The 72,089-nt window shown below is 41.4% G+C and overlaps 2 protein-coding genes across 2 annotated transcripts; both read right to left on the bottom strand.

Moving 5' to 3' along the window:
• Positions 1-28,395: 28,395 nt before the first annotated feature.
• On the bottom strand, positions 28,396-58,738 carry COG3 (component of oligomeric golgi complex 3; the record flags this gene model as incomplete). Its single annotated transcript, XM_083884980.1, has 23 exons — positions 28,396-30,569; positions 31,788-31,886; positions 32,433-32,560; positions 33,995-34,070; positions 35,083-35,217; positions 35,317-35,405; positions 37,682-37,802; positions 39,640-39,729; positions 41,326-41,450; positions 43,359-43,464; positions 45,304-45,464; positions 46,709-46,848; positions 49,303-49,394; positions 49,889-50,015; positions 50,223-50,266; positions 50,479-50,559; positions 52,724-52,849; positions 53,136-53,228; positions 53,350-53,424; positions 54,184-54,349; positions 55,999-56,060; positions 56,596-56,742; positions 58,571-58,738. The coding sequence occupies 23 exons, from the start codon at positions 58,736-58,738 to the stop codon at positions 30,540-30,542; spliced, it is 2,481 nt and encodes an 826-aa protein (XP_083741106.1). The 3' UTR covers positions 28,396-30,539.
• A 1,231-nt stretch (positions 58,739-59,969) lies between these two features.
• On the bottom strand, positions 59,970-71,815 carry SLC25A30 (solute carrier family 25 member 30). Its single transcript, XM_083854607.1, has 11 exons — positions 71,724-71,815; positions 71,058-71,147; positions 68,984-69,062; positions 67,293-67,440; positions 66,571-66,665; positions 66,217-66,302; positions 64,933-65,032; positions 63,949-64,069; positions 63,301-63,439; positions 62,399-62,479; positions 59,970-61,639 (listed from the first exon to the last, which is right to left on the bottom strand). Exons 2-11 carry the CDS (start codon positions 71,076-71,078, stop codon positions 61,598-61,600), a joined length of 912 nt encoding a protein of 303 aa, XP_083710733.1. The 5' UTR covers positions 71,079-71,147; positions 71,724-71,815; the 3' UTR covers positions 59,970-61,597.
• Between the last annotated feature and the right edge of the window lie 274 nt (positions 71,816-72,089).

Genomic DNA, 72,089 nt, shown 5'->3' with positions numbered 1-72,089 from the left:
CCTTCTGCACTGCAGGGCATGAAGCAGGAGAGACTGCCCTGCTAAAAGTCCTTTGTGTGGATGATAGGATCAGGTCCTGTGAGCCAAAATGAGGAAAAATGTTTCTACCTGCAGTTTGCTGCAGTGCTAGAAATCAAAACCACAGCCAGCAGTAACGTCAGCTCTGTGTTACCCAGAGCCAAACTCAATAAATCCCTGGCATTGCTGTCAGATGAGTCCTTTACTCTTCCAGAGCATGAAAGAGACAGAACTACTGGCAGTTAATCGGGGATTTCTGTGCTGTCAGACAGTCTAACTTCACACCACTTCTTGTGTCTCATGCCACAAGTCCCCATACACACACTAACAACTGTGATTTATGGCTGGAGCTGCTCTGCTTTACTATGTAGTGTAATTGCTGTGCTCTTGAAGTGCCAGGCTTTCTTTCAAAGCATTCATGGACTCTGGATTCTCAGCTGTGTGTCCTGTCTGCTCTGTGGCCCAGACACTGGCATCTGCCAAAGTCAGGTTTTAAATCCCAACAGTAGAGGTTGATAGTCTGATTCTGCATATCCCTCTTAAGCTGTTTATACTTACATGTTACAAGTGTCATTTTTTCTGACTTACCTGAACAAATGGGTTCCATTCTTAATTGTGGGTGTTACTGGTTGCAAGCAGAGGCAGCTGCTTCTCATCCCTGCACCTGGAGAGCTAGCATGATCTTTAAAACCTTGAGGCTGAGTGAATTCTCTGGAGCCTGGATCATCACATGTTTGCCATATATTTCTATATTTCTATAAGCCTACTAATGGCCACTGCATGTTACAGAGAGGTAATCAGCCACTCAGCTGGAACCAATGTCACTTCTATGGTGAGATCCAGGCTTTTGGATGCAGCCCTTCAAATGGAAAGACACTGCTGAGATGAGTATTGCTGGCCCTGCCAGTGCTTACAGAACTGGTAGGATGCAACAGGCACAAGAGCAGGAGACCACTCAAGAGTCTTCTGTATGACTTACAGCCACCAATTGCTTTCCAAAGATCTTTCAAAGTGCAAAGTACAGAAATAGAGTTATTTTGGGAGATTGTTTTCTCTACAAGAATTGTGGTTTTAACCGAGAATTTAGAGACCTACTCTGGACAGAGCTGCAATGGCAGAAATAGATGAAACAACCTGCTTGCTTTTAATAACTAGATTAAATAACCCGCTGGCTTGTTTGGTAATTAAAGTCCATAAGTGTGTTGGGGTTTTTTTAGAGAGATACATACTCTTTTGCATTATGTTATATATATGAATGTGTATAATGTGTGTAATAATAACAAGAATACAGTGTGTATAATGTGCACACTACTCTGTTTGAGTCTGTAAACATATGTATACCTATATGTACACATACACAAACATATCTGCCTCTTTAGCATTTAAGGAAGTGTGGAGTCCACCACCCCAGACTACCCTTGGTGGGTGGTGTTAAACTGCAGCTCTGAGCATCACAGCACCTGTGGTGCCAGCACGTCCCTCTGCCCCAACAAAATGGGGAGACAAAAGTGATTCTTTACTGGAGACCCCAGTCCCTGCTGGACTGTGGGTCTGACAGCTCCTGACATCAGCTATTGCATTGGAAAGTCCTGCCAGAAAGTCACATCTAAACAAAGTCAAGGCACTGACAAATGCCTTTCATAGCAGTGGACTATAAACCAGGAGATTATAAATCTCATAGGATCAAGCAGGAATTGCTTAGAGGGAAAGATTCCCTCTACAAGCACAAATATCTTGAAGATTGTGATGGAAAGCAGAGGCTGACTAAACTCTTATTTACATAGTATTGTCTCCAGACCTGCTGTGGTGCAGAAATTCCACTGCAATGGCTGTGTACAGGTGTCTCTCTAGTCCTGTGTGTACACAGCACTCCTCTACCTTTTGAGATACGTGCAAGGGTCTTACAATTGGAGTTAATTTAGTTGACATTTTGCAGTATGACACAGAGTTTAATTCTCATTTGATGGCATTGTGCTCTCTGACTTCTGCCTCTGCCTGGGGAGTTACAGATGTGCAAATAAAACCATTTCCCCTGAGATGATCCTACAGGGAAGGTGTCTCTTTTGCAGCACCCTGCAGAGCTGTCTGGGATACTGAGTCCCTCCAGGTGCTGTCAGTGAAAGAGCTTGACAATGTTTTCCTGGCCATCCTTCCCCCAGTGGGGGACCCCAACCCAAGGAATGTGGTCATAGAAAGTGTCGGGTCAGCTTAGCTCTCAATGGGGGATGATGGGAGAGCTCAGAGTAAGGAAGACAAGACTTTGATGGTGAAGATGGGAGATAGGATGGGAATACCCACGTAGGGCTGGGCAGCTCAATTTGCCAGCCTCACTTTGCTCAGGAAAGTGTCACAGGATGAGAATGGCAGGAGGTGCTGCTGTGGCCTCTCTGGATGTATCCAGCCTGGTTGAGCTGAGAATACAGGAGTGGGGGGCTGTGAGATGAGGCATGACTAAAGAGCTAAAGAAATATCGGGGCAATGGCACCAGGGAGGCAATTCCACTGTTATTAACACAAACACAGCCATCGCTCTTCCTTTGTCTCCTGATGAATCAGAGGAAATTGCCTCCCGAGCCCTTCGCCTTCCAGCTACTTCAGCTGTGTTTTGTTTCTCCAAGATTCAAATATTCTGACTAGATTTCAGCATATTATTATGAGAACAGAAAAGCTATAGAGAAAGTGAAGCTTCACAGAGGAAATAGCCACTAAATATTGCTTTGAATTCTCTTGCTTTTTATGGCAAACTCTGATGTCAGGGACAGATATGGCTTTGGAGATGTGTTGCAGTGCTGCAGATGTGTTTGTGAATACTTAGTGACAATTTCCTGTGACATTGCAGTGGGCAGCTTACCATCATCTATGAGATTTTTAAGCCTGCCATTTTGATGTAACTGATTCTTCTATTTAGTGCTAGTCCCCATGAACTATGAGTTTACAAAAGCAAGAGCACTCTTCTTTGTGTGCCTATCCTACCTGGCCAGATTAGCAAAATGTTCTATTTGTGTTTTGCAAAAATACTGGATTTTGGAACAAAAAATATACATCAAGTCATGTGAATAATGTGACAGTTTGATATCAAAAATCCCAAAATGGCTCATGATGGAGAGGGTGAGGCAAACTTCCAAAGCAGGAATATTTAATTTTGGCACTTTCAAAATGTGGCATTCCATCTCTCTAATTTGCCATGGGCTTTTTGTTTCAAACAGTTCTTCTGATGAAAAGAAGCATGCAAACAAACAAAAAAACCCGCTCCGTATTTAGAATTCAATAAAATACTTCATTTGATCCTCTTCAGTTTCTTTGAAAAGTTCAACATGAACACTCAAGTGCTGCATTCCTTTAAACTGTGCAGAAACTGCTGATCCAGGAGTTGTGCAGCTTTCATGTGCCAAGTGCCAAGAGAGGGTACTCTAAAAGCTTGCTGTAATTCAGATTATTCTGTGAGACTGTCCTGACAGGCATGAAACCTCAGTCTGGCAGCTACAGTACAAGAACAGAGACAGAAATTGTTTGTCCTGAGGGCTTTACCCTCCTGATCTATGATTCCTATAGGGTCAGCTACATGTTTTTGAGTGGAGTGACACTGAGAGAATGGGATAATCCATTCAAAACATTTTTCCACCACTGGAATAGTAGTTCTCCACACTGCTTGTATGAGGTGTTTTTTCTCTTTTGTTTTGGAGAAGGTCAGGATAGGAGGGGTGAGAAGACAATTTAGACAAGCTGTATATGAAGGAAGAGATCCTGTCCTTGGGCACTGCTGCTGCTGCTACTTCTATTTATTCCAATTCCCCATTTTCAAGGTTGCAAGAGGAAAATATTTTAAAAACCTTTCTAATAATACATTATAAAACATCCTTTAAAACATTCATGAGGAGGAAGAGTTCAAGGAAAGCAGTCAGTGTTAAGCAATGGTGGCATGCAGGGACACATTTGGGTGAAACACAGTGCACAGACACAAGGCCAGGACAGCCCTTGACACACAGACATTGTGAAAGTGGCATCAGCTTGCCCCAGAGCAGACTCTGAGCTTGCCCAGATCCATGCACTGCAATCCAGACAAATGGCAATTACAGGGGATTGCAGCAGGGACACAGGTGGTCCTGAGTTGAAGGAAGACCGGCCGAAGCAGCCGGGTTAGCTCTGACTTCCAAACACATGGTGGAGAAACATGATTATTACCCTCTGCTTGGCACTGGTGAGACACATCTGCAATGCTGTATCTTGTCTGGGGCTCCCCAGTGTGAGACACAATGTACTGGAGCAAAATTTCACCAAGATATGTAGAGGTTGGAGCTTATGTGTACAAGAGGAGATTGAGAGAAATGGGTCTGTTCAGCTTGGAGGAGAAAATACTCGAGTACGTCTCATTGCTGCCTGAAGCTGCCAGATGAGAGGGTGAGGACAAAACTGCCTTCTCAGAGCTGCTTTGTGGTGGGATAAAGTGCAACAGACATGCACTGGAATGTGGGAAATTCCAGTTAAACATTAGCAAAAATATCTTCAGCATAAGGGTGGTTAAATATTGGAGTTGAAAATGTTGTAGAATCTTAGCTTCTGGAAATATCTAAAATTTGCCAAGGCAAAACCCTAAGGATTCTAATCTAGAAAACTTGCTTTGAGGAGAGTCCTGGACCCTGGTGACCTCCAGAAGCACCTTCCAGCCCTGCTTGTTCTACAACTCTGTGACCACAAAAACTTGACAGGGAAAGTAGAATGACAGCAGTACAAAGGACAGCAGAGTCAATGATATAGATATGTCTTAAAGTATGATTAAGAAGAAAAGGTATCTTAAAAGTCTGTTACAAGAGAAATGGCAGAATTGTTCATGAAAGCAGAAATGACAGACTTCCAAAACTAGCTCCTTAAGGAGATTAAAATTAAGCAACATAATTAGATTACATGATAATAAGGTGTTTTATGTCTCAGCAATAAAGGATGCAGTGTAAAGCTAGGTTCTTTACAATCAGGTGTTAGCAGCTAATCTAGACCAAAGAGTAGTAAGAGAAAGGTCTTTGAAGGTCTTTCTGGATCATTTGTAATCGGTTTTCACCGTTACCTGGATCAGAAGGAAAGTTCCAGAAAGCTGAAAATTACCCCAAGAGAAGGATAAGAGGAGAATTAAAGTTCATCCTTAATGTGAATTCAACACAGAGTTAGGGAATGTGGCTTTTTCCAGACCAACTAACTCAGAGATTTCTTTTAGTGAGATATTGTGTACGTTTGATTAACAAAGGTGAAAATATTGATATCCCATACATGTGCTTCTCTGTAGCACTTGAGTTTATTGTGTCAGGCACTTGTATTGCACAGACAAACCAGTTTATCTTGTGGATTCAAACACACTAAACACCATGTCTCAGACTTACGGCCTTCAGTACACAAGAAATGGTAACAGAGGACCATTGCCAGAGCAGCTCAGAAACAGCCCTGGCTGAGACCTTGCCTGGGCAGCATCTTCACCTTGGACACTGCTGTGCTGGTCCTGCTTGGCCCTTGCCTACTCCATTCTCAGATATTATTCCACTGAGGAAGCCCAGCCAAGGGGTGAGGAGCACGTCCCACTGAGCCATCCCAAGGGCACTTGCAGTGCCCGAGTGTGGGTGTGTCTGTGGTCTCCCACAGTGCTGGTAGAGACCCCTCTGCCCAGGGCAATGGAAGGGTTTGGGTCTTCTGCACTGATAAAACACCTGGAAACAGCCGTCTCAGTTTGCAGTCAGACAGAGCAGAGGAGCATCATACCCAATGGGAATTAATGGTGAGGGGCAGGCCAGGAAAGAGGAGGTTGCAAAGCCCTAGTTCTGCCAAACTAATCTTATTATTTTTCCCTTCTTTATCTTTTGACATTAAACAGACTGAGTGGGTGAACGGAAGATGCAGACACAATTAAGCAGATATTGCAAACAGGAGGGTGAGTTGCTTTTTATGGCTAGTTTATGTTTCAGGCACACAACTATACAGAATAATGCAATAAGAAAAACCATGCAGTATTTATCCTGGGTTTATTCACTGCAGGTCCTCTGAGAGCTGCTTTTGTTTGTCTTTATTTAATTGGCATGGTCGGATGGCCACCAGCAGGTCCAATTAAACAGATTCAATAGATTCCACTGTACATTTTTATTTTTTTCTCCATCAGTGTGCAGCAAAAACTGTCCAAAATAATTTGTCTGAGTACTAGTAATGAATATAAAGTGCACTCTATTCTATCCTGCACACAGTAAGTTTCAGCTGTGCAGCATTTTATAGCCAAAGCAAACTGGGTTAATAATGAAATCACTGATGCAATCTTTAGTACAGTCTTAGTGGGGAAGAGGGTAACATAGTATGTTATGATATGAGATATTTGATTGCTCAACTTTGGGTGCATCTGAAACATAGATAGGCATTATGTCATCTTTTGTAGCTATCTTAAGCTTTGGCCTGAAGTGTTAGGTGGGAACAATTTAAGCAAATCCCACCAATAGGACCTGAGCATGCCCTTAGTATCAGGTATTTGTTTAAGTGCTTTGTTGAATTGGAGCCTAGTAGATCCTCTTGAAAAGAAAGTGATTTTCAATCTAATAAGGCTATCTTAGTGTGAACATTTTAACTACATCAATCAATATGCCTATCAGGAGTAAATGACTAATGGGATTTCTCTTTTCTTTCTTTCTTTGTTACAAGAATGATGAATTGACTTTGCCTGTTGCTAAAGATTCTCATCTCCTTAATGCATTGCAGATATGTTTAATGGACACAAGCTGTCAGGGTCTTGCAGTAACCAGTCCCAACCAAAAATATTTCTCCTTCGGATTCTGCCATCACATCCCAGTTCTGCTCTCACTGTGGAAAATCTGAAAAGGCTGGAAGAGGAATATGAGGCTTCTAAAGAAGCCTTCAAAATGCAGAGAATGCAAGATTATATTGAGCAGACTAACCTTGCCCTCCTCAACAAAGAGACAACTAGGGGAACCAGCCAAGATTTTGTCTGTGATGAAGAGCCTGAAGGAACCTCCTCACCCCTTCCTCCAAAACAAGGGAAAATTGCAATTGAGTTTCCAGAAAGACCTCTGAAGAAAGAAGAGATATTGACAGGTATTTTTTAGCAATCTGTTACAGGGAAGGAGAGACAATAAATCAGCTGTTCTGGAGCTTTCCTACATTACTCTCTGCATATCATAAAATCATAGAATGAACCATCATAGAATAGTTTGTGTTGGAAGGGACCTTAAAGATCATCTCATTCCAGACCCCCCTGCCATGGGCAGGGACACCTTCCACTAGACCAGGTTGCACAAAGCTCCATCCAACCTGACCTTGAACAGTTCCAGGGATGGGGCACCAACAACTTCTCTGGACAACCTGTGCCGGTGTCTCACTACTCTCACAGTAAAGAATTTCTTCCTAGCACCTAATATAAATCTCCTCTCTTTCAATTTAAAACCATTTCCCCTTGTCCTGTCGCTATCTGACAATTTAAAAAGTCATTCTCCTGCTTCTTTAGAAGCCTCCTTTAAGTACTGAAAGGCCTCTAGACAAGTCTCCCTGGAGCCTTCTCTTTTTCATACTGAGCAACCCCAACTCTCTCAGCATGTATTCACAGGAGAGGTGCTCCACCATTCTGATCACATCTTCATGTCCCTCCTCTGGCCTCAATCCAGCATGTCCATATCTTTCTTGCATTAAGGTCCCCAGAGCTGGACACAGAACTCCAGGTGGGGTGTCACAAGGTCAGAGGGCCAAAATTACCTCCCTCAGCCTGCTGGTCCCATGCCTTTCGGTGCAGGCCAGGATGGGTTTGGCTTTCTGGACAGCAGGAATACATCACCAGGTCGTGTCTACCTTGCATCCACCAGAACCTCCAAGCACGTGGGCTGTTCTCAGTGTGTTCCTCCCCCAGTCTGTGCTCCTGACTGGGATTGCCCCAACCCAGTTGGATCACTTTGCACTTGGACTTGAATTTCAGGAAGCTCTCATGGGTCCACTTCTCAAGCTTGTCTGGATTCTTCTGGATGGTATCCCGCCTTCCTGTTGTGTCATCTGCACTGCTCAGCTTTGTTTCCATTTGCAAACTTGCTGAGACTGCATCCCATCTCACTGTGTCATTGATGAAGATGTGAAAGAGCACCTGTTCCAAGACAGAGCCCTGAGGGACACCACTTGTCACCAGCCTCCATCTGGACTTAGAGGCATTTACCACAACTCTGGCTGCGCCCACCCAGCCAATTCCTTATCCCCTGAATAGTTCACCCTTCAAATCCATGTTTCTCCAAACTGGAGAGAAGAATGTTATCTGTGTCAAAAGTCTCAGTCACTCTTCCCTTGTTGCGTGTTGCAGTTGTTCCGTCTTAGGGTGAAATGTGAGTGCCTGGACACATAATATGGTGATGGATTGTGAGGAGCAACACATGCCTGCCCTTCCCTGCCTGCAAGTGAGGGCTGCTGGGCTGGTTTGTACCAGGTTTTGGGCAAAAAACACTGAGCTGTGAGAGCATGGTAAGGTACAGCAGAGACAAATGAGACAGGAAGCAAATGCATGTAGAAACCTCTCTCAGTGCTATCCTATGCAGTAATTTCTTGGATTTGCACATCACTGTTAAAATTCAGGTAATATATGAAGTCTGTCTCAGTAGAGAGATAGTATGTAGACACAGGAATATTTGCCAAGGAAAATCAAATATGGGAATGCCTCATTAGAGACCCAATGTCAACATTTAATATGTCTTCAAGAATTTGTACACTACAGTGGTTCACAGGGCTTTCTTGCCTTCTTTTGATCTCTTTCTATTGTTGTTTTTTTTTTGTCTTTCACAAGAGTGGCTTATATAATCTGAGGAGTAACCTGCATTTTGATGCTTTTTCTGGCTCCCTATCATAGTATCTATACCTCTCTTTTTTACCACGTGTCTTACTGTTCTACATTTTCTTTTCTACCATCCCCTCTGCCACCCTACTGCCCTTCCCAGATGCCTCCTTGTCCACCCTCTTTCCCCAGACCCCTGCATGTCCATAGGTACCTCTCCTCTCTCCCACCTCCTTCTGCATATCCCTCTGATTATTTGGAAATAAGACCCCTTGGTGTGGAGACACTGAGGTAGGTTGCATAAGAGCTCTACGACCCGACAGAGCATGTGAGACAAGCCAAGAAATACAACTGACCCAGGAGGTGAGGGCTGTGGCAGAACCCAGGCCTGCTGTGCTCAGCACAAAGAGGGAAATGTGCAGCCTATGGCCACTGAATTAAGGCAAACCTGCAGGAGAAAGGTGCTGTTCTGGCAGCAAATCCCTCATGGCACTCACCTGGTTGTATGACCTGTTTGGGCCAAAATCACCATTTTGAGCTCATTTCCCATTCTTGTAGCATCATGACCTTCCCACAGATAGGCACCCCCAGTGCTCTTCTCCTCATTGCCCATGTGTAGCCACAGGGAAGGTAAAACACCCATGGGAATATGCCCTTCCAAAGAATCTCTAAAATCAGGAGACCCAAGATGTTTACATATGAAACCTGAACAGAAAGGCAAAGTAAATTGGTCTGTTACTCTTGCCTCTTCCTCTGTAAAGCCTGCCCTCAGTCTCCAGCAACTTTTTTATGGTTCATTTTCAGTGGCTTTTTCTTTTCTCTCCCTCAATTTATTATACCATTAAAACCAGTGGGGAAAAATGTTCCTCGTTAAGGTGAGAAGGTTTTATCTGAAATACAAAATAATGAAATGGCAAGAAATCTCAAGGCAGGAAAAAAAAAACCCAACCAACCTGCTGTTCTACACAAAAAGAGGGTCTTTTTTTTTATTTTTAAAGAAAGCTCTTTCTCTCCCTTCCAGCACCAGAGACATATTCTCCATCAGCTCAGCCCACAGGACCTGTGCCAAAGAAATCCAAGTAAGCAGAGTAATTGGTAACATTTTTCTATATAATTCAGTCACGTTAGGCTGTATTTATGCCATACACAGGAGGAACACTGAGCAACCAGAAATTTACAGTGTGCCTGAGACACTCACAGCCTGGCAGCCTCAGCTGTGCCCTTGCTATTAATAAACTGGAAGTTATGTCTGTCTGAGGGGTTGTCTTTGGGCCCCTCAACATCGGCTGTATTAAAAGGGATGCTGCCAGCCTCTGCAGAGGGGTTTTTTAAATTTTTATTTTATTTTGTTAGACAGAGAAATTCTACACAGCATCTCTCAAATCAACTGAGATGTGTGATTTTTATTTTACAGGCTACTCTTCCAGCTGAGGAAAAAAAAAAGGTCTGATTCCCCAGGTGCAGTAAATCAGCATAATGCCACCTTTCCCACCACTGATGTTGCTGCAGCAACACGGATTTACACCAGCTGGAGACATGGATCCCTCCTCCCATCTGCCTGATGTAAACATATAGACATATCTAATCTTCCTTGCAGAGAGAAGGCAGAGAAAGGAAATTGAACAGACACTCTTGTTAAGAGGCAAACAAAGACCAAGTTCTTTTTCAGTGACTTTAAACAGTACTCAGTTCATTGATAACAATCTTTATAGGAATATCCAAATTACTTTTTTAAAGTTTTTTCTTCTATTGGCACTAAGGGAAATGGATATAAGCAGCTGTTTTAGGGAAAGCTGTTACATTGCTACATGAACACGCTGCAAAGTGGTTTTTGGATTATATTTTATAAATTACATTCATATAAGTTGTAAATATGCTATAGATTTTTAATAAATTTAATTGTCCAACATTTATATCAATAACTGTTCCAAATTCATAACTTTCACCCTGAAAGAGTGCAAACTCTATTTCTTCACCAAATTTCAAAAATGTTATGGGCTGAAGTAAAATCTCTGATGGCAAATCAAGGGAAATCAGTCTTAGAAGTTTCCTGGCTAAAGTCACTACACGAATGTATAAAAAAAGAGATTTCCTCCTCCTGAAAGTTTGTGAGAGGGCACCCCACAGTCCAGCTGCCTGCAAGGGCTGACCTGAGCTGTCCCCAAGGGTCTGGCCATGATTTGGGGTGCATGCAGAGAGCTGCCCGTGCATTGCTGAGGCTGCAGGCAGGTCGCTCACTCTGAGCACGTCTCAGTCTCAAGCAAACACCAGCTTGACCCAGGGAGCACCCCAAGTCGCCCACCTACACCCTGGTCCCAGGAACAGGGGTGTCCAAGAGATTTGGGGTTGATACTGGTCCCAGTTAACCTGCAGATAGTCCTTTACTGAGCTTTACTCATGTGCAAGGCAGAGATGATGGCATTTTACTGCCTCAGGAGAGCTGGTAGAGCAAACACACAATGGAGGCACCAGAGCACTACTACTCCTCCTATTCCTTGTAAGGTTTCATCCACAGATGCATTAATTTGTGTGTGCTTTGCCCAGAATCCTTTACAATCCATAGATAACTAATAAGAAAGCAGTGATGTGTAAAGGCCTTGTTGAATTACTAATGGATATAAATAAATAAATTTTGAAAAATTTAAAATACCCTTCACTCCTTACCTTGAATCAGATCACAGTCAAGCCCCAAACACAGTTTGTTCAGTATCTTATATTCATGATTTTGTGGTTTGCTTTTTTCATTTGCCAAGGCCACAGGTATCTTTAAATTAGCATATCACAGGGACTGTAATATAATTATCCCTCTATTACACAGATAGTAGTGGATAGACACCTTCATAGGTCTGTGTTGTAGGCTCAGAATGATCTCTACACTGACTGACAACTTCAGATGAAAGGAGAAAGTGGAAGGTATATGCAAAGCCTCAGTTGCTGCTGGACATGCCATGGTAAAAGAGGGGTGTCCCAGCAGGGTCCCAGTTCAAGTGTGTGCAGAGGGATTCCATTTTGTCAGCAGAATGGGGGTCACCTACTGCCATTTGCAGAACTGTGTAAGCTGAGATCAGCAGGGGGGTGATTTTAGGATTGATAAAACCTTGTTTGTCCAGTGGCAAGGAAATATTAAGACCATAGAAGAGTCTGCACCAATACTCCTTGCTCATTCTGGTGTGCTGTCCTCAGCTTTGTGAGGGCAATTCTCTCCTCTGCTTGCTGCAGAGCTAATTTCACAAGGATAAGTGCCTTTCATGAGTTCTGTTCCTCTCCTCTTAAGCAGGGTACCCTCCTGGTAAGGCAGGGCCATGCTAAGCCCCTCACCTGATAGCCCAGAAGCTGAAGAGCATCATCAAGAGTGCTTGGAGGAAATGTGACCCCAGTCCACTGTCAAAGAGCAGGGATTAGCTGATTTTGCTGTGAGATGCCCCTGAAAGGCTGGCCTCTATCACCACCCTAAGCCATGAGCCACAGCTGAAGGATGACACCTGCTGAGGTGGGAGGATGCCCAGAGGTGCTCAGCATCTCCAGCCTAAGTGTGTCAGCGTGGGCTGTCTCAGCCAGCAGGGATGGTCGTGACTCAGAATGAAGGAATATTCCAGTCTTCAGCTTCTTGATTTTCACAGGCCTTCTCAGGCTGATGGTTCCCTCACTTTTTGCCTGAAAAGTGGAAGTTAATTCATCTGAAATTCCCCAGCAGTTTGATGGTGCTGTCAGTCTACTATCAATATGCAAAAACACTTCCTGCCCTCCCTGCCTTAGGCAGCCCTCAGGTTGTGCCTCCTCCTTGTCACCAGTAAGGTGGGCTTCAAGGCCAGCATATCCATTCAGGCTAGCACAACTCCTGCATCTCCAGACATCCAGGTTTCAAAGGACATTTGAGGGCCTCCTGAACCATTCACAAATGTGATTCAAATCAATCACATTGATTTCCAGGGGCTCATCATACACCTCAGTGTTTAAGGGGTTCCTGGCCTAAGGGTTTCTCCATGAGTGAAGCACAATATTGTCACCAGGCTGCCTCAAGCCCATGAGGGTTTATGAAATGCTTAGCTGGCAAAACAAAAAGCATTAACTTCTTGGCTACAGCTTTCTGCCAAAAGATAGGCAGGTTGTGTTTCAATGCAGATGTCTCAGGGAAAAAATGTGCAGTGCATTAGAGAGCTGTGACTCATAGAATAATTATCCTTGTTTCTCATAGTTTATTAATAATTTAAACCCAATCTTGATGTTATTGATCTATCATTGAATTGGAGATTTATTTCAGATCTGTAGTCACTGAAGCAGTAAATTTAATCCCCCTTTCCTCCCTCCCTTCCATCCACTAAACTCACTTTATAACTAAAACATGATGTTTAGGCTGTTTCAGTAATAGCACAGGAGAATAAGAGCTCAGAGGCAGTGGGTGGCAGGAGCAGCCTTAAGCCCACATAACACCAAGGGAGGACAAATAAGGTTCTTGCTTTAATGCATCGTTTTGACCAAACCATCCACTTCACACAGTCTTAGGGATGTCAAAAGGACCAGAAGCTACTTGCTGGCATGTGCATCACAACCAGATCCTGGACCAGTTTTTTCTGTATCCATCTAGATTTGATTATCCATGCCCATGGTTAACCATCAGTATTGCACACATCATCCCAGTTGTGTATCCCAGTCCTACTCTTTGTCACAGATATGAGTTCACCGAGGTAGAAGTGCCTGCAACACATGGGCTGTTGCAGGGCACATAAGCTCTTGGGCCCGATAATAATCTCACTTAAACTGGCAAAAACCTGAGGCAGCTGCCTGGGTGTCCCAGGAGCACCATGAGTGTAAAATCCATTTATGTGCATGAAGGATCAAGCCTAGAGAACTATAATGTGAAGACTCCTGCAGCAGTGCTCACTGGGCTGTACCATGTGTCTGGTGAATTCAATAATACAGCAGCAAGACTTGGCCTTTTAAAAGAAGCCAGGAATAGAAGACAGCATCCTTTATGGCTGTAATGTGCCCAGAAGAGTGATTTTTGTAGGCAAATGAAATACATTTTTATTAGACCAATTGTAGTGTGCTGTTGGGTAGGAAAATATGTTCTTGGCTGTACCAACTCTTTCTCAGGTCTGGAAGAAAACAAATGTGCCTATACATGTGTCTGTTCTTTTCCACTTATATTAATGGATACAATTAAACATATTTCCATCCTCTGCCAGCCTATCCTTGCTGCTGACCCTGCAGCTGGAACCACAACAAGTCAGGTCTCTTTGCCACCATCGGGGTCCTGAAGCTATAGAAATGTGTGACAGGGCCAAGCTGTCACAGCCTTGCTCTAAAAAGCAAACAAGATGGGTGTCACAAAACAGAGGGGATGTGTTGGTGTGGTTAGTGCTGCCTGCACCCACAAGTGTGCTCTTTGTGTGTCTGGTGTTTCTTGCCCAAGTAGGAGACATTCCTAGAGAAGAACAGCAGGAAAAGAAGGCACAGCAAACTCAATGTAGTTTATGTTTTCCAGAGGTATCATTTTCATGAAATAGTCATAAAACTCATCTTTTCTTTGTTTGTATTTGGGGAGGGTTTGGGTTTCAGTTATGTTAGCTAAACCTGGAATAAGACATGGGAAATGCTGCTATTTCTTTAATCCTGCAGGACAAGGGATGGTGCCAGCAGTAAAACATCAGGGTGCAGGTGCTGGGTGTTGCAGGGCTGTTGGGAAGGGAACAAGCCCAGGGAAATCCATGTCTGGAAATCCTGCTGGATGGCTGTGTCCCTGTGTCACTGGATCCCACCTCCACTGGTGGGACCCTTGCCATTGGCAGGTAACAGCTCCTGCAAGGCCCAGCCTCAGTGGCATTACACCTTTCTCTTCTTTGAGGCCTGAGAGCCTTCTTTGGTGAGTTTTCACCTGAAGGCATGAATTCCTGGGAATCAGAGCTTTCCTGCAGTTGGAAAAAGGTGACCTCCCTTCCTCCCTGTCCTTGGTGAAATAAGTGGAGTGAGTGATCACAGGAACAGGCACTCATCACCAGAGCAAGTCTGTTCTGAGCACCCACCTGTGATGGGAGCAGATTTGGTCCCTCATAAATACATAACCTCAGCTCCCAGTTTAGTCCCACACCAGGCAGTTAGGAGGGTGTTTTCAGTACTGAGCAGCCAAGTATAGAAGCTCTGCACCACTCCAGGGCTTGGTCCCCACAGAATATGCCATTTAACATGTCTAGATCTCACTGCACATCCTGGTGAGGTGAGGAAATGTCTTTTGCTGCCCTTTTAGGGTGGGTAACTAGAGAGCTGTGTCCACATCTCCTTCCTCCCAGACTGCATGCCTTCTACTCCAACTTGCTTGCTGGAGGTGTCTGTTCCTTGCTGTTGACAATATTAGGCTCCCAGTTCAGGTTAAGCTTCACCTTGGGCCCTGGATCAGCTGACACAGGATGTGTTTGTCTTTGTGGGCTCTGAGTGCACATTGCTGGGTTGTGTGGAGCTTCTCTTCTCAACCAACACCCCAAGTCCTTCTCCTCAGGGCTGCTCTCAGTCCACACTGTGCCCAGCCTGTTTTTGTCCTTAGGGCTGCCCTGACCCATGTGTGGCACCTTGCACTGGCCTTGTTCAACTTCATGAGCTCCACACGGACCCACCTCTCAAGCCTGTCAAGGTCCCTCTGGATGGCATTTGTCAGGTAGAGTTGTCCACAGCAGAGGATGTGGTGAAGTCTGCTCCAGCATATTCCAGAATAAATACCAGGCAGCAGCAGTGACATAGCTGTACAGTCACTACCTGTGCCACTTCTCTTTGCCCACCCCAAACCTCTCAGTCTCCCATCACTGGAGTGCAGCAGCTTGAAATCTGCAGAGGGAGAATTCCTGGAAATCTGGCTCTATGCCTTGCCCTGCCCTGCAGCTTGTCCCAGCAACCCTACTTCGCTTGCCAGGCATTTGTATAAATAGGATTAACATCCACAGTTACAGTTAGCTAGGTTGCAAATTACACAGGCTATCAAGGCTTGTGCTTCAGGGCATACACTGATTACCATCAGAGGGGCAAAAATGAGTTTTTCCAATAACAGAATATTGTGTGATTGACTGGGAACATTACAGGGCAGAGTGGATTAGCCTTTGCCATCAGTATCAGTTATATGTCATTACCACATCAAAGCACCAGCCCGCTCCCATCCAGCGTGGAAGGCAGTTGGGTCTCCAGGAGCAGGGTTGGCTGTTAAACCCGACACAGATTTTGAAGCTGTTTATAAAATGTGCCTCCAGCAAACTGTGCTCCCTGCTCCTGCCTGCCTGCCTCCTGGGCTGCACAGCTTCAGCTGCTCAGAGGAGCCTGCCCACTTCTCCTTTTGCCTCCTGGGCATTCCTGGCTCTGGTGGGATCATGGGGTATCAGCGGATCTGGGACTCACCTCAACAGGAGGCTGGGAGGCACCTTTATTTATAGGTCTACTGACGCCATCCTCCTGGTGTTTCCAGGGGCTTGCAAGAGGAGCAGAAGTCCCTGTTAGCTTTCTATTATGGATTAACATCTTCACCCATTTTCAGGTCATCCCATTTCCTTCATCTTGGCAGCAAATGATTGTCTCATTTGAATGGAAGAGCTGGAACTGACAGAAAATCTAAAATAAGAAGCAGCATAATTAGCAGCAAAACTTTTAATTCTCCTTTCTAAGCCATTTCTAAATGTGTTCGTGCTTATTTATTGAACCTGGCACTTAGACAGTTCCTTTTAGTGCTAATAGGGTTGATTACTGGCTTGAATACTACAGCTTTGAGGAAATGGCTGCTCAGTATTCAGAGATGCCAAGTTCTCTCTACACAGAAATACCCACCTTTCTTCACAGGAAATGTGTTTTATTCAGCACAAATGTATTAAGATAAGGCTGTTGCAGGAGCCACAAGACTCAGATGCCACACCAGCAGCCCATGCACGAGTTGTGTGGCTGTGAGATGCCAGGGCTTGGCCTTTCTGGGGCTAAAAACTCCCTCCAGCACAGGCAGGACAGTGCCAGCCTTTGTGATGGGAACTGGTCTGGCACTTGCTCTGGATCATTGGCTTGGATCTGGTGCCAGGGGGGCACCCCGGGGGTGGCAGGACCCCCAACAGTGATCCATGGGGAGATCTGAAGAGGAGGATTAAGGGTGGGTAGAGAGGGTAAACAACCAGAGAAGAGGAGAAAGAAGAGGAAGGGGAGGAGGAGGAAGTTACCTGGTTTCTCCAGTCAAGATCTGGAGTTTCCTACCCTTGCCCACTTGCAGTTCACACTGAAATCCAAGACTCCTGTCTTCCACCCAGGGCCAAATAGAGCAGGATCTCCTTCCTAATAGAAATCTGGAGGCAAGAAATGTGGGTGGGGATTTTTTTCCTATAACAGTCATTATCAGAGTAGTTGCTTCAGTGTGTGTAATGGACCTTTTTGTGTTCCCTCTCCTGCAAATCAATCAACAGGACAGATGTCTGATTGTCCTCCTGTTCCAATGTGTATCATCATTACCCCTTTGGAGCTGCTGCAAAATAGCACAGGTGTCAATAAAAATAGTATTTGGACTTTCATTTACTTTCACTTAGGCTTTATAGGTGAAAATGGTAGATTTTCAGAAAATAAGCCTCACCTTCACATTACTGAGCATGTGATGTCAACACAAGGCTGCTTGGGTGATGCAGCAGCCTCCAGAAATAGGGCAGGCTTCTAAAATCTGAGAGTGTCAAGCCAGCCTGGTTTGGTAAACTTTGCCAGTGGCTAGCCAGCTGCAATGAGATTACTCTAATCTGAGGAACAGAGATACTTGAGCTCAGGAATTTCTCCCTGGGTGTGATTATCTTGTAACAGCCACTATCCCTCATTTTCATTTCTATCTGGGAAGGAGGTGCAGAGTTTATTGGTTTGTGTCCACCAGCTTGTAAGCTGCCAAGGCATGGATTTTAAGGCAACCTTGGAAAAGTGCACAGGAACACAAATGTCTCTGTCATTAAGGCACTGAAATTTCAACCAGAAGGGTCACTTGCATATTGTGTCAGTGCAGCATCCAAGCCTTTGTTTTTAATTTACTGGGGGAAAATAAGGCAAATCACTCTGATTTGGATTGACCATTAGAGATACTGCTGCACTTTTTTCCCTCCATCTCTTGTTGCTCATACCCAGGCATTCTCTTTCAATGGTGCCTTGAAACAATAAACCCAGGGTGACCCAGGCCAGACAAAGTGAGATGCACATGAGAGGCATGCATGCAGAACAAGGCTGCATCCCTTGGTGACCTGTTGCATTCCAGAACAACTTGGCCTCCAGCTGAGAAGCCTTGTCCATGCAGGTGAAGACTTCTTTGGGAGCTAAAGGAAAATAGGATGCACCTGCCTGTGGGTCTTGGTGGAAGACTTTTTAAGGTGAAAATGTCCCTGATGTGGGAACAGTGACAGGCAAGAACACCAGACACCTCAGGCTCCATTTCAGCCATTACCCTTAGTAAGATACATAGCCTGGTGTGAAATGCAGGACAGAGGGATGACTGAAAATGGTCAGCCCCCAAAATACCCAGCATTCTGTCCTGGATGAGACCCAGCAGATGCTCAGGAAGTAATACAAAAATAGAGAAAACATTTGTTTTTTTCTTCCCAGAATACTTTCCATTTCCCCAGGGGTCTGTGACTCAGGAACCTCCTGAACTGTAGAAGCCATCTCTGCATTTAATAGCCCTTGATGGATTCCTCTTCTATCGATCAGCTTACACCCTATTGAACCAACACAAACTTTAAACACCCACTGTACTCTATGGCAAGGAGTGCCACAGCTAAAAATCTGCTTTGTTTATTTTGAACTTGTCACTTGATAGTTTTCTTTGATGTTCACTCTTCCTTTGAAGAGCACTGAATAATATGAACAGCTGTTCCCAAGTCACATCGCTCTTCCTTTCACAAAACTCGGTCATATTTCTTCTTCAGTCATTTTTTCCTCCAAGATAAAAAGTCTTAATCTATTCAGTCATTCCCTGAATGGAGACCCTTTTGTGCTTTTGATCATCTTCAATTGCCTTCCCCTGTAACTTTTCTATTTCTTCTGTATCATATTTGAGATCAGTGAATCAGGACTGCACAATGGCATTCAAGAGAAGGGAGTCCATGGATTTATACAGCAGCATAATGGTTTCCCCTGTTTTGCTCTCTCCTCCTTTCCTAATAATTCCTAGTTTTGCTGTTTGCTTTTTTGATTGCTACTGAGTCTTGAGCCAGCATTTGCATAGAGTTATCTATTATAACCTGAGGATTTTGCTCCCAAGTGGAAATAGCCAGCTTGGAGCCCATTGTTTTGTATGTAAAGCTAGGATTGTCTTTTCCCATGCACATCACTTTACATTTATCTACATCAGACTTTATCTGTGATTTTATTACCCTTTCATTCAGTGCCATGAGGGTCTTTTTGAAACTATTCACTGTCAGCCCTTTGCCTCAACCACCCTTAATATCACCAGCAAATTTCTCCTCTCCCTGCTCGCTGCTATTTCGAGATTATTTCTGAAAATTTTGAAAGCATGGGACAATGATTTGCCTAACAGCTTCCTCTCTCAAATTTGAAGTGCCAGCTCCGAGTGAGAGGAGAGAAATGCCACTTAGCTCTTGGGGTATCACTGGAGACAGTGGGGATAAGTGGCATTGTGCCTAAGCAGCACTTCTACCTCTCCCCTTGCACAGACAGGCTGGGGGCTGATGGCACTTGCTGGGATGTGTGTCTGCCCTGAACCAAGCCAGCCTAAGAGGGGCCCAAGCCCAAGGAAGTGAACAGAAGCCCTGGGGCCACAGGAAAGGGCAGAGAATGGAAGCAATGGATGGCAAAGCCTTTCTCTGAGAAAACCTCTGCACACAAAGGCGGGTTGAACAAACAGGAGCTAACTGGAAACTCTTCCTCACAAAAAGCAATCTGAGAGCCTGTCATGCTTGCCCAAGGGAATCAAGGCCAGAGTCAGACAAGGAGTCTCTCTCCATGGGAGGAGAACACAAGGATGATGGAACAGTCACTGCCCTCTGCCCAGGCAAGGCGAGACCCAGCTCTGTTTTTTTGAGAAAAAAAACCAGAAATGACCAGTGAGGAGCACTTTCTCAGTGGTGTGTTTTCCCTGGAAAGCAACACCTTACAGCAGTGCCTGGCAGGGGTTCAGTGTTGGGCAGCAACAACAGGGGCTCTTCTTTCTGCTGGGAGCATCCTCATTTGGGGGAAGAGGCTGGACAGTTGCCTACTACAGTAGCCAAAAGGAGCCAGACTGAGCATCTCTCCAGCACCACAGGGGAGCACAAAATTAATTCACCTAGAGGAAAAAAGCAGGAGAAGGTTCCTCATCCCTGTCCAGTGGCATTACTCAGAGCCACAGGGTCACACAGAATATGTTTCCTTCTGCTCTCTGGTCCTAGTAAATTCATATTGTAGAGCCAGGCAGTGCAGGATTTGCCAGCTCTTTGATGAGATGCCTTTCAGAAAAGGCATGTGGCATTCAGAAAAATGCTCTGTGGAAGTGATTTGATGGTCCTGCACCTGCAAGGGGAAAAAAGTAAGTCTCGCTTCTTTAATGATAGAGGAAAAATTGCTTCAAAGGGCAGAGGCTCTCCCCTTTTAAGAGACTTAAGCTTGACCATCAGAAAACCCCTAAATCAGCCCCTTTGGTTCCTGTTACCAACTTTGCTCTTCTTTCAGGTCAGAACAGGGGGGTCTTTGCCTGTCTCTCTTGATGGGAGGTTTTGGGGAGGAATGAATAATAAATAACAACTTTTCTCACCACCAGAAAGGCAGATGTGGATCACGCACCCAGCACAGCTTTTGTATAAGCAGCAGTGGCAGCAGCCTGTGTAACTCAGCCTGCACAAACCCACAATGCCTACAAATAAAGCTGAAGTAAGATGCAAAATGTACAGGTGCCATTCACTGGTTCTGGTGGCACCAGGGTTTGTGCTGTCAGCCAGCCCACAGCTGGTTGACAGGTAAGGAAAACCCATCTAGAAAGAATCCTGGAGAAAGATGGGCTGGGTTCAAGTGACAGGACTGATCACAGTAGAAGGCACCAGAATGGCTACTATAAATACAACAGAAAGGAAAAAAGCCCTCACTGTTTTTGAGCATTATCATACAATGACAGAATGGCAACATGGTTTGGGTTGGAAGGGACATTAATGATCATGTAATTCCAATCATCTAGTTCCAATCCCTTCACCATAGGCAGGGACACCTTCCACTGGACCAGGCTGCTCAGGGGCCCATCCAACCTGGCCTTCAGCACTTCCAGTGATGGGGCATCCACAGCTTCCCTGGGCAACCTGTTCCGAGTGCTTCATCACCCTCACAAGAAAGAATTGCTTCCTAATACCCACTCTAAACTCACCCTCTGACAGTTTAAAGCCATTCCCCCTTGTCGTATCACTACATGCCTTTGTCAAAAGTTCCTTTCCAGCTCTCCTGAGCCCCCTTCAGGTACTGGGAGGTTCTATAAAGTGTCCTTAGAGCCTTCTCTTCCCCAGGCTGAACCACAGGCTGGAGACAGGCTCTCTCAGCTTGTCTTCATAGGATAGGTGCTCCAGCCCTCTGACCATCTTTGTGGCTCTTCCCTGGAACAGGTCCATGTCTTTCCTGCTCTGAGGAGCCCAGAGCTGGATGCAGCACTCCAGCTGGGGTTTCACCTGGTCAGAGCAGAGAGGCAGAATCTCCTCCTTCATCCTACTGCCCCCACTGCTTCTGATGCAGCCCAGGACACGTTTTGGTTTCTGGGCAGCAAGTGCTCATTGCTGGGCCATGCTGAGCTTCTTGTCAACCAATACCCCCAGGTCCTTCTCCTTAGGACTGCTCACAATCCATCCTCTGCTTGGGAAATCTCCAGTCAGAAAAGAGGAGAGATGACCATGAATGTTTACATTGCAAATGCTTTGCAAGTGGAGGCTATTTAACTTTCCAAAATGCAAATTTTCTAATTTCCCTTGAAGATTCTTCATATTAATGTTGTCTTAAAAACTGAGTGTGTCTTGACTTCTAATGCAGTTTCTCAGGGTTTTCTTTTTAAAGAAGAGACAGGAGCTGCTTTTTTAAAAATTGTTTTTAAAGTTTTAAGCCTTTTAAAAAGGCATAAAGCCTTTTTTCTCTTTTTTTTCTGCTTTCTCAGTGCTTCACAGAATGTTAAAAGAAGGCCAAATTCCCAAGTTGTCCACATTTTCATACGAAAAACAACTACAACTTTCCATTGAGCTCTTTAAGAAGGAAGTATAAACAAGCCAGCTGTGTTTATGTGGGAGCACAGATAATTAAATCTAACCTACATTTCTTGACATTATATATATATATATATATATATATATATATATATGCACCCTTATGAGAACAGTCTAGATCTAGAGTGGTTGATCAGAAAGAACACCCCCAGAAAAATATGGGTCTACCCATATGAGTGTACTGTATGAGCATGGCTGTAGCATAGGCTTCTTCCTGTGAAAAAGGGAGAGTGACCATCCCATGGCAGTGGCAGGGAAACAGACTCTACCCACTTCCATACCATTCATTTTCTTGCCCTCCAAACACGGCTGCTCCATTCAAACTACCCAGCGGGGTCAGATCCAGGCTCCTCAGCTAGGAATCACAAGGAGAAGTGCTCCTGGTCCCAGGCCAACAAAGGCTTTACAGGGTGCAGGCAGCCTTGAATTCATGAGTAAGGACATCACCACTGACTCCAGCAAGGGATGGAGTGTCCTGGGACGTCTCCTCCTACCCAGCTGCCAGGAGAAGCAGTGCCCCAGGCCCTGTTGTCCCAGCTTCTGTGACCCTGGAAGGGCAAGAAAGGACTGGAGTTTTGCCCTGTGAGCCAGGGGCTGGAAGGGATCTCCCTGACAGCTCAGGCCCCTGCAGCACGGCTCCTCTCTTCCCTGCCTGCTTCTCCTCTCCCTTCCGTAGCCAGACAGCATTGCAGTTTCTGCCAGCATGGAGGAAAATTACCTGTGATTTATAACACAATCAATGATTTTGTTGGCTTTTTTATTTTGGACATAGAAGCACATTATACTGCTCTTCCACACTGAAATATAGGGGTAGCAAATCTGCCAGCCTGGGACTGTCTGTCTTTTTAGCCTCATAAAAAGCCTGAAAAATGAAAGCAGGAACAAAATTGTCAGTTTGTTGCTTTTTTGTTCTCCTCTATCCCTTACAAGCAGGAAGGAATTCTTAGCTATTCTGCAGAGCCAAAGCCTGCACCTTCAGGTTATTAAATTGGTGCCAGAGCTATGGCTGGAGTCACCCACTTCAAGCATATTAAATGCTTCCACCTGAGAGCTGCTGTGGATGAGTCCCTCAAGTCCCTGCCAAAGACACAGCCTGAGCACGGCCCCTTTCTTCAAGAGAGAATTGGCTGCTGCATTAACAATGATCTCTCTGCTTCCCCCTCTCCTAGATGCTCCCCATTCTTCCCAGAGAAGCAGGTGGTAATGCTACTTATTTCTATTAGAAAGTATTAAACCCTGCTCCCTTGTAATGCTGGGAGCTAAGCCCTTAGCAAAGAAATGTTTCTGTGTTCCTTGTCAGTAACTTGCAGGATAAATTACTTTTGTGTCTGATGAAGAGGGCCCTTAGCAAATTATATCATCAGAGAGCAGCTAATAACATAGAATAAAAAGAGTTATCTTTGTATATGGAATGTGAAAACACAGAAGTGAAGGATGAGTTTTCCTCAGTTATTTGAAAGGGTTTAATTAAACAGTAAGTAAACAAACAAAAATACCCAAGGCAAGGTAGGAAGCACAGAGTGTGATGGTCTGGCAGAGCTCTGGGGTTGGTACCAGTGGAGGGGGAAAGAAGGCCTGGGGCATCACATCCCCATCCCCTCTGTCCAGGCAAGTATCCCCACCACACTTCCACATAGAGCCCTAGGTGGCCACAATGGAAAAATGTAGGTTTGTTGCCTGCACTTGTGTGGGGAAAGTGCAATAGGGTTGTTTAGCTTTAAGCCAACATTGGTGCTGGATTGTTTCTCATCTCCAGTGAGTGTTCCTCACTAAAGAATGACTTAGGTGACTAATTTCTTGCAGTCTAAGTTGTTATATGAGGTGAGTGATGACTTTAGTAAAAGCTGCAAGCATCTGAGCCATCAAATAATAATTTTTGACATCCCATTCCCAGTCTCCAAAGTTTCCCTTCAGAAAGCTTGTATCTGGGGGAATCACTAAATCTCATCTCAATTTTACAAGTCCTCCCTGTGCTGAGGCTAATTAATGGACATCTTAAATGTCTAACCAGCTATTACAAATCATTTTAAATAGCTTTTGCAATAACGCTTCCATCAGCCTCCTGCAGTCCTGCCGTTGGCCTGCAGACATGTTGGTGTTCCATCCATCATACAGCAGCCAGGTTTTACAGCCTGACACCAGGAGATCCTGAGCAGCACTAAACCATCGCTGACGTGCCACCAGTCTCTCCTGACCTCACAGGACTGCACACTTCCCATCAGTGTCAGCCACATGCCGGCTGCTGGCTCACCTCTGAGCTGCTGCAACACACCCAGCCTCACCCAGCTCCTGAAAATTAAGGGCAGTGCTAAGTGACCACTCTGATACCTGTGAGTAGAATGTGATTGTTTTGCTGGGAGGAAAAGAGAAAACTGACAGCTTGTCTTGCTTACCGACAGGCTCAGGCTCGCCCGTGGCCGGTGGTGTAACACATCACAGATGCAAAGTTAGATTTTTTTTTCTCCAGTTATTTTTTCTGAGCTGCAGCACAAGGTAACAGGGAGGGAGCCACTCTTGTGGCTTGGTGAGAATCAACTTCTTCATGCTTGGGCAGGAAAAACTCAATGCAACACATGCTGTGAATGATAAAAGCTCCCTGTGTGCCACAGCTAGGGGATGCTCCAGCACCCACAGCCATCTACCCAGGCTGTCATGAGATGGGGAGCATCAATTTTTATTTGTATGTGTAAATATGGGCTGTTTTCCCACACTTGCTGCCTTTCCCTCTCCTCTGTAGTTTGGCAGGGCCATTTCCCATACCCAGCCACACACACAATCACACACACATGCATGGAAGACCTCTTCTCAGGGACTTTCATCTGTAGACATGCGATGGGAGAGAGGGACTATGGAAAGATGACCGGGCTAAAAAAGATCACAGTGTGGAAGTTGCTGTGGAAAATACAGCTCCTACTCCCTGGATGGAACACCATCAGCATACCCACCTTCCACACACAACACAGCACAACCCAAGGGGGACTAAAGGGAGGGTGGAGTGAAGACACCACGGCCAAGCTCTGTTGAAATCTTTGCAAAGGTGGGAACTCAGTGGTACTTTACAGCTGGTAAGCCCCACAGCAACTGAAAACCAAGGGAGATAAAGGAAGATGCCCTGCTGTTGAATCAGCAACTGTGATGAAATCACTCTCCATGGACTGGCACATGTCCCCATCACACAGGTCCTAGCTTTCTTGCGGTGTTGGCAGACCAATCAAGCATAAAGGGTTTGAGTTAATCTCCCCTTTTCACATGACAGGGACTTACACACACACATAGAGCCCATACTGCACCCAAGGGGTTTTTTTGCCCTTCAGGGACTCATGGTTCTTCAAGGGGCCATCCAATTTCTGTAGCATGCATTTACCAAAGGACAAAAGCTTACCAAAAAGCAGCCCCTCACCTGATGCATCAGGCCCAAGAAGCAACTCTTGAATGGATAAAATGGAAGTTTGGTCCAATTGCAGACAAAATGTGGTACCTGGGACCAGGAAGCTGTTGGGTCTAAATTCAGCTGTGTATTTCTCCCCAAGGCCACCCTGGACCCATGTACTGGGATCTATTTGGGGTAGGAAGAGGCCACCAGAAGCGCTGATCTGTCCTGACTTCAGCCAGCACTCTCACAGCCCCCTTTCCAGTCCATCACCATGGAACAAAAAGACCACACCACCATTAAATCCCAGATTTAGGATCAAATTGACTTCCTGTTCCTCAGGCACAACAATCCTGTGTGTTTCAATGTGGGGTCCCAGCTCCTGGTGAGCACTTGCTGTGATATCCCTGCCTGGCCAGCTCCTGCCTACCAGCTCCTTCAAGAGAAGCAAGGAAAACCCCCAGTGGAGATAAACCTGGGACTGCTGCTTGGGACTGGTGACAGAATTTCATGCAGAAAAATCACTGTTTCATTCAAAACCAAATTTCCTGCCTGTGTGACTCCTAATGAAATTCCCTCCCGGGAAAGCATTAAGAGGAGTTGAAATGCTGTCGCTGAAGGGTGAGAACAAGACTCACAAATCCATTTTGAAACACTGTTTCTTTTCTAAGCATTAATATTAAATGTCAATATAAGTGTAAAGTTTCTGATTTTATCTAAACAGCATTTCATTTAACATGAAACAAGCACATAGGGAGAAGAACACCAAAATCCTTTGGTATTCGTTGTCACCCACTCAGGTTTCCCACTGACCCTTAGAGGTGGAAATGCTGCTCTGGCCAGGATTGAGCCCTGTTCTGTCCCAGTGTGACTGTCCCAGCCCACTGGTGTGTAACCCTGTCCCTTACCAGAGGCAAACACAACCAGTCAGCACTGAAATCACGTATTGCCCACGCCTGGTTGGGGGCTGAGGCCTCAGGTGGAAGAATTCAAGTTGTCTTCTGTCTTCTGCAGGCACAGACCCAATGCTGCCAGCCCTCACACCAATGCTCTGGTCACAGGCACATTGCTAATGGAAACAACCTCTGTGGTGGCTGCTCAGGTGGCAGTGAGCCCAGGCCCCCAGTGTGCAGAACCATAAAGTTCTGGCTACTGCTCTTTGACCCACAAAATTCAGACTTCTTCTCAGGACCATCTGCTCTGTTAGATAAACATTGTATCACTTGTATCACTACTTCTGGGCAGCCCACTCCCACCCAAGCTGGCTCAAGTTGTGAGTTTAGTTCTTTGCTCCTCAATTCCCTTGTACGTGTGCTGGAAGAGGACCAGCTCCCAGGGGAAGCTGTAGGGTTAGTGTGCTCCACGGGCATGAAGGGACAGGGCACCCACGGCATGTTGCATGGTAGAAGGCTGGGTTACATGAGATGCAGGTTACTCCCACTTGTTTAGCATTATCATCCTTCACTCTGCACAGGCTGAAAGATCCAGAGAAAAGTTACCCACTTAGGTGGCCAGAAAGCAAAGAGGAGCTCCTCCTTCAGTCTAAAAACATTCAGCTCATGAGCCTGCTCTCCAATAATCGGTGTTGCAATACTTTGGCAACCTCTTTCTCGTTGATATCACTCCTTGCATTTTGTTATCTTCTACCTTGCATGAAATACTGAAATACAAGAAATCAGTGCTCACAGCAAGCAGTCACATCAGCATTTCAGACAAACTTTTCCCTTATCACGGCGGTAAACGGTTACAATAAAAATTTTTGCAATAAAAACAAAGCAATAAAAACAAAGCTCCTTTCTTCAAGCTCACAATGTCCATCTGTACACCAGGTCCTTGCAAGCAGGTTTGCCTCAGCTGACAGCATGTGATGGCTCCCAGTCTGAGCAAGCAGGGTTACACACCAAACACGCAGTGCCTTGAAGCACTTCCATACTGCAGCTTCCATACTGCATATGAAGCTTACATACTGCAGCTCAGAAACTAGAAATTTGGGAAATGCTTTGTGCCAAGTGTGACCAACCAGCTTGCTTTGGCTCTCAGCCAGAGACACCTGGGCTGGTGCAGATGGGATGGCAAAGAGGAGCCTGGGTACAGGGACAATCCAAGAGAGGGAACATGAGGGGTCTCTTGGGTTTCCAGGCTCCAGCTGATGGCAATACCCATGGCTTAGTGGCATGGTTGGCCACAACTGAAAGGCATCAATTGATTCTTTTTTCCTTTTGCTCTATTTAGAGGTCTTCATATCAAAGACCTGACTTGCTCCACATACTGGCTTGGTTTTAGGGCTCAGTGAGGACGAAAATGCACAACAGTAGGAGAAAACAGCATTTGTGGACAGAGATGGATCTACCTGCAGTCACCAGGATTTGCTTCAGCAGCACACACTTTTCTCCCTTTTCACACCCACATCACTGTCCCAATACCAAATATGCAGTTTGAGAAAAGGACTATCAAGTTTTTCTCAGAAAACACATGGCACAGTGTAATATTTCGATGCAGGCATTACTGCTGTCCAAAAGCTGGCCAGGCATTTACCTCATTTACAAGACACAAACCAAAAGGGCCAGACCCCTAGAGGAGGCTCCAAGTGACCAGGAAGCTCTAGTCACACATCACTGCCCCATACCTCTCAGACAGAAGTCAAATTCCACAGGGAAGGAGAGCTTTTACTCTGACAGTTCATTCAAATGACATTGTGAAAGCCAGAGGGTGAAGGGAAGCTTCATTCTGACATTACAGGGGACAAGCCACAAGCTTCTGCATAATGTATTCTATACCACCAAAGGCCAGAAGAGCACTACAAAGTAATGAGAAACTCTGGGTAGACGAGTCTGTGAGTAACCAGACAAGAACAGTCATCAAACACAGTAAAACTTGTGTTTTCTGCCACCAGCTCCCAAGCTCTTAGTAAAAGCCAACTTAGTTAAATATGTTCTTGTATTACAGTTGTGGTTCACAGTTGTGGTTTCTGCCTCCTAACAAAACTGCAAGGAAAGAGACCATTTAGTCACAGAAGACTGCTTGTCAGTAAAGAAAATACAAATTTACTTTTATTATAACCATAAAGAGGCATTAATTTAACAATTAGCTGTACATTCAGCGCTCAGATATATATCTGTGCCAAATAAACTCTCTTCTCTTACTGCTAAAAAAAGAACACTTCTCAGCAATGCACAACCTGTGCTTACAGGATGTTTATTGTCTCTGTATTACAGTTATCTTGACAGACAAGCCTCAGGATACAGAATAAAGCTTTACTCTTGGACCAAAATAGGAGGCAACATTTTTATTTAAAAAAATTAAAAACAGCAAGTTTCTAGTCAGATAATATAAAGCATCTTAAATTAATCTTTTGAAAGTATTTGCACTATTTGTAAACATAACTATCTGAAACTGTACATGTTTAAACAAATGTTCATTTAGCAAACAGGCTGTATAAACTGATTGCTCTTCTAATCCTTCCACCAGCTGTCCTAGAGCTGTCTGGGTACTCTAAAAGAGAAAAAGATCCCAAGCACAGGAGTGACTGCTGCCATGGTTTACCCTTCACATCTCTTCTGTACAATGCCTGTATTTAGTCAGTCATAACTCTGTACAGTGACCATGCAGTCCTTCTGAAAAACTTTATAAAAAACAAATATACATATATTACAATGCACTGGACATTATTTTACAGCCCGTATTTCTACATAAGTAAAGGGAGAGAGCAAGTTTTTCTCCTTGTTAGTTCCTTTACTTAATTTTTAAGGAGTCATGTAAGGTCCTGTGAGTACCATTTATGTATCTCAGCACCACTGCTGTAACACTTCTTGTGGTAGCTTTCAATCCTACCATCTTATACTCCAGCCTTGTTATTTATAACAGGACAATTATTAAATCAAAATACCACCGATGTGCAAGGAAATTTCTTCATATTCAAAAGTACAGAACAGACTTTATAAATAAGTTAAAAATCTGTCACATCACCCACTACATTTCCATTTTGCAGTGTTGCACAATGAAGATTTACACACTGAGACACCCTGAAGTGTTCGTTCCATTAAGGATCACGCATTTAGCATCCAGCTTTCCACACTAATATCCAATTAATGCTCACTCAACAATGTTGAACTGGCTATGTTTACCAGTTATCGAGTACTAACCCTGACTTTACAATGCAGATTTGACAGCCTTGCACATCGAGTTTCAGGCATCCCCACACCCCCTAATTTGCACTTTCTCCACGGCACAAAGGCTGTGCAAGTTCTAGACCCCATTCCCACTTTAAACAATGTGACATCACCATCTGATCTTGGGAAAGGAAAAAAAAAAACAACTCTGCCCTAAAATTAGGGAGCAGAAAACCCCAATGCTAAGCACTGCTGTAAAACACCCGAAAACATGCAGATCCCTCAGAAACAACAGAAATTATGTCACACAGCTTTCCATTGCAAACCCCAAGGATCTGAGACTCTTCACATGGAGAAAGGTAGAGTATGACACTTAGGTCAGACCTCACAGCTCCCAATCACAAGAGTCTAAGAAAGACAGCCCAACCAGTGCTTCAAGAAACACTTCACATGTGGGAAATTAAGTTTTCCCAAGCAAGAACCTCTGAATTACTTTCAAGCATGTGGTAGATTACCAAGATCTTCAGGGAAGTTAACGAAAAACTCAGAGATGCCTGCTTAAGTCAAATTGTCATACCAATGTGGTCACCTCCCAAGTCTCACAAATATCTATTCCTGCTCTCATTTAATTCCCTGCACTGTATTTCCAGCATCTCCTTGAAAGTGTGACTTTTCATTGCATATATCAGCTCATTAAGGGAAAGCAAGAATGGTTTTTATATTAAAAAAAAACAAACAAAAAAGGTTTTCAATTTTGAAAATATCTGGAAAAGGCAGTAATTGAGCTTCCATACGAGTGATCAGCAAAGGGGTTTCTGTTTCCATTTTCTTCTGCCCACTGCTCAAGCCAATGAACAGGAAGACCTACACCATAGCAACAAACCTGCTCATTTTTGGTTTTTTTTTTCCCTAAAACAGTGTTAAGCAGCCTGGATAGTTTTGATGCAAACTGGACTGCACAGTGGGATCCTTTGTTTACTTCAAGCAAAGGTCTCTGCATTCTCTTCACTGTCTGGCATTTGGCTGAAGCTTATTCCAAGCAGCCTCACTGTTGGGCTACTTGGACATCGACAACAGTAAGTTCACCTGAAAGACAAAATGAAAGCCTACATTAGACAGAGTAGCCAAGTTTCAGAACTGATGTGTCATATTTTAACCTTTAAACAGGATTCCTAGGAAGCACATTAATCAGAAGACAACTACTAAACAACAGCCAAAATTTCCAGTCCAATGCCTACTCCTGGGCTTTTTAAAATACAATTCTTGACCATGCTGACCACTCATTTCAGCAGTCACAAAGTACTGTAATAAACTTCCTGAGATAACTTCATGTGTTGTCAAGAGATTCCAAAAAACAGGCACAGTGACAAAAAATGTTACCATTCACCTCAAATATCTGTAACACATTTGGGAGCCTTCACAGTACTTGTTTCCCATAGATAACAATATGATTTCTCACACACTTCAGTTTGTAGGATCAGTGATCCTAAGGTTCACCAGATAAACAATTAGAGCAAGCCATCTCCTCCAGGATAACCCCACCTTCTTATGGTGCATCACTCCCACTCAGTGCTCCAGTACAGTTATCACACATTCCTGTGGCCACATGCGCTACAGGCAACATCCTCTAATCCATAAACTAGATTACCTGTTTAAATACTGGCATCCTGCCAATAATCAAGATTCTACCCACATTCCCTAGACTACTAAGGTCAAAGTGACATTTTTAAAAGCCTACTTGGTTTCTGACACAGAATCCTAATATAGGGAACTCTTAATCCAAATTATCTCTGAGACTAAACCATGTAGGGTTAGAGTTCCATAAACATCTGCACATTTTTCCAATACAATTCACTTTAAATGCACTTTAGTAATTCATTCTCGTGCTTCCTAAATGTAAAAGTTGCTGCTTTCTGTATTTGTCAAAAGAAAGACTGCCTTCAATTGCACAGGTTTTTAAAAAGCATATTCACTGGCTTGAATACCTTTCCAAGAAGACAATGCCAGGAAATGGCAAGACTCTTCTACAATGCTGTACAACTCAATCTCCAGCAACATCAATCACCACCTTGGTTTAAGAAAATCTATCAAACATTCATTAAAAAAACCCAACCAAACCAAGTCCCCTCCTAGCTGAGTCTTAAGATCAGATAAAGCCCTAAGTTTAATCATCCAGGATTAAGGGGGATAAGAAATAAATAATGATTCTGTACACTGGAAGTATGAAAAATGAAAAAAATCAATGTTTATAAAAGCCAGTCACATGAAAAAGCAACTGATAAAATAGGGAGCTTCAATATATACCTGTTCCATTGAAGGACAAGCTATGATCTGGAGGTCTTCATCACTAAATTCTTCCTTTAACAGAGCATGGAGTTTCTGGAACATTTGTTGAATATTATTCTTTTAAAGGAAAGAAGAAAAAAAATCAATATTAAAAAACACAACACCCATCTTAAACATGAACCCGAACAAACACAATGTACATGGAGTAGCTACTGAAGTGACCAGATAGGGAGAAGCAGTCAAGCTTCCAGAACTTTTCTAAAACAAGCCCCAAAACAGCTACAAGGAATCCACATTAATCGTGAGATAAAAACTTCAGCTAAGATGTGCTAAAGTGAAACACTGAGTCCTAAAGACTTAACCTGGAAGCTTAAAACTCAAGCTTGCCTCTTCTGGTGGTTCACAGCAGGTTTTCCTGAATCTGTTTCCTCCTCTCTGCCTCTGGTGCTCCTGCCCATGCACAACTGACCAAAATCGATTGGTCTGGTGTGAGACAGAGTTAATTTTCCTTATGGTAGCTCATTTGGTGCCAAGTGGAAGATGTCCACAATAAAGAGCAGCAGTTACTTCCCTGTAATATGTGTGTGTTGTGTAGTACAAGTGAGAGCAGTACAGATGTTTGAAATTGGATTTTTTTAAGGAAAACACGGCAGCAATACTCACCCTGACTGGCTTAAACAGAATTAATTCTGTATCTTTATTGGACAAGTATAAGGACATGCTTCGTAAAGTTGATGGCAACTTTGTTTTTATTGTCTTGTAAGTGGAAGAGACCAGATCGTTGATCTTTGCTGAAAGTAAAAGAAAATATGTTTAATAGGCTAAAATGGAGTTCTGCTCACTGAAACCTACACTCCAGAAAATCACCTCTGCTCTCCTGGGGCGGATCATTACCACAGTGGAACAGAGAGAGGAGAGGCTGAGCTGTGCAGTGTCAAACCCATCACAGGACCACAGCCTGCCAGACACTGCTTCCTTTCCCTGCAAAAAATGTACCCACCCCATTTCTGAAAGCTCCACATCCTCCTGAAGTTTCTGAAACTACAGACCTCTCATAGCAATGAAGTTCTACACAGGCTTCCTCCCAAGAAACTTGCCTGGAAAAGAAACTGCTGGGCAACAGTGCTAGTAAAGAGAACAGAGTATCACTAATTCTCCTTACTGATCATAGGTCATGTCTATGAGAGGAAAGGCTGCAGAGAAATCTGGATTTTGAATTAACCAGACAGGAATTTTCTGTCATACAAGCTCTTCTTTCTTTAGTGCTAGGAATTTTAATGATTTTACAAGAACATTGTTTAAAGGCCAGGGGAAAATATATTTTGTAGTTTTAAAGTACTGAAGTTAATATCCTATGTGGGTTTTCCCCCCCACAACTTCAACTTCTGCCACATCTAAATTTTCTGCTTAGTCCCACTTCCCAGACAAATGACTCCAGGAAAGACCAGAAGCTCTGCTTCGATCTCCTTCTACACACATCATTATCTCCAAACAAACATTAAAAATACTCCTGAAGAAGCGGGAGATGTTAAGTGGAAGCTCAAGTTAGCCCTTGAGAGTGTCTGACCCATGGAGCAGCACTGAATTATGTATGAACATGGCTGGCTTTGCATCTTAAAAATATGATGCAACAGAAGGTTCCAATATATTGGAATAATCAGAAGTTTTCACTCAGAAGCACAACTTTGTAATGTGAAGAGCAGAACAACTAAGGAGCATCTAAAACTGCTCCAAATGTTCTTATGAAGTGTTTACATTTGAATTTTTAAAAATGAGGGAAACAAACCCAGATTCCATTTTTGCATAGTGACAGGAAAACTGAAAGCAAAGTAAATACCAAATGTACAGACCGTAAGGGCATCAATGAGAACTCATTCTTTCCTGCAAAAGCTGTATCATAACATAATCAATTTATTCCTTAAGCACATTCTGTATGCAGTTGCAGAAATGCTGCTTACATGCAAGAACAATCACAGCTTGAGAAATACTCAAGGCATTCATCTACTGCACCAACTAAACATGTATTCTGAAGTTTGTCAGGTTTTTAGAGCTGGCTTAAGACACTTCAAACAGCACACAGGCTAAAATGGAAGCTAGGATTTGCAAGAAAAAGACAGTTATTATATGTAGAATTTTTCAAAATCAATCACAGTCTCTCAGTCTAAATTATTTTGACACCTCTTCAGATTCCTAATAGTAACATGAATATAAACCAAAGTAAATACCTGGTTGTGCCCAAGGTTGCTGTGAAAGACTGTAATTGGGACCTCCTTGAGTGGCCATTGTTTTCAAAGCAGCAACCTAGAACCAGTAAAATCAACAAAATGATGCTTCTTTCAGTTGAGTTCACAACAAAATGACCAAGTAAAAATTGCACAACTCTCTCAGATACCACGGTGTACAGAATCTCCACTGCTCTGTCTCTTCTATGACCTGACTTAACAACACACAGGGGAAGCAGCTTGACAGAAATGCAATTCAAAATTACAGCCGTGATCAATTCTTGAAAGTAAAATTCAAAATGGGATTAAATTTACAAAGATGCTTAGGCACCTAAGGATATAAAACCTCAAAAGAGATTTATCCTTAAGCAGCTTAGTCAAACTCCCCAGATTCCTAATGAATCACTGAGATCACTCAGACAAGCTATCAATCTCACCAGTTACCCATCTATATTTTAGGCATGCCACTGACCCCTATCACAGCATGACAGGCATGAGTAAATATAATATTGTAATCTTCTAAATTCTCAAAAAATCAGCAGCTGGGATATCTGCAGTCCATGCAGTGCTGTAGCCCCAGTTTCTGAGAGGTCATGTCACTTACTCTCAAGACCTAAATAGATCTTGTTGTGAGGTTTTCTCAAGATACCTAGAAATCCTGACCTCTAGAGTAGGTTCTAGAAAGGAATGTATTGTAACAAGACATCTAATACTTTAAGACCTCCCTCAAAAACACACACGACCTAAGACTGTTTTTGAAGGCTTACAAATACAGTCAAAGTAGTTCCTGCAAAAAGAAAAGCTCCTGCCAACCTTCACCCACCTGTTACAATTCAAGGGAAAATTAAAGCTTCTTGAGCAAAGACCACAAGGGTTGCTTTTAAAAACAAATGACAACATGTTCCTTTAACCCAATAATCTCAAAAATGCCTGGAAAATTGCTGTTGGAACTTAAAGGAAAGCACATTATCTTCAGCTAATCACACAGCACTAGCAGCTTGTCATATACCCAATTTAAAGACCAATTCAGACCAATTCCCTTATCCTACCAGTACTTCAGTTAGGTTAACAGACATACAACACATTTGTACCTTTGTCATAAACTCCTCCAGCTGCTCTATAAACTGTTTGGTTTGCTGCTGAATGAACTGCTCACAAGCTGATTTCAGATGACGATCTACATCTTTCTTGGAGTCGATATAATGTTCTCTGATTTCTGGAGTACCCTTGAACAGACAATGACAATTCTCTTCTTTTTACTTGCCAGAGATCACCACACACTTAAATGATCCAATTTTCCTTAATGCAATAAGACTCCACATTACCTCCAGTAAGAACTGTATCAAGGCGTTGTTGCTGTTCAGTCTAAAAAATCTTGAAACTGCCTTAGGATTCAGGATTTTAAATGCTGCATCTGTGAATCAGAAAGTCACTCACACTGTAAGTCAATGCCACTCAGCTCCAGGAACTAAAAACTCTAATCACTCATTTATACATAAAAAATGGCCCAGCATGAATGATTATGACTGTAACATTAATGATTCTAGCATTGCTTGGAGTGGATGCACAAGTGCACATGCACAGAAGCACACAAGGCTTAATTCACTACTTTTCAGTGGCACCTATGGTACACCTGTACCTAACAGTTACACAGTCTAAACACATAAACACATTACAAGAAATTAAGAAGTTGCTGATATTAACTGCAGTGCTATGAGCACGAAAACTGTGTGAGCTCTCCTCTTCTTGTGACTGTATCTCCAAGTGGAAGACTTTTCACATAAGCTATTTAAGCATTTACAAACAATATACAAAATTTTGCACACATTGACTGAGAAAACCAATTACAGTTGGACGAAGTAACTTTGAATTGGCACTTTTTCCCTCTGTGCTTAGCTGTTTTAGTTAGGACTAAACAACAAAACATTAAGGTTGATAAACATTCATGTTTATGTTCTCTACAGAAGTCTCAAGAAGGAAAAGCAACAACGTTTGTAATTAACACAAGATATTGAAATTACACCTATAGTCTTAACAGGATGCTGTCAAGCTGAAATCTAGTCAATTTGGGGAAAAAGAAAATTATTAGTTGCAGTATAGCTTTTTACCCTACTGTCAGCCATTTATCATCCTACACATTCATCTGGGTTTGTTTTTTTTTTCATTTCAAAAGGAATTCTGCACTCTGTATAAAACAGGGGGAGGGAAAAAAGACATATGAGTAAAAAGGCATCAAATAAAGAGAGAGAATACCAAATACAGGTTTGTAGGTTTTGCAACAAACTAAGAATTTGCAGTCCTATGATAGGTGAACACAGAGCAAGATTGGTTTTGTTCTCTGAATTTTTTACCAGTAATTTGAGAAACTCCAAAGATTTCCCAAATTCTTGATTAGGAGACTATGAGCTAGTCCTTTTTCCCACCAAATATCTCAGTTACATGAACCTTAACATTACACTACTTCAAAGAAATTGAGCAAAAGCATGACTTTTACAGTAAGCAGTACCACTTCATCTGTAAATACCAAATTAAATCTTAAACATGTGTGCAAGAAGTTTGACTAGAACACAGTAAAACTTTAAGCCATGTTATTTTTCTTCCATGTCTCATCCCAAATATAAAAGCCCTACTGGCCTATGCTACCTCACAGTAAGAATTAAGCACAACATACACCTTTTCAACACCACTGCCACCACCACCCAATATAAAGAAAGTGTTTTCCATACTTACCACTACAACCTGCAAAGCACTGGCTGGCACAAAAATTTATTCCATTAAATGAAGATGGAGAACAAACTTGTATGTCAGCCAGGGCAAGACACCAAAAGGATGTATTTGCCCTTTAACCTCCAGTCAACTAGAAACCACTCAACAGGTGGGAGGTTTCATTGATGTTCAAATGCAACAAGTTAAATGGTTAGTGTAAGAAATGCTTGCTTCAGAGTTAAGACTGCAGCATATTAGCAGGAAAGAGAAGTTATTTCTTCAGCTTTCTCTTCTGAAATGGAAGGAAAGAAACTTGACATGCTTCCAGAAATTTTTCCCATTATCCTTACAACTTGGAAAGTGCATGACAGTTTGATTTTGTATTGAGAGCTTTTTCCCTGAATTTTACAAGGCAACAATAGTACAATTCCAAAAACCATGACCATGGCCACTACTTCTGTTTTCCTACAAGAGACAACATGCTTGCTAAAGAATACCATAATACCAACACTGTTTATTGAACTTGCAAAATGAGAAATCCTTCTCAAAACAAAAACCTCACAGAAAGGTACAGGTAATCTTAATTTGCTCTTTATAAGTTGACTACATATTGTTAAATTCTCCTGCTAAGCAACAGTAAGGAAAGATACTCCTTTAACAGGTCAGAAAAGAGGAAAGACATCTCCGTGCAACAGAAATGTAGATTACTTAGCTGTTCTTAAAAGAGACTGGATAAATGAGTTAGGTCAGCAGTGAAAGCAGGCAAATGCATTTCATACAAAAATAAAGAATTTATTAGATACATCTGGAATTGCCCTGACTAGGAGAACGGTTTTGGTTTTTTTCAGAGCAGCTAGGAACAAAGCAGGAGATTAGAAAAAGCATACAGGTCATTGCAAGTGAACATAAAATAAACCCAAAATTTTGGCTGGCACAAAGGGAGGACAATCCCATCCCATTCTGTAGCCAGCAGCTGTTCAGTACCTCTAGTTTTCTTAAGGTCCAGGGAAATTTCCTTAATGGTGAAATCAGTGTGGAAAGGAGCAATTTGTTCACGAAGAATCAGAAGGTGTTTTATTAAGAAAAGCTGTCCATCAACTTGGGTCTATAGCACAAGAGAAAGAACATGCATTACATGTTAAAAAAAAAAAAAAAAACAAACAATTAAATGAAGAGCAAAGTTTCAACATTTCCACTTTTATTAGTTCACAAGCTTTTTCCATTAATCTGTAGTATCATTAACTACACTCTGAGATCAACAAATCCCACTTCTGTACTATTCCTAATACACTGCACTACAGAAGCAGACTTTATTCCCATTTCTCAGAAGAATTAGATTACACAGCCATATTACTAAATGTCCTCATTAAGTAAAGGTATCCACTATTTGAAAGATACAAATTTATTCCTCTTCTGAGAGAGGAATTATTTCATGTAATTCATATAATTTATAGTTGAAAAACATGAGGTTGTAAATTTGTTTTCATCATTACAATGACTAAAAAAAGTTAATGTTCCTGTAATAACCTTGATTAACTGTGCTGTTCTGCAAAGGTTTTACAATGCATTTTTCCCATGTCATTAAACACAAAGCTTAGTTAATTTCTAAACAATATGGCAAAGATACAAAGAGTAAAAGAAGGCAAAGTTCACACCATGAAAATGATCAGTTTTGCACTGCTTGTTATTTTAGCTACATGCTTCATACTGCATGCTGGCTTTAATCTTTAAAGTTCATGGCTCACTGAGGTAAAAGGAAGAGGGCTCTAGAATTCAAATTTCCTTTTGCAACCTGGAGGAGAACTTTCCTTGATATAATGTTAAATAAAACAGAAAAGAAGAAATCAGACTTAAATCTGCAGTTTCAACAAATAGAAATTTCACTAAAAGTGCGTGGTGGAAAGGGCTTCTTGAGTTGTTTGGGTTTGGCTCTTTTTTAAATTCTTATATGCATCATTTCACCAGATGACATTAAATTAACATGCATCAATAACAAAGTGGTAGAGATCCTAGGTCTGGGCCAACCTATTTAGGGTTTATTGCAGGATAAGTTTCATTCACTGCAATACTTTTAAGTCAATGTTGGCCAGGTACACAGTGCTAGAATTGGTATTTAACTGCAGAATTCTGAATCAGTTATCTGCTCAAGCTAAAGGGAAGTGTAGTTTGAATTTATTTTTAAGGATACTATGTTTAATAGATGTTTTTCAAAGGACACTCAAAAGAGATACTTTAAAACAGATATTTCCAATCAGAACTAAAACCTTTTTCATTACTAAATACTTATTGCTCCTATAAATACAAAAATTTTAGCCTACTAAGACTTTTTTTTTTTTTATTCACTTCCTGGTTGTTAGGAATTAGCAGATTACTACAGGATGTAAAGGAACTGTGACAGGAAGAAGAAAGTTTACTACAACTACTTAAACAGAGCTAAAGTTTAAATGACTTGATGAGTCTGCATTGAATTCTGAGCAACACATGAAATCAAGCCTTTTGATAATAAAGTTCCAAGCAGAGAATACTTAAAACTTCTTCCTAGTGAACATAAGTTAGAAAGCGTTTTGAAAATTCAAACAATGAAGGCAGAGAAAAAGAGAAAAGAGTAACAGGCAGTGAAAATAAATACAGAGAGCAAAGTCCTCTAGCAGAAATTTCTCTTTAGGCATCACTTTACTGAATTCCCGTGAGTTAGAGCAGCCTGTAAACACAATTGCTACGATCTGTATTCCACCTTTTCAGACAGGCTAGCATGTGAATCATTATCTTTGCCCTGCAATACATTAACCATAACTAAGAACTGGCAAATCCATCAAGTCTCTGGGGGTAGAGCAACATGCTTTGACTAAGATTTTAACAGAATTCTGAACTGCTGCTTCGTGACTTTAGATATACAAGGGGCTGGAGGCTGTGGAAATCATACCCAAAGCACAGATTCTGACCTTGTTTTTGCTAATGGAATCAGCAGCTCCCAGCAGCGACTGGATGCAGGCAGATAAGGCCTCTTGCGATAATCCCTGAAACACTGCCCTCTGCAGGGAAGAGGAAATCAGACCAACAAAAGAGGTGTTAGCAAAGCTTAGGCACTGTGTGAACAGTGTGTTTACTGGCTTATAAAACTCCAGATTAACTAACTACAAACGTGTTGGCTAAATGCAGTGACACGAGATGGAGCATTCACATACAAAAACTTGATACAAGCACTCAGGCTGGATGCAGGTACCCACACAAGCAGCTCTGCTCACCCTGCAGCTCTGAATTGGCACCTGGGTAGCAACATGGTCAGTGACACCTGACACATTCAGAGCCAACAGCATGAATGGTGTGTTCTGGGTAACCTGACCAGACATTTCCTCAATCACCTGTGCATGCAAGCTACATCTGCAATAGACAGAGATCACTCCAGGGAGCTTAACCTCAGGCAGACTCAAATTACCTCACATTTGTGACAGCTTAGTAAACAAACATGACAGCTGCCATGGCCCAGGGGACACTGAGCAAGCCCTTAAGTGGCAGCAATATGATCCTAGGCTGAGCCAGCCATATAGGAACACAGCTCACCCCACCAGCACTGCAGGAGAGCACAGGAGAGCCCTGACTGCCCCAGACTTGCCAGCACCACTCCCTCCATTCATGTCTTCCCAATCTACAGGGTGCAGGCAAGGGGTACCAGTTCTGCCACAGTGTCTCAGGGGAAAACTAAATTAACCTCTGTGCTGACACACTGTAAATGAGCCTTGCAAAGAATGCAGAAATCACCTCATTTACAAAGCCTAGCTGAAAACAAGGGCAAATAATCATCTATATTTAGTAAGATTGATATTTTAAGCAATAAAGCATTAATATTTGCCAGCTTCTTTTTTAGCAATAGCATCTTGGCAGGAGTTTCATGTAACACCCATCAAAGACATTTTGATATCCATTAAATGTATCTAATAAAGATACAACACACGCAGAAAAGCAAAAACACTTGCATTAGTTTCCTCAGAGATGTATCAGCCTTATGTGCTGTTAAGTGAGCAACACAAAATAGATTCTAAAGGGAAAGTCTTAAAATACGTGTTAAGTAAACACTGCTTTTGTTTCTGCTAGACATGAAGATTTCCACTGTCTTAAATTTTGGAAATGTGTTCCTACATTTTGGAACATGAAGAGACGTGCCACAAAAAAAATTTCAGAATGTTTTCAAAATGTAGAAGCAGTAGATTCACCATTTTTAAGACCAGAGACATCACACAAACACATTTACCCAGTAATTTCAGGAATAAAATCATTCCCTGTAATTGACCCAGAACTTTCTAGTTGTTCTTGTCCTATTCACTCCTCTGCTTTGGTGAGACCAGTATCTTGAACATCAGACACTAAATTACTTCTGTAACAGCAAAAGTAATAGATGTACAAATCAATGCCCTTTTTCTAAATCTATAAATATAAAACTGTCTTGAAAATGACGACCTTAAATTTGTCAGTTCACTTGTTTTACATAAAGATAGCAACAGAAAGACCAAGAGTTTAGAGGTCAGTGACTGTCCATTCCTAATTTGTATTAAAATATTTAGACATGGTGCCCTACACACTTTGTAACTTCACCTAAAAATTAGATAAAGAAATAAAGAAATTTTGCGTACATCTATACATCTGTACAGTTTGGAGAGACACACTAGAGTCCTTCTGACAGTAGGATACCACATTCCATGCAGATCTGCAGGTGAAATTGTGCTCTGATGCCTGGGATTAAGGGATTCAGCTGAACCTGTTTAAAAGCAAAATATACACGTGAAAATCTTGCCTATCTGTCCTTTCAACCAAAGGAGACTGTAATATTGACTGCATTTTATACTCTCTACACAGAAATATGACATTTTATTTTACCCAAACAGTTTTGTTGTGGTTTTTTTGTTTGTTTTGTTTTGGTTTTGTTTTTTGGGGTTTTTTTTTTTCTTCTGAGCAGGTCAGTACTAGATTTCTAATGTGAATAGAGCACAAGCTCATGAGAGACATGAATTTGCTTTCAGGGGTGGCCCAGCTTGACCTTTCTTAATGAGTTAGTTTTACAGGCATGTCTCCAATGACACTCCCACTCAGCCAAACAGCTGAAACAATCAAACAGTTACTGAAAAAAAAAAATAGCACAGGAGAAATGAGGAAAATAAATGGTTAGAGATCATGGAATTACAGGAAATCTTTGGGAAAAAATTTTTAAAAAATCTATTTTATTTCTTCAAGCCTTCCTTTCTGCTAGGGATAATCCTACATGGATTAAACAGTTGCAGAAAATACAGGGTTTAAACATAATTTTAATAACTGCAAAAATAACAGATAAAACAACTTTGTCATAAGGTTGTTGCAAACATAAAAAATTGCTCCTCCTGGGTAACCTTCCTAATAACTCTGTATGCTCAAAATGGATTTTCACAACACCTGACAGAAGTCTGTTTTCCTTTTGTCCTTAAATCAAGCCAAGAAACAGCTGAGTCAAGAGCATCAGAACTCTGATTCCAAATACCAACCATTTAAAAAAAAGTAAAATTTTTGTAGTTTCACCTACTGATGGAAAATGCACTTGTGTTTATGTGATTAGTGCAGAAATCATCTGAAATAATCCAGTAATATCTTTCTACCTTTTGCAAGTATAAATTTATTGTCACAGTAATTAGAAAGCCTGTAAAATCTTATACTATCAGTTTGAGGTTCCTAGGCTATTTATTAGTCACTTCAGCTACTCCTGAAATGGGAGGGAGGCACTTCTGAAGGGCAAATAATCCCAATTATCTCAGACACATATCTTCAAATTATACCATATAGGTTCCTTCCATTTCCTGAGTGCAGGTGAGATTTACAAGACTTGCAAATTCCATACACCTGGGGTGATGTATGATGAACTCCATTCTCAATGGGATTTGTGGATACCAGCTAGAAACACCTCTGCAGACTTTCCAAGCCAAAAGCAAGAAACTACCATGTTATCAAAAGGAATACAAGAAACAAGTGATAAAGAGCTGAGAAAGATGCTGTTGGGGAAGTAACACTGTACCACTCTGAACAATGATAAAATAAAAGGAGAAAGTCTTCATGGATCTTTGACAGTAATTTAAAAATCTGTAACACTGAAATGACTGGCATCAGAACAGCCACATTTCCTGAAATTTTAGTCCAGTTTGCTGTAATTTACAGACACATGGGTCACATGTATAAAATGCCAGTGACTAAATTCTGAATTATTGTAAATAATTCATAATAAATAATATTGTAACCTATCGTTTAAGAGACGTGCCTGACACATCAAATCACCTTTCTCATCTTAGCACAGCTAACAAACAAAAGCATCCTCAAGTACACATCTTGATGGCAGGGATGTACAAAAGCTCAGGTTTATACAAAGTACAATAGATGCTGTTGGCTGCAAAAGTAGTAGCTTCACATAATGGACTGCACTGGAAGCACAAAGAAATGGCATCAAAATTAAAAGATTAGGCTGTTTGTCATTAAAAATACAAAACTAAAACTTTGAGACAAAGTTCACCTCTCAAAATTGCTTATGAATTTGTCTAGGAAAACAACTCTTTAAGATACACAAAAGTTTCTCACAGATGGTTCAAGTTAATGCTCACATTCCATGAGCTTTATGCATTAATTTGACAATATGAGATATATTTCATACCAGATTTAACTAAGCTGGAGGACTCAGGATCTTCTAGCCGGACATCTGAAAATGAAGCTTCAGATGGCAGCTTCTTCTGTTCCTCTTTCAAACTCTGTGCAATTTGCTGCAAAGAAAGATACACAATAATATTTTAATATCACACAACACTGCTTTGGTTACAACAGATAAAAGTATACTGAATTGCAAAAGAGATCAACTACATTCAGCTTCCAGTGTTTCAAAGACATGTAGAAGAAACAGGGAGATGTTTCCAAAACAGCAGCAGAAATATTGCAATACGATAAAGATTCACAAATTTGTATCTGTATATAGAACTGTTCTTTCCATTTTGCCTGTTTTACTGATCTCTCAGTGATTACCTATAAAGCCACTTAGATATGAATGACCTATAAATAATGACCTATAAAGCCACTTAGAAAGAAAAGTTCAAAATAGGGTAACTCAGTTCAACACTTAGTTGGATTTTAAACAGATCATTTTTCATGGCTTTATTTCCATAAATGATACGTGTAGATGGGCCAAAAGTACTCTCTAGTTTATTTCCTGCAGGAGTTCAACCAAAAGCTTTCCCCTAACACTACTCAATATTTCCACACTTCAACCTTTTCCACTACTTGGTCTGCTTCAAAGCAACAAGAGGCAGCAAGAATGGGCAAAGAACTGCATTAATATTTGAGCAGAAGAGCACAAGAAACACTTCTGCCCCGTGCTTTTAACATTTTAATAATTCATTTACTAAGACAGAAGGTCTCTCTGAATAGCAAGGCTTTGAGGTTTAAAAGCAATCAAGTAGCAAAATGAATCTCAAACCAGGCAAAAACTGAAGTCGTACAAGGACATATGAAAAGCAGCATAATTTCTCAACTTGGAATGAACTTTCTCTTCTGTAACTGAAGGGCCATAGGACTTTTGTTAGAAAATAAGGCCTCATAAAGCTCAAACAGCAGAATCACTTGCCTTAAGATGCTTACTAGACCTTAAACTTTCAGTACAAAGAGCATGTACTCAACAAACTCACTAGCTTCAGGGTTTAAAACCCTATGGATAGCCCACAAAATTGCCAAAGTACAAACTGTAGCATAATAAAAGCTTCAGATGTGTATATTCTGGCAGCAAGGTGAAAAGCAGAATACAGCAATAAAATTTGGATCTTGCCAGTCCATGTTGGAAATACCAGTGACTTAAGTCCTTTGATAGCTTGGGCCTCCCATTATGAAGTGAATGGCAATAGTTATTTGGAGGGGGATTTTTACTATGCTTTACTGCTTCCATGCAGTCTTCATGCAGTTGCAGCTTGTTCTAGTCAAAAACTCATTAAGGGTTTCTCATTGGGCATTTATTTATTTCTGAGAGTTGTTACATTCTGAAACTTTCATCAATATAGTATTAACCTTTTAAAATAAGCAGAATTTGTTTGATCCATTTCAACCAGAACATTGACACAATGGGCTTGGAATGACTAAAAAAATACTGATAAGAACTTGAAAAAGGCTTCTGGAAGCCATTGCTAGCATGTTAAATAATCTAAAGCAAGTATCCTCTCACACTGCCTGAGCACAGGGTACATACATGTTGACCAAACTAGCAGCTAAAACAAACTTGAAACTGAAAACAAACTTGCAGCTAACTGTAACTGTCTAAATCATCTCTTCAATTTTTCCAGCTCAATTAGAAAATACACTGGGTCTTATGAACATAAATAAAAATTCAGAACCTTCAAGTTTTGATAAAGCTGTTAACTGTGAGAAGTATTGCCATTGTCACTAAGTTTGACATAAAATGTTGATGTCTAGTTTAGGGTCAAAATTTAATCAGCAGGCGTCTATTTAAAAATGCCAATAACACTAAATACACCTAAGAACAGGAAAACCCAGGCTGCAAAGCACCAACTGCATACACTGCATGTACAAAGTCAAGGACAATGACAAAGCTGAGGCTGTACCTCCATCATTTCCAGCTTGTCAGGATAGGCGAGGTCGCCGGGCGCGGGCTTGTAGCCAGTGATGTCGGTCTGAATGTAAATGTGCGTCCTGTAGACAAGGCGCTCCTGCACATCTTCCAACATCTGCTTGACACCAGCTGCAAATGCACCCAGTTGTTCAGCTGGCAAAGGTAAGAAAAGGCACAAACTTGTTAATTACAAAACAAGCTCACAGAAACTCAAGTTTGAAGCCCTACATATAGGACCATAAAAACCTGGCTTGCTGCAGATGGAGTCAGGCTATTTTTGGAACAGAGGCATGCAGACAAACAAGGAATTTACTGGAATTTACAAGGAATTCCTCCATGCTGCACTTGCTTTGGCTCCCCAGATTTTCATTAGGCTATGAAAATAAACCTCACACTGATGACATCAGACGCCTTGTGAGATTTAAGGGTTCTAATTATTTCAGACCTGGGTACATTAAGTGGAATTTTGGCGGGAACAACAAAGCAAGGTGGCTTTGGTTCTATCACAGCCAATACCTGTGGTGTGGCTGCTGGGAGTTGATAAAAACAGATGAACCAAAGTAGCTAATATAATACTTAAGAATTATTGTATCAGCCCAAATTTAAATAGTAGAAAGACACTTCTTATAATAAGCGAAAAGATAAAGTCAGCAAGTTTTTGCTCATTCCCAACAGTGTTACAATTATACTTCCAGGAAAGTGAACAATTCTTCATGATTATTGGCACAGCTTCAGCAACAAAGAGCTACACTGGGTGATACACCAGCTACCAAGGATGATTTCTGTTTATTGCCTGGTGCAATTAAGACTGTGAAAGGATTCTATTATCCACTGGTCATACTATGAAATGAGACACCAGGTCGGCTCATTCCTATGAGACTTGGAGTTCTGCATACTTACAAAACTCCAAAATCTACAGTGCTACTTAACTCCTCTGCTGAAGTTACAATTTCTAGTCTGGGAAACATGACATTAAAGATAATTGAAAAAAAAATCAGTTTTTATTCCTTTGTTTTATTATCATTATGCAGAAAGCTCTACATGGATGATGCATTAGCAGGGTCAAGTGAAGCAATCCGTTCATTTGAAAAGTTGATTTAAATCAACCCTGGTGCATGCATATGCACTGGGTGGATGCTTGCTGGCATTTTTACAAACTAGAGAACACATGACTAACATCAGTACATAACTTTAAATAATACTATGCACAGACCCAAAGATACAGACCTTCATTATAAATGAAAAAGCATAATTAACTTCACACAAACATGTCAAAGATGAGGTTAGGTTAAGATCCACTAGAAAGAAATAAGGATCTAAAATTTCTGACTATGCAATTAAATAATTTTATCAGTTCAGAAGACACTGAAAACAATCATCTTCAATCTATGAGTTACCATTGTTCTGTACATGATCCTCAAGCATCTCGTTTTTGAGAATCCCACAGAGTTCAGAAAGTGTCTCTAAGTGAATGACATGGATGATCATTGGCCTCAGGACATCATACAATGAAAGACACAACTTCTCCAAGAGTTCACTATGAAGGAAAAATAAAACAAAGCAAAATACTTTCAGGATCCCCCAAAAGCAAAAGAAAATTTTATCACAAACATAAATTATTTTGTGGCAAAGATATTTGAAAGGAGGGGAGAAAACAAATGTCACAGAAGACTTTAGACAAGACTATTTAAAACATAAACACACCATTTCCTACTAAGTAGGAAAAGTTTTCCTTTTAAAAGATGTGGCATACCAACTGCTTAAAAATGGCGCTACAGCTTTTAATTAATTTTAAAATAGAATTTTAAAAACCCAAATAAACCAAACAAAAAACCTACACACACCCATCAACAACTCAACCTGTCACAAAGGAAGATTCTGCAAACTGGTTTACTTGGCTTCTCTAAAAAAATGCTCCTGCTGAGCTCAGAATCATAACCCAAATTTTCCCTTGAGAAAAGGCTCATCTGATTCCAAGTACTCAAGAGTGTATTAGAACCAGGAGCACACAAAAGGGATGCAGGAGGAGAAGCTTGGTAATGTTTTCTGTAACAGCTACCAACATCTCAGAGCACACGTCCCAATCCAACTGAAGTTACGACATCAGTGCAGTGACACACCAGAAATCTCACTTCAATTTAGTTTTTTCTTCACGTTCAAAGTGATGCATATCTTGGTTAAGACACCAACAGCACTCACTCTAGACATTTTTGCCATTCTCAATGCCCCCTTCACTAATCACATATTAGGCACTAATAAATTCCATACACCTATTGCCAGTAGCTGAAAATTCAAGTGGTTTCCCAGTTAGAGGTGGAAATATAAACATCAAGAAGACTGAAGTAATCACAGTATGATAAAGATATTGAGTTTATTGCACCATTTGTTTTTTCTAATACACAAAGAGTATCTATCAATAAGACAAGGACACTTCAGTTCCTCAGGCAGGGAACAAAAATGCTCATGAAAGAATACTCAGAAGAAACATTTTGAATGTCCTCTCCTTTGCATCCTATAGCACTATAAACAACTTGATAAAACAGTAACTCTCCATGTTAAAAGTAGGAACAAAAGAGAAAGTTTCACCAGCCTTATTATTAAAAACAATACTCAATCTCTGATCTCCTCTAGTCTTGGGCAGAATTTTGGTAAACTCTTATCTCTACATAGACACCTGGCTGTAATGTCTTCAGAGCCCCTTAGCATACCAGAAAAGAAAATGAGGCTATGTATTATGCTAAGAGAAACCTAATAAAGTAGGTACTATTTGAAACATTTTTCTTAAAATATTTTATTTAGATGTAGGTAAAAAAAAAAATTAAAAAAAGGAATCAAGTTTTTAGGAAATAAGATAATTACATTCCATTTAAAAAAAAAAAAAAAAAACAACCAAAAAAAAAAACAAAAAACCCAGAAGTCTGTTCTCATTCTTGGTGTGAGTAGCACTAGTGACAAAATTTCTGGCTGAACAACATTTTACATTGATTTCAATTAGAGATGTTTACTGCAGGATTTTGACTGAGACAGCTAAACTGATTCTTAAGCAAATTCGTTTTGGTCACCTCAAATTCTAAGCATGCTCCGCACGAGGCCACAATTCCTCAGAAAACACTAGGTCTGCTGTGGAACTGTGGTTTATCTCTAGTGAGGCTTTATGCAGTTTCACTTTTCCTTTAGCTTTGAAGGATGGGGAGGATAGTGGGCAGTCTTTTTTTCAGGTTACACACTTATTCAACTCAATTTAAGACATTGCAACACTCAAAACCAGTGTCTCATATTAATAGCAATACACTTCAGTTAGGAACTTTGTAGCAAGGAAACATGATCTACCCAAATTTCAAAATCAATCTTTACTAAAACATACCAGAAAACTGGAGGAGGGGCATAATCTATTCAATTGCTTTACTATTACAGGTCTGTCATAAAAACAATACTTTTACAATTCAATTACTGTGAAAAGCAACAACCTGTTCCTCTTTTAGGTTTAGGCAGAGGAGATTGGGACACTGTTCTCATTAGGCATCCACTATCCTGCCTTCTGTTCAGCCCAAATACAGGCAACATGCAAATATTGCTTGACATTAAGGGCAGCTCATTAAATCCTTCTGGAAAAATAGCTGGAGTTCATCATCCAAATTTCAGACCGAAGCAAATGAAAGCACTTGTGCAACAGGCTGTACAAAAACAGCTGAGAGCTGTAAATTTCTATAGCTATTTTCAAAGAACCTGAGTATCTTTGATTTTCAGACTACCTACAGAGCATTTGCAAAGATTATTTATGGAGAATTGGAACCATCAGCTTTGCTTGAAGTAAAAAGAAAACACAAGAACAGCAAATTTTGATGCTTAAGGTGTTTAAGCTGGGTTTTTATCTTGGTAGCTGTTACCAAGCCACTTGAACACAGCCCTGTGTACCATATAATATTGTCTGCTACATCACAACATACTACATACAACATGCAGTAAAACAAAACCAGCATGTACCACCTACTCCAGTTTTGGTGTTGGTTTTGTGAAGAACTCATTGTAAAGCTGGTGTTCATCCTGGCATACATGGACCATAAAGGCACAACCACTTCGTACCTGTATTCACAGAAATACAAATACTTGATTATTAAATTCTTTTCCTTGCATCAGTATCATAAGAGATATTACAAGTATTATGACTATATATTCTATATTGTGTTTTGATTATTACAGCTATGATTAAACTGAAGCTTTGTCAAATTCAAAAGTAATGAGATGAATTCTAAGACTACAGGCTGAAAAGATTTTATTTATCAAGTAAAAGCTCACTGTACAACTTCTGTCCATTTTTTGTTTCTGAAATTTAAGTAACCACATTTTATGCTTCTTTTTTATCCTCCCCCCTCTGTGAGGTTTGTAACAGGGTGGAGTTTTTACAGAAACAAAACACGTATAGCTTGAAAATATTAGCAGAATGTTAATGATTCAAATTCACAGACAACAGTAACAATTCTGCATGTAAGTGACTGAATTAAGTAAGTTCATTTTACCTGGGGGAGAGGGGATTAAAATATAACAAAACCCACACAACACATGACTACTTTACCTACCAGAGCACAATGATCTCTGTTATTCTGACTGGTTAATTCTGTAACAGTGCTAGCGATACTTGGACCAAGCAAAAGCTCACGCTGGTCGAGGTAACATTGATGGATTTCATTGAGAACTTGCTGATACCTAGCCAAGAAATTAAAACAGTAACTGCATCCTTGAAGATCATTTTCTGGCACACATAAAATGCATTCCAACACCCTCTTTAGGTCTACGTAATTTCAATTTTTAAAACTTTCTTTTAAACAAATAACGTGTTTAACAGTGCTTAAACAAAAGTAAATATTTTCAAAATTTAAAAGTGTTGAAGATAAATTATGTAGACATACTCACTCTGGCATTTTTTCAGATCTTTGCTCTACTTGTTCAATAAGAGTCTACTCAAAAAAAAAAAAGAGAGAAAGAAGTATTATCAGTAAATTACTTTTTTGTAGTAATTGGGGAAGAGTTCATAGTATTTTTTCATGGATACAATATGCAATCTTTGGACATTCACACTTGCACAATATGCAATCCTTGCAATCACACTAATAAATTCAAGCCTAATTTTCATAACTTCCTTTTTAAAAGTTAGTTACCAGCTACTTACTCTGACTTTGGGAGCAGCTGCTCTGAATTTCACATAAAACAGCGTGAAGGCATTGTCAGAATTTGGCACAGCTGAAGGATCCTGAAAGAATAGATGAGTAATTGGTTAAAAAGCAAAATACTATATTTGGCTTCTAGTATATAATGGCTGAGATAATTAGGCTCTAAAACAGGGTATTGGTTCTTTATGCTTATGCTTTCAGTGGAACAGCTCTTTGCCACTGCCCACCAACAAAGGCGTGCTTGTTTCAGAACTCCAAGTCAGATGGAAGAACAAAACCCAACCCAAAGTTTCATCCAACAGCCTCTACAGGAAAAGGAACATTTTCAGTAATTATGACATTCTCCATTAGAGATAATTTTCTCTGAACTTGCCAGAGCAGTACTGGTTGTTGGTCCTTAATATACAGTACTATAATGGAACAAATTTCCCTTTTATCTGCCAGTCCCAAGGCAGAGAAGCAAAGTTTAGTTTCAGCTTGTATTCAAGCTCTAACCAGAAGTGCAAGTCTGGATGCAGCTCCCCCTACAGCTCCCCAGCCCAGCAGGGCAGACAGCTAGAACTCAGACAAATGCTAGCACTAACAAAGCAGAGCAGAGATCCAATTTCCACACCAAGCTTTCTTCCCCTTATCCCTACTGAAGCGAGAGAGAAGAGATGGTCTCCCTTAGAAACATCATGGGGACAGGAAATCCACTATCCCCATCTGCTATTTTCATCCCTGTGAGCAACCCCATCATTCTTCTACAAATATACATCAAAACTTCCACTCATACGTGTGCATCACCAAAGAACATCCAGATCTCAGTCCCTTTCCAGTACTGAAAGTCTTACTCTGTTACAATAGGAAAACTCAACACTTGATCACAACTAAAAAACACTGGTCCAGTACTGCACTTCTAGCAGAAGTAACCATTTGATTTTTCAAAGTATACAAAATATCCACAAAGACCCCACCTACATGGAAAGGAAAAGGTCCTCCTTCCTGACTTAAAACTCCTAAACAGCAATTCAAATCCAGAAATTAGGTTACATACTTCTTTCTGTAGACATGCTTATTATCAGACATACTCAATTTTGTTTAAATTCAGCTCAGTTAGGGCAATTCATTGGCACCAAACCAAGCTATGATACTTTTTTTTTTTTTAATAAAACATAGTTTTGTACCAAACACAACAAACCTTCAATGCCACTTAACTGAGATCTTCACTCCAGGAGTAGCCTTCCATAAGTTTCCATGAACACTGCCTAAAATTCCCTTCTTTTAGGTGTGCCAGTTCTCAATTCTAGCATCTTTCAGTTTCCCTGATTATCCCTCAGGATAACAAGTTTGCCTGTAATAGAACTGAGCACCGGATATCCAACAATTATTTGGAGAAAGAATCAAAGTGCATAGGAAGAGACATTCCCCTCTCCCTTCTGCTCTGCCAGAATATTGCACCATGGGACTATCAGCATTTTAATGAGACCAAAAAACCTCCCTGCTCACATTTATACCTAAATCTCACTGGAGTGAGGGGGAGTAAACACCTGGGACAGGATGTCTCTTCCCTGGAACACTCTGGCATCACTGTCAACATTTTAAAATGAAACAAAGGATACTGGCAAAACTAATAGGAACCTGGCACAGTTGTTATCTGCAACTACATAAACCACTGCAAAATAAATGAGCATTTACATGACCAAGAGCACCCAAGAATACTTTCTGAAACATAATACTGAAATGATCACAGCATGAACTCAGAGTTGTGCTTTACAATTACTATCCTGTAACATCCAGCCCCTGTATACTTTTTTCAAGTATTCCCTTCTCTCTCTCTCTGTCTCCAAAGCAATCCATCTCCAAAACAAAACACCTGTTTCTTTTCTGGACCGTCCCCATTTGGCAACAGACCAACAGCCAGTTCAGAGCCCCAGTGCACACTCTGGCTCAGGAAAGCAAACTGTCTGGCCATCTGGTGTCTCTAACACAGTTCTTCATCCATCCCTGGCCTTCACCTACTTCCAATTCACCAATGTCACCTTCAATTTCCATCATTTTTTAAATATTATTGCTTTCAAATCTTTTGGATCACTAGGTCTCTGTCATGCCTGGCTGAGTATTGGACAACCTATACAAACAACGTAGCAATGACTTATTTTCACAAAAAAACTGCTGACACATCCCACATTCAAAAAAATAAAAAGAGAACTGTTTGATGACATTTCAGTATGGCTCCACTTCCCACTTACTGATTCACCTTACCCTTTTCATTAACTGGGTTGTGAGGTTCTGTAGTGTATTCACAGTGTATGTCTTGATAAGGTGCATAGCTTTAGAAAGGCATTGTTTAAATTTAGTCAAATATACAGGATAGTCTTTAAAATTTGGCTGAAAGAAAGAAAAAATCCATTTCAAACAAAAATAGTAAGAGTCAAAAATTTATCAAAACTTAAAATACTCACATAACTAGCTAGCTTGTACAAACTAAAAGCAGCATTTTACAAAAATTAAGCAGAATAATAAGTATTTTCAATAAAAAATTCCTAAGTTTATAAAGCACCATCCTTAACTTCTTTCTGTATTTGGCAGAGAAAACTTTTTATAGGAAAAAAATTTTAAAAGCATGAACACATAGTTGTGACAATTTAACTAAAATGAATACAGAATGACTTACATGTGATGAAATATATGCAATACAATCATCAAGCTTAGCCAGCATTGGAATGAATCCTTCACTGTTCACGGACAGCGTAGGGGAATTCAATTTCTTTGGAAAACAAGACAAAGCACCATTGTAAGGAACCTAAGTACATTACTGTTGGTGAATAAGTTCAAAAGACCAGTATACTTTCATTTTCTAAGACTATTAACAATGAAATAATACTTACAGTGTTGATGTTTTCCAGCTCATTAAAGTAAGAAAGTTTCTGCTGGATGTTTTCAGCCAGGTCAACAAGTTCTGACTATCAAAGAAACAATAAATAAAAGAAAATCATCAACCTAGCATGTAGCTTAAATACATACATTATATATATATACATGTATATATACATATAAAACCTTCCTTTCAGCTCTCAGCACACATCATTGTTAAATAGCTCCAAGTAACTTGCAACTAATTAAGTAGAATGAAAGATGCAGAATACAGCAGTGCTCTCTTGCTCTCTTAACAGAGACTGACACATTATTTTCAGGAGTGTTTTTAAAATAATATATACCACAAGTTTGTCAGTATCCTACAGACAATGCTGCATATAAACAGCAGTGCTGCCATCAGTATTATGGAGAATTGTAGAAATCCTCAGGATCAGAGTCTTAAAAAGTTCCCTTATCTAGTCTGACTATCACTGTTGCAGCAGTTCACCAGGAAAAAGAAAGTATCTGGGAAATAAATTCCCAACTTTAAGGATCTTGCAGTAAGCAGCTTGAAATACTTCTGGAAGTGATATGAATTATTAATTCCAATACAGTTTGCACTTGTCAGGCATCAGTTACAAAAGCTGCCCTCAGCTAGCTTTTCATTAAAGCATATACTGACACATACTGAACATTTTACTGAAGAGCCAGACACCACAGTTGCAGGTGAAACACACCCAAAAAATCAAGTCCAAAGCAAATGGACACATTGTTACCACAGCTCTCATGTTTTCCCAGCCCAAGAAAAAGAAACTTTCATTTAACATGTCTTAGCAGTTCCCAGGAATCCTTCCCTCAAAGATTACCTGCTCTTTCAAAAGCTGTTCACAGGCCTCATGCAGCGTTCCTGTCTTTGTGGATACAAAAAGATACTGTTTTTGCAGTGACTCCAGGTGCTGAAGGGCACTATTCACATCATTCAAGATAGCATCACACTGCTCCTGAAAGCCAGACAAGTAATCCCTCATCTGTCTAGAAAAAAGAGAACCAACAGATAACAGAAGTAAAATTTCCCTTTCTGTATTTGCAAATCCAGCTGCCTGAAGGGACACTGCCACCACTTCTCTCTCTCTAGGAATAAGACATCACTTGCATCAAGCAAGGGTGGACAGTAAGCAGATGTCTCATCACCTCAGAAACAACAGAGCTGAAGGGTCTGGAATAGCCACTCCATTTCCCTGACATTCCTTATAGCAAGCCTACCTAGGAAGCAGCAGCTTGCACCACAGCTGGTCTGGAGCATGTGGATACTGTCTAAATGGGCACCACAAACACAGTGACTTCTGCAAGCAGCCAAATTCTACCTGCCTTGCTCCTAAAAATGATGTTAATTTGTGTCTCTTCTATAAAATTTTCAGCTTCCATTTAGAAACTACTTTTTCTCTCCTGAAGTAGCTGAAATTATCTAGAGGATTCAAAACTTACTGTGAGGATTGAAAGAGGCTTAGATGAAACAGATCTGGTGTCTAATGTCACCAAATCTGCCTAAGGCTCAATGCAGACAAAAACTCTAAATGACAACTAAACGTTAATGTCAAGCATTCAGCTTATCTAAGCATATTAAAAATTAATTACTCATCAATGTCAGCTAAAACTTCTGAGTTCTACTTTACTACTTACAAAGCTGCAAGTAAAACAATTCCCTGTATCCATGTGCAACAGGCAAAGCACTTATTTATTTTCCTCCTGCACCTTTGGCCTCCTGCACACAGCAGCACACTGGCCATCCTACAAACCACTGGGCATCATGGCACACTTGAGCACCTGTGTGCACCACTATGAACAGGTCAGCTGCAAAGAGCAAGCCTGCTACTCCTTTTAGCTTCTTAATGATCAGATCACAGGATCAGTATATGCCTCACCCTCTGCTTTTAAGAAAAGTCATGTCCGCGAACGTCAGAGCACAAGAGAAAGAAACAGCCCAAAGAAAAGCAGAGGGAAAATGGGAGAGGGAATACAGCAGCACCTCTTTGTAGCCAAGGGCAAGTTTGTGAAGTTTCAAGACAGAAGCCAGTTTCCATAAAAGCCAGCAGACCTATCTAAGCCATTCAGCTGTACTTTAGACTCCCAAGGAGTAACTGTCAAAGTCAGTGGGAAGAGGTTCTTCTGAGCCTGATGGGAAAGTCAGTGACACAAAAACAGATGAAAATTGTGAGACTCAAAACTGGAGTTGAGCAAAGTGTTAAGGAATGCAGATACAGAATGACAACCACAGCCACTGGTGAGCCAAATGGTGAGAACAGAAATGATGACCAGCCACATCTGCTTACACAGTCTCACCCTCAGAGGATGCCATTTCAATTACAGCAGCAATCGAAAAATCATAGGAAACCTCTTAGATTGCCTTTGTCTCCAGCCCTGTCTATAAGCTAAAACTAATTTCCATCTGTCTAAATATACTGGGCATTCTGGAAGGAAATCTGTGTCGCCTTTAACTGCTCTGCCCTGTGGGCAATGGCCTTTGGAAGTGAGGCACACAGCCTTGGAAAGCTTCAGCTGCTCCAACACATTCCCCAGTCCCCACCAGCTAAATGTGAACACATGCTAACATTAATGGACAAGATGAAGTCCTTCAAGGGTGGAACTGATTATACTGAAAAGAACTGAGGAAAAGCACATACCTATACTTGGCACCTTCATCTTGATCCATCTGTGTTTGCACCTGAGCAAACCAGGAGAAGAACTAGAAGAGATTTATTTGATGGTGTGAACAATATAGATATCACATGCAATCAATTTTAAAAAAAATCAAATCTACCATCTATGAAATGAAATGAAGAGCTTTTGTTAAAAACAGAGCTGTTTCAGAATTCAGTTATTAATCTAGGAAATAAATTCCTCACTGTGGGTCCCTTCCAACTGAAAAACTACTCCATTATATTCTTTCACTGAATTGAAACAGGAAAGACTGAATTTCATCTGGCTTTATTTGCACAAGAACAAGGGTATCACATTAGATAGTGGGGATTCTTCTACTTCAAGAGCAACACCACTTTGCTGAAGGGGTGCCTTACTCACACATTAGGTTCCACTCCAAATGCAAAAAGTACCTGTCACTTCAGAGCTAAGACTTCAGGGATGTTCTCCCCCCAGGTTCTCCCTTATGCATCTTGAAAACAGCCCGAAAGATTCAGCAAACCCACCAAAAGCTAGGCAAGACACACAGAAACTAACAGCATTCTCTGAAGATTATTGCATCTTGGAGGTCATTCACTTACCTGCTGTGCTGTTTCAATCCTTTCATCCTCCATCCCTAGTGTTGCAAATCCCTTCAAAAGGACATCCTCTGTGGAGTCTGGCACTGCAGCTGCCAGCAGGACGGGCAGCGACTGGGACGTCAGGCTGCACAAGTCCTCAATGGGCAGCTGCTCACAAAACACCACAAACCTTGGTCAGACAACAACTCACTCAGAACTCAATATGTGCAGCTCAACTACAAAGCAATCCAAAGCAGCGAGATGAGAAAATTACAGGCATCTACTTTTGAAGAAGAAAATGCAACAGACATTTAATTTATCAATATGATAATCACAAAACTATTAAGTTTAGAAATAACCTCTGAGATCACAGAGTCCAACCATTACACCAACAACTACAACATCCAGACATTTAGAAACACCATACAGGAACTGTCAGGATTTTTTGCCAGACATTCAAGGAAAATTCAAGGCTGCTGCCATAATTTATTCAGAAGACAAAGAATAGCTCTGCCAAACAGGCATTATTTTTTAGCCACAATTACTTTGTTTAAATGAGAAAAACAAGGAAAAAATTAAGTTGAGATAAATTGTATTTAAGTATGACCAGAGACTATTAGCCTATATGGAAGAAATTAAAAAGAAAAATGCTGTTACATACACTTAACTGATATAATATCCTCTTTAATTACATGATGATGAATTGTATGTTTTCAAAGAACATCAGTAGGGTAAAACCAGAAAACATTGCTTAACTACAAGCTGGTATCTCTCTAGAAAACAACTTGTTCAGTAAAATATTCCCTGCCTGGTAATATTAGTCTGGCAAAAAAAGAACCATCAGGATTTCAACTATTTGAGAAAAAACAGATTGCCATACATTGTCCAACTTCCACACAACTCCCTGCCCTGCACCCCAAAACAGGGCTGACCCCAGCAGGGCAGCCAGGGTTTCTCTCCTGTCTAATACAGAGGGAAAGGAGAATCCATCAGAGTCTGCTGTTTCAGGACAGCTGAGACACCACTTTCCCAATTCCCTGAAGAACTCAATGTCTTGGCTTTACTGTTTTCCTCACTGGCAAATAGAGTACCTGCCTTGTTGCAAAACTGGTTTAGATCCTTAAGAACATCCTCTGATAGCAGGACATCCTTCTACAATCACTTTGGATGTCTGCCAATGTTTACTTTTTGCACACTGCTTACACAGAAAGAAAGAAACCAGGAAGGATTAAATGAAACAGGTGCATTAGAGGAAGGAATTGCTTTACACTCTCCCTTTTGCAGTTCTGAACTTGCAGACACTTGCTGAGAGCAAGCTTTGTTGATTTTATGGCACTGTATCTCGCACTACAATCCTGTTTAAATACAAACCCTCTCCTGAAAAGGAATGTAAATGCTCTGTTCCACCTCCCTCTGCAGACAAGGGAGTGTTCACAAATAATCACCTTATCAGACTTTGGAATTCTATACAGTGAGAGACCATATCCTCTACGGTGCTGACAAATCACTAAGCTTTTCACCACTATTCCTGGCTTTCCCCAGCTCGTTCGAGGAAACAGTTCGTACCAGGAAACAACGCCGGCGCCAGCAGCTATGCATTGGCAAGGATCAACTTAAGAGGACCAAGAGAACGAACTCCATGACTAAAGCTCCCAGCTTCAAGAGGACAAATGCTGACGGGCTGAGGGAAGCAGCGAGGGCAGGCAGAGGAAGCCCGTGGATTCTCAGGGGAAGCTCCCAGGGCTGCCTACACACCCCTGCCAGGCATGGGGCTCCTCGGGCAGCCTCCGGCACAGCGAGCCCTGCCGAGGAAGGCTGGCCGAGGCTGGGGACGGCAAAAGGCTGCGGAGCCCCCAAAGCCCTGCAGTCCGGCAGCCCTGCAGGCCCGGCCGCTCCGGGCCGTCACCCCCGTCCCTGGCGACGTGGCACCGCGGCCGTTCCCGCCCTCGCTCCCGCCCTCCGCCCCCCCGGGCCGGGCCGGGCGGCGCCGCCTCACCTCGGCGGGCACCGGCAGGTTCTCAGCCGCCGCCTTCAGCTCCAGCACCGAGTCGGTCTGGCGGTCGCTGAGCGGCGCGGTGGGCTGCGGGCGGCGGTCCCAGAGGCTGAGGCGGTCCCGCACGTCCCTGGCCGCGGGCGGCGGCTCGGCGGGCGGCGGCTCCAGCATGCTGCCGGCGGCGGGACGGGCGGCCGGGCCGGCAGGGGCCGGGAGCGGCGCCGGGAGCGCGGCGGAACGCCGGGAGCGGGGCGGCGCTTCCGGGGGAGGCTCGGGGCGCGCCGCGCCGCGTCGCGTGGCAGTGGCGTCACGGGCACGGGGCAGAGAGTGCGGCATGAGGGGCGGCCGGGCCGCGGGCGCCCCCTGGCGTGCGGGAGGAGCGCGGGCGGCGGTGTCGCCCGCTCAGCCAGACCGTGGCGCCGAGTGCCGGGGCCGACTGGTGTTTCCTTAAACACCTCCCGGGACGCCGCAGCAGCCCTGGGCAGCCCATTTCGTTGTCTATGACCCTCTCGGAGAAGAAATGCCCTCTGATGTCCGGTCTAACTCTCCCCTGGTGCAGCTTGAGGCTGTGTCGTCTCATGCTGTTGCTGGTTTCCAGGGAGAAGAGGCTGAGCCCACCCGGCCACAGCCTCCTTACAGGCAGTGCTAGAAGTGATAAGGTCCCCTCCCAGCCCCTCCACCAGATCCACTGCCCTTTCCTGGACACACTCCAGCATCTCAATATCCCTCCTGAGCTGTGGGGCCCAGAACTGCACAGAGCACTGGAAACGCAGCTTCACCAGGGCCGAGCACAGAGGCACAGGCCCTGCCCTGATCCTGCTGGCCCCACCACTGCTGATACAGGCCAGGGGTCATAGTCTCAGCCGAGATCCTGAACTGCTGTTTCACTGTTTTGTTGCCTTTGGGGCTTAGCAGTCAAGTCCAGTCCATTTTGTCCAGCCCTGTGCAGCTTCCCCACAGATTAACTGGTATAGTGCAGCTACTGTCACTCCAAACTGGCAGATTCCTCACCCCCCTCAGAGTTAGCCCATGACATTTGTCCTACCACACATGATATCAAAAAAATCCACTCTGCTTACAAGTGTGATAAACTTACTCTGTTGCTACACAAAACTAAGCTGACTGATCTGTTTCAGACCAAGCAGTTTCTGTAATAGAGGGGGAAAAGATCTTGCATTTAAGATACACCAAATCAGGAGGAAAAAAAAAAACTGTGGTCAGTGCATGTTATTCAGCCACAAGTCACAGGAACCCAAACTTTTAACTACAAGCAACTTCAGTATGCTTTGGCTAAATAACCAATAACATGGAACAGTTCAATGCCAGCAACAGCTTTCCTTTGTTAAGCACCTTGAAATATTAGAAGCTTCAAAACTGAAAACAGTTCTAAGTCATCACACTTTACATTTTAATGCTTTTAATAGGCTTGAAACTGTAAAACATATACTTTGCTTACATAGCATACAAAAATATTTACAATTTTTTTATTAAAGCACAGAAACAGTTGTAAGGGAAAACACTGTTCATCAGCATACCCCTATATATAGAAAATGTTTTACCTTAGGAAAGAAAGTGCCTTGTGCATTTAAAAAAATCTATTTGTGAATTCAAAATTAGTAATTTTAAGTGAGTATAGCAATTCTGATATCACAATGAAACTTCTTCAAGTGGAATGCATGATTCTACAAAAAATGTGTAAAAAATTAACACAAGGCCACAAAACTCCAAAGCTATGGATCCTGCTTTGCTGCCCTCTGTAAACACAGAAGATCCATCCTACAACTTGCATCTCACATATTCCTTTTTCCTGGAATTCAACAACAGCACTTAAACTTGATATAATTGTTGAGTTAATGACCCTGAAGTTTTGATATACCTTTAAACCAAAAGGTAATGTTTATAGAAGCTGTGGTTGATTTATACATCAAGTGTTTCCTTGCATGTAACAGCAACTTGAGCCTCTTTGGTATATGAAAGTGTTCACTAGTTCTGGGCTTGGTTGTCTTTTTAAAGAAGGAAAGCAGTCTTTATAGTAGATTTACTTTTGGTGGGGCTGGTTCTTGTCACACAGGCATCCACAAGACAAAGCCTGACTGCTCAGTGTAAAACAGGCAGTAACCAATAATTCTTCCCAAGGATGGAAGAGGCATAGAAAGTTTCTCTGCAAGATCAGCAGATGGGCATGAACTTGTTTGAACTTCATCCCTACTTGCAATTTCCATATGAATATGTTGAAGAATCACTTATGCTGAAATCAAGAATTATACACTGGAAGAAAAAAAAAAAAAAAAAAAAAAAAAAAAAAAAAAAAAAAACCACCTTTCTTCGCTCTAAGCAAAACTGTCAAATGTGGCAACCACACTTGCTAATGAAGCTGTATTATTCCCAGAAAATTATGCAGACATCTCAGAACTTAGAATACAGGAAAGCTTCAAAACCAGAAGCAGATTTTATACTGCAGCAGTTATTTTGCCAACCTGAAAGCCAGCAAAGATGTCTTGTGACACTTCCAGTTAAGTGGAAGTTTTAAGCTATTACCATCAAATTGTATATATTTCTGAAAGCAGGAAAGGCTCAGCTCCTTAGTTCTGCTTATCTCCCCTTACAGAAATACTTTTTTCCTTTACAGAAACATTTTTCTTTTCCTTCTTTTATAGAAATCTATGGAGATACAAAAGAAAAAAAACCTATTCTTTAACTCCTATAAAACACTATGCTTTGAGACTCAGATGCACAAAGTTGCATTGCAGATCTGACATTCAAGAACATTGAAACAGTTGACAGAAGGTATTCCACCGTGTTTGGTTCAGTCTGAAAAAGAGTGCACATCTCCACTGAATCATGTGCACAAACCATGGTTACAGAAGCCAGTTTGCCTTAAAATCACTTCCAGGTTCTTCTCACTCAGTCTTGCAGGGACCTCTTCCTTTGGCCAGCAGCTCAGACAATAAAGAGCAAACACTCAAGACAAGTTGCACATTGCTCTTAACTCAGAGTACATTAACAGAATTCTGTACACAGCTCAGCATGTCAGGCATCCAATTTCTTCAGCTGTTCGTATGTCAGAAAGAACTGGCACAGCTGATTAAGGAAAACTGCTTCCTGTTCATGCAGTGAAAACTGGTCACTTCACAACTGAAGGTCAGCTGCATCTGTGTGCAGCTGTGTTCCACTCCTTGTTCCTTCCTAAGCCATGCTGCAGGTTGGTCACTTTTTTACACAATACTAGGCAGAACAATGAAACTTGCTTTAAGGGTGGTGATACAAATTACTTTCCCATCCCTCTTCCTCAGGATTTTAAATCCAGGACTGAGGAGGCAGGACAATACTGCAAAAGCCCTTAAAAGTCTTTACTCACTTAGATTCGATGGGCTAAAGAAGGTTTGTTTATTGTACAAACCATTTCTACCAACCCACTCCCCAGGGCTCTGATCAGCTGTCTCTTGAAACAAAGCCAAAATTGTGAGAGCAAGATGCACAAAAAGATTGCATTAGTAACTGCCAACAGTTGCCCCAGTTCTAGAAATAGCTCCTAATTCACCTGGGGAACTTTGATTAAAACTAGGCTCATAACAAAGGAAATGGACAGATCTGAAATTGGAAGAACAGAACATTATTTTGTAAGATCATATTTTAGTATGTGTAAATCACAAATTCAATCTGACTGGAAGCTGTTGACTAAAAAACCTGTCAACTGCAGAGTTTTCCATTCATAAAAAAAGGGAATATCTGTGCTGATATGACACTTCCCACACAAAGTAATTCTGTAAAAAACAACATTTGCTGTTGTATGGCTAACTTAGTAGTTTTGCACACCTGTGGAAAGGATACAATGATATTCCAAGGACCAAGTCTTAACCAATTTGGCCAAAAGCCTTTATACAGAGCAAAAAAGCCTTCATTCTTCCATGTCTAGAAAAACAAAACAAAAACATAAGAACACACTTATGTAATTATTTTTAGTGAGAAATCCAGAGAGCGTCTCAGCTAATAAGACTGTACCAGACAAGGGGATGGCTTACTCCTGTAACCTTAATTTAAATTTATTGTCTGACAGGACAGAGAAATAAATACATTTCATTAGATGTAAACCTGCAGTTCACATATGGCAACCCCTTGAAATTTGCTGCATATAAACCTGTAGGTAACATTTGGTAGTCCCTTGAAATATTTCTTTGCTTTATGGACCTCAAAAAGCCTCACTGGACAATGTGATTTGGACTGTTCAGTCAACAGTTGGACAGCAACAGCTTACTCTCCATTCTTCTCCATGTAAAAGGCCATCATGGTCCCTCCTCATACCAAGTTAGACTTAAGAAACCAAATCAAAGTAATCAAAATCAGAGGCTGGCCTTGCCTCTGGCTCTATTAGGCTTTCCATTTTGCAGTAAACAAAATAGAAAACCATCTGTTCCAGAAGATCTTGTTCTTCAGGGATTGACCTATGAAACAATCATTTCCTGTCAGCCTGATAGTATAAAGCTGAGCAAGAGAGTGCTGCTGAGAGCCTTCCTCTACTCATCCAAGCACCCAAAGGAAGTTGGAAGGTTCTGCAGCAGACAGACTTTCTTCCTGCTTTCTGTCAAGACAGTAGATACTTTTCACACTTGAGTGCATTACTGACAGTCCTTTTAAGCATTATGGCAAAAGGCATATCTAAGTTATTAGGGAACACAGAACATCATTTCTTGGTGGCAGCAGTTTCTATTTATGATGATGCATTAACTACTTACCTGTAACAAGCAATCCAAAGTGCCCTTGTAGGCTGAATGTCCCCCATGGTTTTGGCTTTTCTGATTCATCATGCGTGTTCTTACAACATCAACTGGGTTGGATGCAAGGGCTCCAGCTAACCCACAAAGAAAACTGGAACTAGTAAAAGAAGGGTTTAATGAAATCTGCTCTACCATACAAGATGTACAAGAATTTCCCCTTCCCAGAAAACACACAATAATAATGACTGTTTAATGTTTTCAGTTAAAAATTAAATCAGCTAATGGATGTGAAAAGTTACTTTTCATTTACTATAAAAGTGTAGTTTTGAAGACTTGCTATACGGCCCTTACATACAGTAAGCTTGAAAAGATGTTTGTGCCCCAAGGAGTAATATTTGACTGCAAATTTCTTCTAACCTCAATTTGCACAGCTGAATGATTCAGACTACCCACAAAAAAATTTCCATATTTCAAAAGAAAGCTAAATCTAAATGCTAAATAAAATTAGCTTCCATGCTACCGTTTTAAATGCTATTACATTAAAAGTTACACACACATCTGAAGTACATTTACATCTAGACAGATGATAAAGAATTCAAAAGACTCATCTCCCCTATAGCAAGAATGAACCAATCATGAGCTATACAACCAGTAACACAAACTTACAGGAAGTGAGTATATACTGTATCTCCCATATATCCAGACATAATTATGTGCTTCTTGGTAAGGTCATACACTGGCAGCTCCACTCCAACAACAATAGCAGCTCTCTGTGCTGTCAATGATACTCCCTGGCAAAAGAAAGGATATAGTTGAAGTTTAAAGTCAACCTTTGTTCACTGTCAGGAAAGCCAAGCTCTTAGAATACAAAGCAAAACACCACAAATGTCTTAAGAACACTGCAAATTCAAATAAGGCTAATTAGTACAAGTCTTAGATGTATGTGCTCCAAAAACACAAATTTGAAATAACAGCTAAATCACTTCTCCACATAGAATGGCAACTTCAGGTCCTTTAAGTTATTTTCTATCCCTGCTTAACATCTCAATTCTTGCGTCAACAGTCAGCTAAAACCTCAAAACCAGTATTCCTTTCCTTCTAGCTGAAAAACTGACAAAGTAAGTAAGAACAGAAAACTGGAGATCAAGAAACTTAGTGAGAAAAGCACACTAATAGAAAAACATTCCTGTTTTCCAGCTGTTTCAAAACAATTGTCCATTTTGGCTCTTCAGTTATACAGTCATTGGCTATAATTGGCCCAAAAGACAACCTGTAAGACTGAACAGAGGAATTCCTGAGCCTAGAGGGGATGGTCAGTAGGTCCATTGCTTCCAGATATTCTTTAGCATGGGTTTTTAAACAGATAGAGCATACAGATTGAAAGGTGTCATGCAAAAGGTTGTTGAACTATTCCCAGAGCCAGTCATCCTAATCTATCCTGAATTTGTCTTCTCTCTCCTAAGTGCCAGCTAATCCTCACACACAAGGCTGGCTGTAACCCTTCACCAAAGAGACATCAGCAGTGAAGCAGTCATGACAAGTGACAGACATTACATCCTCCATATTTCAGCTGAGAACACTGTAGGAATACATGACATTCAGATGAGCAAGGAAGTATAGTTGAAGTGTAAGATACAGTTAAAAAAAAACTTGCCTTCCATAATCCTTTAGCACCTTCCGTTCGGTAGATTTGTATGAAGTTGCCCATCATTCCTCCTTGAATCATCCTACCTTGAGCTTGCATTCTGATCTGAGAGTCATTTGAAGACAGTTAAAAGATAAATACAACCAATAAAATAATAAAACTAGATTAAACTATTAAGTTACAATTACAAGCAGTAAAGTCAATTTCTCTTTGAGTATAAAAGCAAGAGTTGACATTATCACAACTATAGTGCAATCTTTTCCCTTAACTATCCAAATGCAGCTGCTAATTTTGAACAAGTATGTGGCAGAATTCTTAGCTGCATTAAGTCACTTCTATTTCTGTATGGGTACACTGCCCCATTTAGATAAGACTGGCAGATGGATTCTGCAGGATGTCCTTTACAGTGTTCTCACAGGAACATGTTGAAATGAAAGGTTAAAAAGATTCATGTTTCAGCCACTGAGAACCATGGTCTTCAACCCTGTAGATTTATAAGAACATCCTTAAGAACCTGCCAAGGTAATTTCCCAGTACAAGTTGTCAACAAGTGACTTGGTAAGTGGACATAATTTTAGGAAATAACTAATTGAAGCCACACTTGAAATACAAGCTTATGTTTGAAATGCTACTACATAACCACACTAGCACTACAAAGGATTAAGCTTTTTAGTAGTTTCAGAAGAACATAGAGAGTTTTCTTGACTTCCTTTTCATTAGGGGCAGCTGTGTAAGTCACAAGCTCCAGTTTTACAAGATAAATACCATCAACTTTTTCAAGTAATTGACTATGATTGAGCTAACAAATTCTTAAAGATGTGGTTGTTTCACTAATTCACTTTGAATGACTGATGCTGGCTGGAACACCATTTCCATGGAACACAGGTTTGCAAAGCCCCTTTACAGTATTAAGGAATCATACAGTGCAAGTAGCATTCACTGGAACTCTTGCCTCTGAATTGATCTTCACCTATTTTTGAGCTCTAGAAACATCCAAGTGTAACAGTGTTGCCAAGAAGCACGGATGAAATAGTAGCAAAGTTATTCTCCCCCAACGCTCAGAAAAATGTGGTTCTAACTACCTCCCCAGCCTTCACCTTCCTCATGCATACTTCCAAATGATTAGTATGGACCAGAAGGAGGTTCCAAGAATTCAGGATGTTACTGATTTTTCAGAAGTTCAGAGATGAGAATAAATAGGGTCACAAAAGAAATCCTATATTCATCAAGAGACTGTTTTTACTTCAGGAGAGAACAAAAACTAAAAAAGAAAAGCTCTACATAATTACCTTTAAGACATCTGTAGGGTTGGCAATAGATGACGAGATTACTCCCGAAAGAACACCACACAGAACATTCATCATGAGGGTTTCATCTATTTCATAGATAAAGAGTTTAGCTGCAGATTTACAAAGCTTAAGATTCATTAGGACAGGATGATGCCTACCCTCACTTAACCAGAGAGAGCCAGTTACAGAACCCATAAAACCTGCTGGGACGAGTTACCCTTGCTGACTAACTTTGTCGTAACTGGTATGAGGAATGTCTTCTTGGTAGACTTGTTCAAATGTTACAGTAAGATACCAAATGGAAACAATCAGCTTCAAGCAAATCAGTCCTCAATTAAATAGAAAACCACTCACCTTCTGGACGCTCAACAAACATTCTTTTTAAGCTCTGGTAAGTGCCTATTTTTATAGTTCCATATGAAGCTTGCCGTAGCATTGCAGGTGCAATCCTGTAAAAACAAGCAGCAATAATGCTTATGCTCAAGATCTCAAACTCATCAGAAAATTCTTCCTAGTGCAGAGATATCTAGCAGACAAAGGTTTATTCATTTAAATCAACAATTTAAACTCACTATAAACAAAACAAGCTTTGAAGCTTTTTAGTGTTTGGGTTGGTTTCTTTTAAATAAAACCTGCAAGAACATGAATGAACTGTGAAGGGATTATTATTAGACCATGCTTCAACTTGTAATGTATAAAATATCTGACAGTCAGGTCTAAAATGTAGCTCCCCTACCATCCTGCATGTTCTGAAGAAAAGCGTGCTCATATATAGACAAAGATAAATTCAGTTTTGATTCTGAGAGATGGAGCAACCATAGCAGCACTGTAGAGAATAACTTCATGCTTAGCTATTTTGTTCCATGTAGGTTTTGTTGTTTGAAGTTGGTTTTTTTAAACATGAAATGCTTTGGCAGTGTGCAACACTGAAGGCATCAAAGCTGTGTCTTCCAAGTTCCAGATTAAGGCTAGCCAAATACCTTGTAATCCTGAAACCCAAAAATTCACATACAATGGGCTTATACTTTTATCAATAGACTGTTCATAAGCCATTGCTGCATCTCAGTTAATCTTACCCAGAGTATAAGGCTTTCAATCCTTCTTCTCTACATATTCTGACTAGTGCATGCATCATTCCACGGTAGCGTATCTCTTTATATTTGGCATCATTAACTTGACCTTGAACCTGGAGACGTGTTTTGGTCAGATCAATGGGGAAAGTACCTTAAAGGAAAATCAGTGAGAAAATTAATGCAGTACTTAACCAAAGAAAACAGAGAGCATCATACAAGAAACAGCAACATTTATTATATATAATAATATATAAAAGTACTCCCATGGGAAAGAACCCTTTCTTACCAAGACCTTCTTTTAAAGAAGTGATTCACATTCCATCACCTTGTTTCTTCTAAAGGCCTATCAGAGGCCCTGCCTATCTCCTGTGTTTACATTCCACATTCACTATATTTTCAGGCAACACAGCATTGCCTGGTTGTAAGCAGCCACATTGAACAGGACTCTGCAGTCCCAATCAAGCACTGAGTTTGCACGTGTATTCTACCAACACTTTTGAAGAGGAGGTCACTGAAGGCAATAAATTCTGTAAGCCACATTATAGAGATTCTGGCCTAGTACCTGAAAAAAACAATAGCAGCAGTACCTATCTCTGTTACTGCTTTCCTGTAGCCTACTGCTATGTTATGTTCACATCATATTGTCCATGCTCCCCTTATGAAAGGATTCAGAAACCATATGCATCCAGGAAAAGGATCACTTCAACATTCCATACTCACCTAAGCACTAACAGGAGTCAGAATTAAACACATCTGTTCAAATGAAGCTTACCAGACAAGTAAAGCTTTCAGGAATTGTCGTCTTCCTTAAAAGCTTTTGGAATTATTGGCCATATTCAGTCAAGTCAAATAATGACAGGTTTCGAACTTAAGTTTGCACAAATTTCCCAAGTAGAAACCCTTCCCACCCACCCCTGGAATCAAAGTCAGATTGGACAAGACTTTGAGCAACCTGGTCTAATTGAAGATGTCCCTGCTCACAGCAGGGGGGCTGGACCAGATGACTTTCCAACCCAAACTACTCTATGCAAACAAAATAGTTTTAAGTGTAATTTTATACTGCGTCTACTTTAGTAGACAGACCTTGCATGCAAGCCCACCACATGCCCAACCACGTCCTGCTACAATGAAAATCCAGATTTTCTTTACTTTCATGCACATGCATTTCAGATACAACTTTAAAAAGATGTTGATATTTTAGGTTTGCCTTTAGAGAATACCTCAAACATCAGATGCATTATTTCACTACAGCAATTGTTCTGTGTTGCTCACTATTGAATTTAAGTGTTCAAACCTAAGCAGCCACTGACATTCAAGAAAAGATAATTTAAACTGCTACATAGATACTTAGTAAAGCTAAAAAAAAAATTTACAAGTTAAGAGCATAACTTGTCTACTGCAGCAAAGCAGAATCTACTTGTGACCACTGTCTAGGAACAGATCAAACAAACACTAAATAAAACACAGATGCAAAATATGTATAAAAGACTCACCAGGAATGAGAGTTGACAGACACAAGTGTTCTGACATTGCAACAGAGATCAGAGCAACTCTTCAGTCATCATTAGGCAAAAAACTCTTTGCTGCCAACCACCACATACTACTGTGTCACTGGCAGCATGGAACCAAACTTGTTTTACATACAGACTATCCAAGTAAAGAAAATCATGTCAACAGTTAAAGCAAACACTTACCACATTCTGCAGTGATTGATGCTAAACCTCCATAGATAAAGGGTTTCCAGTTCAGTGCTGGCATTATAGGTTCCTCTTTCTGTGAAAGAGGAAGATTTAACACTACTGTAAGTACATGTCATAAATATACACGCTAACACTTAGTTAAAACTTTGTGCCTGGTCCATTTAAAATGGGCCTTTCAAATATGAGTAAAGAGTTAAAAAAATCACAAGAGTGGAAAAAACATTTAATACCTTTGACAATCAGAAGAAAGACAGGAATATCATAGAAAGGCATCTGGGTTCAAATCAGTGTATTGTATTTGGGCCACCACTCTCCTCACCATGAAAGGTTAAAGCAGTTTTTCTCCCAGGCACAATGTTAAGGAGCACTGCAGTGAATAGCCTCCAAGGACTTTTACCAAGCTGAACTAGTTTGACTACATCCTGGAGTCATTACAGAACTTCCTTTTTTCCAGCTACTAACAGTATTTAGCATGAACTAAGTCAGTACACTTGGACAGAAAATAAGGGCGCATCCACCATTTTCCTTCCATGCAGACCTATTTCTGCTTCCAGTGTTCACAATATTCATTCTTGTGAATGTTAAATGAAAACTGTGTCAATTAAGTGAATTTGACAAAGTGACCACACTTCATAATTAACCATAGTATACGCTATGCAAGATGTTAAAGTAATCCAATTATACTACAAAAGAGATGAGAACTTCAAAACCAAACCAATTCGGCCAATATACGATTGCCCTTCCCAAAACCAAGATATCAACATCTTATTTTTCCCCTTCCTTCCTAAGAATATAAATAGTTTTCATTTCTCATTTTCTATAATACCCCCCCCCCCCAAAAAAAAAAAAAATTGCATTCTACAGTTATTTTTGCCAATTAATTTTATAGGAAATTTGTACTTGGAAATACTTCCCTTGGCACTAATTCCCTGTTATTCTTCCCTGCTTAATCACCTGTAGTGCCCAACTGGAAAATATCACAAAAACACCAGTTCCTTAGCCCTGCCTTTTGTACAGCTGAACCTTCTTTAGTCACTTCCTCTAGAAATGCCAATAACCCAGCAACTAAATGAATTTTCAGAATTGCAGACACTCAGCAGGCCTGAACAGTTTCTGCAGCTCTACCTTTATCATCTTTACTTCATGATGAGTTACCTGGATCTGCTGACACATGAGAAAAAGAAGGAAGCTAAAATCACACAATTTCACATACTCAACACCTATATGCACAGAAATCCATCTTACTCTTTAGACTGCTGCAAAGAACACCATTAATGGAGAAAAAAAAAAAAAAGGAAAGGGCAACTAAGGGTACCTCACTACACTGCCAAAAAGAGTGCAGTACAGAAGTCTGGCTGGACACACAGGCTTAGACCATGCCAGCTTTTCAATAGGAAGGAGGCAGAGACACATGGATATGACACTGTATCAGATGGAGGCCAATTTCAGCTCCAAGTTCCTTGTAGTCCTGTTCTGCTGTGATTAATGGCAGATCATTTAATTAACAAAGACAAAGACAAGCTCTGTTTGTCCACTACCCACTACACACCTGATCTTTACTCCTGAGAAACTCATCAAAACTGATAGTTAAGCCCCTCCACACCATATTAAAACAAGCTTTCATCTAGCACAAATACCATAACACTACTAAAACAGATCCTTTTTTTGTTTGTTTTATATTTCACTCTGCCTATGCAATGAAGGCCACACACTTTTTCTATCTAATTCTGAGCACGGCAAAATAAAGTTTTCAATTTGCACACAGATTTACAAATACTAGTTGAAGCTTCAATATATAATAGGATACCCTAATGCAAAAGTTTTATAGCACACTCTTCCTTTGAGAGATCCCAAGGTGAAGGTCAAAGTCTGTACATCTGAAAGGCTTTCAAGTCTCATTCCTGGCAATATGCTAAACTAATCATATGAATCTTTCAACTTCTAACCTCCAGCCCCTCTCTTCTAGATTTCCACAGGAAAAAGTGGAGGGAAAAGTACGAAAAAGAAGAAAAAATAGAGCAAAGAGGGAAAGTTCTTCTCAGGAAAAAAAAAAGTGTAAAAGACACACCAGCCAGTAATTTCGCCCCATGACCTCAGGTGTCTCATTTCCCGATTATATTCCAAATTCTTGGTTTGCTTCTTAGTCAGAACTTCTTCCCTATATCAATAAAAATAGTTAGTGTCTCCTCAGAAGAATTCTGTATCAGCTGAGTGGCAAAAAGTAGTTAAAAAGAGAATCCAGCCATCATTATAGAAAAATGTTAAGCTCTCCACTTTTATTACAAAGATACTGTCTTTACAAAATCTATGTTGCGTACCCTGAACATGAACGATGACAGACGGGGTACTCGACCCTAAAGGACGTTGGGCTGAATTAATACAGATTCCTCCACACATTATCTGCAGAGGTCAGAAGAGACTCTTCTTTGTTTTAACCACAGGGTGACTGGACTAAACCCAAAAACCTGGGTTCCATAAAAGAACGAGTCAGTTAAATACCTCATATTATCCCAGCGGGGAACAGGCTTGAAAAGTCGCCCATGGAATTAGCTGGAAACATCGCCAGCGTATTAAGCACACAGTGTACCCGACCTTATAGTAGCTTTAACTATTTTAAACAGATTCGGGTCTAGAGAAGCAACAACGACTGTATAAACTACACACGAAAAATGATCTCCCATCCTGCAAGACCTGAGGGGAGCAGCAGCCGCCACCACCACCACCTTGCACTCACCGCCGAGCGCTGCCCGAGCCGCGCGTCCTGCCCCTCCGCTCCCGCCGCCCCAAATCCCAGCGCCGCTCCCCGCGGCCGCGGCGGCTTTTAGGGAAGGCGGGGCTCCTCCCCGGGGCGGGCTGGCCCGAGGGCAGAGCCAGGAGCGGGCTCTGGAAGGGGTGGGTGCAAAGCCGCGGTTGGTTTGAAGGGCCCGCCGAGCCGGCTGTAATTATCCGGGGAAAAGATTAACCACGCTGACCTTGCGGGCAGGTTTCCCCTCGCCGCTGGCCTGGCAAGGCAGGCTGGCATTTTCCATTAGCATTCCTGCCCCAGGAGAATGGGGCGGCTGTGTCGGGTGTTTCAGCGCTCCCCAGGTCACTCGCCCCG

This window comes from Zosterops lateralis (genome assembly GCF_965231275.1).
Source record: "Zosterops lateralis genome assembly, chromosome: 2".
NCBI classification, from domain to species: Eukaryota; Metazoa; Chordata; class Aves; order Passeriformes; family Zosteropidae; genus Zosterops; species Zosterops lateralis.
This window is presented reverse-complemented; position numbering and strand designations above follow the sequence as displayed.

What these genes read in the sequence shown, in the direction of transcription:
- SLC25A30 (XM_083854607.1), bottom strand. Translation starts at nt 71,078, where the DNA reads ATGGGGCGAAATTACTGGCTG. An exon ending in ACCCTACAGATGTCTTAAAG is followed by an intron (nt 65,033 to 66,216) that starts GTAATTATGTAG and finishes AATGACTCTCAG; the next exon opens with ATCAGAATGCAAGCTCAAGG. An exon ending in ACAGTATATACTCACTTCCT is followed by an intron (nt 63,440 to 63,948) that starts GTAAGTTTGTGT and finishes TTCTTTTACTAG; the next exon opens with TTCCAGTTTTCTTTGTGGGT.